This window comes from Cibotium barometz, chromosome 10 (assembly GCF_041138505.1).
Source record: "Cibotium barometz isolate CiBa-2024 chromosome 10, ASM4113850v1, whole genome shotgun sequence".
In the NCBI taxonomy this organism is placed as follows: domain Eukaryota; kingdom Viridiplantae; phylum Streptophyta; class Polypodiopsida; order Cyatheales; family Cibotiaceae; genus Cibotium; species Cibotium barometz.
Genome location: NC_141055.1, coordinates 13,527,079 through 13,599,167, shown reverse-complemented (window position 1 = coordinate 13,599,167; position 72,089 = coordinate 13,527,079). Strand labels below are relative to the sequence as shown.

Below are 72,089 nucleotides of genomic sequence, written 5' to 3'. Positions count from 1 at the left end.
CTATCACATAGCCTATAAACCATTGGTGGCATATCACCCATAATGTCACCAACCATACCAATGGCATGTGCAAAGATGTTATCCTGGCATGTCACCCATATCTGCACTAGTTGAGCTTAGTATCTCAACACTCCCCCTCAAGCTCAACTCCATAATACTTTGCACTGTAAAAGTAAAGCTCTTGAACCTACAAAGTTTCTATGTACCCACCATCATGCATTTGTGAGTGAAGATGTCAGCGGCCTGATACTCTATGTTGACATACACCAAATCCACATCACCTGTGCTAGAACCTTCTCCGTTTCACAAAGTGATAATGCCTCGGGGGGTGCACTAAGAAGAAACTCTATGTATCACATGCGTTCAAAGGGTATTTAAGAAACCCCTTACCTAAAAGAATTTCCCCAATTAAACAACCTCTCTTTACTTTTGAACTAACAGATTTTTTCTAAAGTTGAATTAAAAAACCCCTCCTCTTAATGTAATCCTGTTAAATTTTCTCAATGTATCTAATTAAAAAACCCCTCTTGCTGAACTCACGTGGTACACTAAATTTTTTTGAGGTGAACCCCCCGAGGATAATGCACCTCAATGTGCTTCATTTTAGCATGCTACACTAGGTTTCTCGCAGTAAATAACAACTATATCCATTGATATGGACTCATCCATATCTACAAGTAGCTTCTACAACCAAGATACCTCACATGTTTCTATATCAGTGCCCATGTACTCAGCCTATGTACTCAACAAAGAAACCATTGGTTATACCTGTACCTATACTCTAGTCTCATTGAAAAGCCCATAGTGAACTATGGAATTTATATATTTGAGTATCCTCCTAGTCGCATACATGTGTGGCTTTCTTAAGGGTTGTATAAATTGACTCACCAACCTATCATCAAACTCAAATCTAGCATGGTGATAGTCATGTAGATTTAAATCCCTACAAGAAGCTTGTACATAGCAGGGTCCTCCAAAACATCACTTGTGTCTGCAACCAATTTTGTGTTATGATCTAATGGCACTGAGATTGGCTTACAACCTATCATCCTATACTTAGATAGCATGTTAAAAGCATAATGCCTTTGATGGGTTGTATGCCCATCATATCTCAATGTTTCCATTGGATATCTGACCCTTGTATCTAATGGCACTGAGATTGGCTTACAATCTATCATCCTATACTTAGATAGCATGTTAAAAGCATAATGTCTTTGATGGGTTGTATGCCCATCATATCTCAATGTTTCCATTGGATATTTAACCCTTGTAGACCTGCATACACCTAGATCGCTACCAACACATGTTCTCAACACTACTTTGGCTGTTTGTACACCTAGATCACTGCCAACAAATGTTCTCAACACTACTTTGGCTCTTTGTACACCTAGTGTAAAAATAGTCATGATCCCAAACTCCTCATTAAGGCTCTATTTAGAGCCACTATCCCCATCAACAAATAAATGACCTATTGAAACATCAGGCATTATGAAAGGCTGATCCACCTTCTCTTTTAGCTTACATGATACATGTGAATTTGCTAAATTTTCAACACCTATAGTATGATGTGTCAATTCCTGACCAAGGTTTAATAATAGACCCACTGCTAGAGGACTCTCTGGGTCCACTAAGCACATGTGATACTCTCCATTCACTGCTGTAGCCACATTGTTATTTACATGACCCTCTATCGAATCCTTCACTAGAGTATACTAGCTACTCATCTCATTAAAAAAAACATTCCTGCTCTCTTGTATCTCATGAATAGTGGAGTTATAGCATCTATAATCTTTCTGCTTAATCCATTAAAAATACATTTTTTAACCTTGGGATCCAGTTTGCTTCTCACTTCATCTAGTACATTTACATAGGTAATGTAACCAAACACTACCAAATCTAGTACATTTACATAGGTAATGTAGCCAAACACTACCAAATCTAGTTTTCTAATATTAAACTTATGTTAAGGCATCATGCCATGAACTACTATATTGTGGGGTGTTGTTCATATGAGTTGTTCTTTAGCCCAAAAATAATGTGGTATCCCTTTCTCGTTCATCAATGCATGAGTAACTCTTCTGCGATATGTTTGTTCTTCCTTTTTGTAAACCCATTTTTTTACATAGCATACCTGCATGTGAATTGCCTCTTTATCCCATGCTCCCTTAGATAATCATTGAATTCATTGAATAAATATTCTTCCCCACTATGTGATTTTAGATATTTTATGTGCATGCCTTTGTCTATCTCAACCATAGCCTTGAAACTTTGAAAGTTCATCAACACTTCACTTTCTCTTTTATGAAGTGAACCCACACCTTCCTAGTGTGATCATAAATGAATGACACACAATAGTGGCATCCTTTGATTGATGCCATTTTTATTGGTCCCCAAACATTAGAATGCACCACATCTAATGTTCTTTGACTCACATTTATATCACGTGGAAATGCATGCTTAGACTATGTTCCCAATTGGCATGATTCGCATACTTTGTGCATTCCATCTACTTTGAACTTTGACAACCTATAATAATGCTTTGGGCTTGCATATTTTTCATTCACTAAATATTAACATGACTAATACGCTTATGCCAAATTTCAATGTCTATAATCACACCTGTGCCATGTGCAAACATTGTATCCTTTACTTTAGGCATAGTTATATCCAATGTAAACATTTTACTAATTATGTTTCCCTTTACAACCACGTGGTAATGGTTATTGAAATCTTGTACATAATAGCCATGAGGGTTAAAACTCACTTGCAAACCATACTCAACCATTCATCCAACAAAAAGCCAGGTTCTTTGTAATGTTTGGAACATGAAGTACATCAACTAGGCACTTCATTTTTCCACCTGGTTTTTATATTTTTTACATATCTCTAAACAATTTCCACATATCTTGGTTTTTATATTTTTTATACATCTCTAAATTTCTATCCATGACTAGTCATGTGGTTAAAATCTCCCAAATTAACATACCATACATCTCTAGGGTTTTATGTAACTGTAGCCATGGAACTAAACATATGGTTCATCACAAAGCGCTCACTTCCATCTTTAACTTGTTTACTTGAAGATGCATAGTTTCCTTGTGAGCTTTCCACTTTTAATAGCATCTTGATTTTTATAGCAATCCTTTGCTATATGACATGTTTGCCACAATAATAGCACTTCATACTATTTTCATTCTGATTTCTTTGCCATCCACTTCGGCCTCTTTGGCTCCCCCTGCCTCTAGAGTGGCCTCTTCCACCCAGTTGTGCATTAGGTTTGTGTTATTGTTGTCCATGTTTTCTATTTCTAAAATGTCTTGCACCTCTACCTCTATCTTTACCTCAACCTCTACCTCTACCCATGTCTGCATGTAGAAGGCCTACTCCTTTGCATATTTCCTGAAGATGATTTACTTCTAACATTCTCTCCTTATAGTGATAAGAAGAACTATAAGATCCTTGAAGTTTGGAAAGTTTTCTCAAGTTTGGGCTATTTGGATAGATGTATAAAACTAATTATACTTTTAAGGAATCCTATTCAATGTGACCAACACCAAGTCATCGTCATCAACACGAGATCTAATAGAGCCACGGCATCTACAATCCCTTTAACTTTTAATGAATAATCAGTGATACTCATCTTATTCCTCTACACATTATATAGATCTTACTTTAACTACATCTTTCTTACATTGGTACTTGTGCTATATAGCTAAACCAAGGTATCCCATGCATCCTTACATGTCATTGCATCCTATGTATGACCAATTATTATTACATTTAGCACGCTAATAGGCAACCAATATATCACTTTGTTGGCTCTCTCATCCTACAACTTAAAAGCCTGCATTTGTAAAAGGATTGACATTTTCTTATGAAGGCTCTGCATCTTTTTCGTCACCTAAAACAAACTCCAAGTATCCTTTTCCCATAAGGAAGTTTATCATCCTGAAATTTCATTCTTAGAGGTTGTTCTTTTCCAGCTTGTTAGTTCATCACAATCTAGGAGGATAGATTGTCAGTGACATGGTTACCTGTAGAAACTTACCAAACAATGCTTTGAAGTTGTTCTCTTCCAGCTTCTTACTTATAATCTGTTGGAATTAGGGTTGCAGGAAAGCACACAAAGCTTGGAGAAGAAGAAGCAAGAATGCACACAACACAAAAGTGTATTAGATTGTGTCAATGTACAAAGATAAGTTAGCCCTAGAATGATGGGCGTATATACAAGCCGGGGAAAAAAACCTCCTAAAGAGGGAAAAAGTGCCCCGGCGGTCCTAAGTGTGTTCACACACATCACTGCCTATATATATATGGCAACAAATCCCCCCTGGGAGTGATGGTATGAACGAGAGCTGGCACTCATGTATAGGGGAGTGCCATGCCCGAAGTAGATCAATCCACAAAGAAGAACAAGCCCAAAGCTTTGCGGAAAGTTTCGAACTTCTCACGAGGAAGCGCCTTTGTGAAAAGATCGGCGAGGTTGTCCTGTGTTGGCACATAGGCCAAGCTGATCTCTCCTATTGAGAGTCTCTCCCTGACATAGTGATAATGCACCTCAATGTGCTTTGTGCGAGCATGAAAAACTGGGTTTCTTGCAACTGCCAATGCGCTCTGACTATCAGTGAAGATAGAGGTGGCAGACTCCTATCCAACACCCAAGTCAGCCACCATAAGCCGTCTGAGCCACACACACTCAACCGTAGCTGTGAAAGCTGCCCTGTACTCAGCTTCACAACTAGAAGTGGCCACAGTAGGTTGCTTCTTGCTCAGCCAAGATATGCATGAGCTACCGAGCATGAAACAAAAACCACTTGTGGACACTCTTGTGTCATAGCAACCAGCCCAATTTGAGTCCGAAAAAGCATGTAAATCTGGCGGCAACGATCCCCCCTTGGGATAAAACAACCCAAGATGTATGGTGCCACTCAAGTAGCGAAAGATGCGTTTAACTGCCTTCCAATGTTGAGACCCTGGGCTATGCATAAACCTGCTCACCTGTGAGACTGCAAACTGAATGTCCGGCCTCGTAATGCATACATAAATGAGGCAACCAACAGCTGTCTGATAGAGTGTGACATCAAAGTGATCTCCAGCATCATGAAGACTCAACTTCAAACCTGTCTCCATTGGAGTAGCAATAGGCTTGCAGTCTTCAAGGCCAAATCTCCGCAACAATGTCTCAATATACTTTGTCTGACACAAAGCAATACCTCCATCACACTGCTTAAATTGTATCCCCAAATAATGATACAAATGTCCCAAATTTGACATCTCAAAAGAGGCATTCAAATTAGCCTTAAAATCAGCAATATGACTCTCATTTGGTCCTGTGAGCAGCATGTCATCGACATAGAGAGCAATGATTAGATGTACACCATCCACACGTTTAACATACAAAGTGCTTTCTGTTGGACTATTCTGAAACCCATGTGCAGTCAAATATGCATGTATCTTTTCATACCAAGCTCGTGGAGCTTGCTTTAAACCATATAAAGCCTTTTTCAACCTGCACACTTTGTTTTCCTACCCTCTTTGAACAAAACCACGAGGCTGCGATACATACACCTCCTCATGTAAATCTCCATTCAAGAACGCAGTCTTTATGTCCAGCTGATGTACATTCCAACCATTATGAGCTGCCAATGCACAAATGCTACGAATGGTAGTCATACGACAAGTGGGAGCAAAGGTCTCATCAAAATCAATGCCCTTTTCTTGAGCATAACCCTTTGCAACAAGTCTAGCCTTATAGCGATCAACACTGCTATCTGGCTTTTGTTTCAACTTAAAAACCCACTTACATCCAATGGCCTTTTTACCAATAGGCAAATCACACAAAGACCATGTACCATTCTTCATTATAGCATCATATTCACTTTGCATTGCAGCCAACCAATTTTCTGAATTTTGTGCCTCATCAAATGAAAGAGGTTCTTCCTCCACACATACTAGACACAGCCAAAGCATAACAATCTGATGTATAAGAGGCATGCTGAAAACCTAAACGAGTACGACTAGTCATAGGTGCATCAATCTTACTATCACGCAAGGTTTGCACCAACCATTTAGGCATACCTCTAGCCTGCTCATTTTCAGCCCTATCCTCATGAATTACATCCTGTAAATCTGCATCAGAAATAGGCTGATCTATGATGTCGTTTGAAATCTGCATAGGCTGAATATTTGCCTCATTAGGACTTACATTTGAATTCCCACCTGTAAACAGAGGCAACAATGTATCAAATACATCCCGTGAGCTCACACCTGTCTCTTTGGTACATGATAACAAAGGCTGCACAGCATCTTCCACAAAAACAACATCTCGACTAATCAAGATACGCTTTGACTGCGGATGATACAATCTGTAACCCTTGCTCTCAGCACTATAACCAACAAAAATACATTTGACAGCCTTATCATCCAATTTTCTGCGTTGTTGCACAGGCACTAAAGCATAGGCCAAGCAACCAAAGACACGCAAGTGACCAATAGAAGGCTTCCTGCCATGCCAAGCTTCATATGGAGTAATAGACTGCAAGGCCTTAGTGGGACACATGTTGAGTATATATGCAGCACACATGACAGCCTCAAGCCAAAACGCATGTGGTAAAGCTTGGCTCTTGACCATACATCGTGCCATCTCCATAAGTGACCTATTTTCCTCTCAGCAACACCATTTTGCTGAGGGGTATACGGCACTGTACATTGGTGTTTTATCCCACGACTAGCCAGAAATGCATCAAACTCTTTAGACATGTACTCCCCCCCTCGATCAGAACGGAGGGTGCCCACAGTACAATTGGATACATTTTCAACCATAAGAAAAAACTGTTTGAAGCACAAAAACACTTCGGACTTTGCCTTCAGTGGATATACCCATGCATGCCTTGAGTAATCATCAATGAAAGTCACGAAGTACAAGTGTTTACCAAATGACGGAGTTTGCATAGGCCCACATACATCACTATGTACAAGTTGCAATTTGCGAGTGGCCCGCACAGAACCATCCTTTGGAAACGCAGAATGCTGCATTTTGCCCAAAATATAGCCTTCACAAACATGTTTCAATGGTGCCTCAAGAGGGGGCAATGAAGCAACCATATCAAATTTCTGCAAACGCAGCAAACTAGCAAAGTTCAGATGACCAAAACGAGCATGCCATAGTTTTGCATCTGAAACTACCTTTTCATCAGAAACTACATTTGCTGAATCTTCCACACACTTGTCATAAGAATTGAGCCTATACAGCCCATGAAACAAGGTGCCAGATACAATAATCGTATCACCAGAAGTCAAATCATGAATAGTACATCTGTCATCCACAGATTTGACTACAAATCCAAGTCTAGCAAGCGCAGAGACAGACAATAGATTCTTCTTTATCCCTGGCACATACAAAGCATCTGAAAGTGTGAAAGCGCTGCCATTTGCAGCAGTAAGCATAATTTTACCAATGCCCTTCACTGGGTAAGAAGCATTATTGGCACATGTGACAGTATTCCCATTAGGGACAGCCTCAAGAGAAGTGAACATATCACGATGCGAGGTAATGTGCTTTGTAGCACCACTGTCAAAATACCATACATGAGAGTTAACAAAAACTGCCAAACATGAGAGTCAACAGAAACTGCCAAACATGCATCATGCACAGATGGGTCATACTGGTAATACACACTAAACGCCCATTCTGTATCCTGCACAACATTTGTAGAATCTGTATTTGTAGAAGCATCCGCTATTGTGGCTGCATTTGACTCTTTCTTCTTTGCCTCTTTAGCCTTTAGCTTAGGACAATTCTTAATGACATGATCATTTGCCTTACAATAGTTGCACCTAGTCTTTTTCTTGCCTTTATCAAGAGCCTTCTCAGACTTATTGTTGCTACCTGTGGAAGGAGAAGAAGTTGCAGACCTACTAAAAGGAGAAGAAACAGTGGAAGGGGTTGCCTTACCACTTCTTCTCTGCTGCTGGGTAGCAATAAATGCTTGATCAACTGCATGCTGCATGGCCCTGTTTTGCCTGGACTGCGCTTCTTGTAAGAGCTTGTTGACTAAAGTATCATACTTGACAGCATCAGGTCTGTCCTCATTAAGAAGTCCCCACGTGGAAGCAAAAGTCTGATATGTCTCAGGTAAAGCATCAAGAACAGTCTGCACAAGAGAATGATCAGGAATAATCTCACCTACAGATATCAACTGTTCTTTGAGATCTTTAATCTCAGCAAGAAAAACATTCATGTCATCATCTTCTTGCATAATCTTCAATTCTAGCTCTTTACGCAGGTAAGCGATTTTTGCCTCATTACGACCTGCATACAAACCAGCTAGAATATCCCAAGCCTGTTTTGCTGTTTTAGCTGAACGAATATGTGGGGTGATGTTACGTTTGACAGAAAGTGCAATCAAGGCATGAGCCTGCGCATCTTTACCATCCCAACGAGCTTGTTCAGCAGTGGGTAAAACAGCAGCAACAATAGAGCTGCTAGAACCTGCAACATCCTCAAAACAGATCCTACATCCACAGAACCTGAACGTACATCCGTACCCTGCACAATGTTCCACACTCCTTTTGTAACCAAAACATGCTACATCATGTATGCCCAAAGTGGGTAGTTGCTGTCTCCATCCAGTTTGTCTTCAGCAAACAACATGCAAAATACATCATTGTTGTTATCAGCCATGGTGGCCACTGACTGAAACTGATGCAAAAGCTACCTGTAATGAAGCAAAGACTGAACAGAAGACAACTTGTGCTATGTAGCACGGTCCACAATAGAACACGTATGCCTGTTTTGTAGAAAACTGCACTGTCGAAATTTTTGCAGAAAATGACGAAAACACCTGTGCAGAACTTGAAATGCAAAAACGGAGCCCAAAACGACATCAGATGCAAATTCTGAGAATGCCAAGCCCTTCGACATTATTTGCAAAGTATAGGGACCTGCAAGCGCTCGTGAAAACTCACCTCAATCGGAGAACATGAGTCGGAGGGTGCTGGCGGTGTAGCCCTGGGAGCCGATGCCTGCTCTGATACCAATTGTTGGAATTAGGGTTGCAGGAAAGCACACAAAGCTTGGAGAAGAAGAAGCAAGAATGCACACAACACAAAAGTGTATTAGATTTTGTCAATGTACAAAGATAAGTTAGCCCTCGAATGATGGGCGTATATACAAGCCGGGGGAAAAAACCTCCTAAAGAGGAAAAAAGTGCCCCGGCGGTCCTAAGTGTGTTCACACACATCACTGCCTATATATATATGGCAACAAAGTTGGAATTAGGGTTGCAGGAAAGCACACAAAGCTTGGAGAAGAAGAAGCAAGAATGCACACAACACAAAAGTGTATTAGATTGTGTCAATGTACAAAGATAAGTTAGCCCTAGAATGATGGGCGTATATACAAGTCGGGGGAAAAAACCTCCTAAAGAGGGAAAAAGTGCCCCGACGGTCCTAAGTGTGTTCACACACATCACTGCCTATATATATATGGCAACATAATCTAGGATAGATTGTCAGTGAGGTTACCCATAGGCAACTTACAAGTAAGTTACATGTGGGCCACTTACAAGTAAGTTACATGTGGGCAACTTACAAGTAAGTTACATGTGGGCAAATTATTAAATAATGCTTGTAGAAATGTTTACACTTATAGGCAAACGTGTAATCTCCAACATAAGCACCGCCTTGTGATATTTTAAACTTGTTTTACTATAAATGTATATGGACCATTCACACAAACATACATCTACTACAAACAACCTATAAATCTTAGATTCTTTGCACATACTATACTACAACCAACTTTTTGTTTGCAACTTTACATCGAACCAAAAGTTGGGCATACAGTCAAAATCGACACTTCCACAGAGTGCACGAAAATATTACAAAGCCATAACGGGGCCCAAAATGTCCTTAAATCTAAAATAAAAAATTGTTGAGGCCCTACAGTCTTCTTCCACTTAATATAATGCCCCTTTGTTTCACCCATGAAGGACAACTCTAGAAATGACAAGTTACCCTTACATGTGTATTGCTTCCTTTTCTTGCCTATTGCTTGCCACTTAGACTCTTCATGCAAATCGACACTTTGATACCATGAGAAAAATGCAAGGTTAGGGTGATATTGAGCTCCTTAAAAGCACACACACACACACACACACACACACACACACACAAGAGTAAACAAGCACACAAGAGAGACGGATGGCTAAATTTTCTTCTATTCTCTTCTCTTGTCTACAACCATAACATAAAGATAATAGCACATAATATAATTCAAAGTACTCTCCTACTATAACATACAATTGGTTGGTCCATAGTGTGAACTCATAGTACTATAAGGGAAATTAATCTCCTACTAACATACAATTGGTTGGTCCATAGTGTGAACTCAACTACATGACCTGGCACTATCACTATGCCATAACTCTAATACACTAAGTAACTATCACATAGCTTGTAAACCAATCGTGTGGCATATCACCCATAACTCTAATACACTAAGTGACTATCACATAGCTTGTAAAGCAGTCGTGTGGCATATCACCCATAATCTCACCGCGCCAATCATGGTAGTGGCATAAGTGTAGAGTTGTCATAATGGCATATCACCCATATTTGCACACTAGTTGAGCTCAATATCTCAACATGCATTGCACCCAACTTGCTAGAGCAAGAAAACATTTACTATCTCTAAAGTGTTATCATCCATTGATAATTGCACATATCTATAGCCAATACGTAGCAATCTATCAAAGGTATGACTTTTGATTTTTTAGTGGAAATGAGATGGAAAACCACTTACCCTCTTTAAGTGTGTTCTCACTCCTTGATATATGCACATATCTATATGCAGCTACCTATCAAAACCAATCTAAGTGTGTTCTCACTCCTTCATAACTACAAATATCTATAACCGATATGTAGCTATCTATCAAATGATTCAAAACCATTACTAGATACCTCTCTAATTTGTGTAACAAGTATAAATAGAGCTCCTATCATCTTTATTCGTGGATTGCACTTGTGTTGGTGTGCTGGTGGTGGTGGGAAAGGGTCAAATAATGTAAGAGCTAGACATGTACAATCACCATTATGGCTCCATACCCTAGAGGAGACCCCTAGCTTCCTTCCATGTCTATTGGATATCCATATTACTATAGATACAGGGTTATCCAAAAAAGAGAACTCAACATGTTCTCACTACAATTTCTTATTGTGTTAGACTTTTGATTTAGACACCATTGCTACCAAGACAATTATTAAGCCCAGACTACCTATTGTAAAGCCTGCCATGTCTATAAAGATAGTTTAGAGTCCACATCGAGGGTAGAGAGGACTCAGGGTAGAGAGGACTCAGGGTAAAGATTAATGAGGACTCTTTCGTTGAGGAGATAAAAGAGAGAGATGAGAGGTTTTTTATACACAATGAGATGTAGGATTACAAAAGCACCAGGGTAAAGCAATTCTACTAGCATTCTAGGAAAATCACACATTGAGGGGCATAAGAACTAGGCTATAAATAGCACCTACTATACAGCTATCATGGGATGTGTGGAAATCCCATTACATGCTCTTACATATGTGCACGGATAGTTAGGGGGGGCCATCTTTGTCTGGTACTAGCATGTATACACATAGTCACCAAGCTCCACCCTACCTACAATCAAACTATAATTAGACAATTTTCACCTTATGTATGAAAGGCCTCAATTTCAAGGGGAGGTAGAATATGAGTCATTTGTCTGGCATTCCCGTTACAGTATATATGCATGGATGCATTGGGTAAGCATTGCTCTAGGGATTTTCCAATCCAAATCTCCCCATCACTATCATTGCATGCTTTACATGTGAAGATAGTGGGGTCCCTATTACACGTGCTCCAAATGGAGTGGAACCTAAATTTCTTGGAACTATCTAATAATCATATGCAATAAAGCAATAAACTATGTTGTTATCCATGCAGTAAAAAAAATATCCTCACTCGTTGCATTACATGATGGGGATAGAAAGAGGATGCACTACCAAAACAAGTATTCATCACACACTCTACCACCTGGTGTTGCATCTCTGAACCACTCTACATTAAGCCAGATTTGGTGACAATGTAATGCATGCTTTTGTACCATCATGCAGTCCCTTCCCATGTCTAGTCTCAAAGTAGTCTAAATTACTTGAATGGTGGTATCCAACTACAACTTGTATAGCCAACAAAACTACCTCAAAGACTTAAATTGACCACCACATCCATCAAAACAAATCCAACACATCTACCACATGTGACTCCCTTATTCACATCATGAAGAGAGGAACAATGTTTCACAAAATGCATGTCACACCTTAACAATGATACGAGCCTCATAAGTTCTACAACTTCATCTATATGTGCCTCTACATGACAATAACTGATATGCACCAAAATAACAACCTAGTGGGGCATTAAAATATTAGGTTGCATGTAATGGTGAATAAAACCTATTTATCAACAGACAATGTAAATAAAGATCAATACCTTCTTACAAAAGTTATACTCAGATTGTATCCCATGGTGACGTAAAAATGTGTACTCCTCAATGAAATCCACTCCTCATGGTAACATAAAAAAGTGTAGTCCTCATGGTAACATAAAAAATGTGTACTTCTCAATGAAATCCACTCTAAGATAATCACACCTATAGGAAACTGAATTAGGCATACATGAAACTAGTTATGATGGGGACAACAGAGTTCATTGAAATTAATGGCACTTTCCGTCATAAGGATTGCAAGCGGATATGTTTGGAGGGAACATACTTTGATAATTTGCAATGTGGTGCATGTGCTACTATTCCTAAAGAACGAGACTTTCGCATGCGAGTGTATCGACAAATTCGATCTTCAGACACTCGTGGATCAAGAGACGCAGGAGGTGGTAGACGGTTAGATTATTTGACTCATTTAGAGTTATTGAGAGTAGCAAAAACAAAGTCCACAATGGTTCGGGTATTGAAGAAGGAGATAGCATTCACAAGAACTGAAGTTGTTGCATTGAGCGTGAAGGTTAGAAGTCTTCGGGAGAGCACTATGGAAGCCATGGTGAGGAAAGATGTTAGAAAATTTTGTCAAGATATAATCAATGCTCATGAGCTAGGTCTATTTGAGGGAAAGAAGGCATTGTGGAACTTCTTTGTTGACATTTCACAAAACATTTCAAGAGTAGGTCAAGGGAAGAGATATTCCAATACAACAAAGGAATTATTTGAGACTGTCAAGATATGGGGAGGGACAAGGTTGCATAATTTCTTATCACTTAACCTTGGAGGTCCACACATGTCCACCACAATGAGGTCCACAAGAAAAGCACTTTTCTTTCGAACTGGTTTACAAGAGGATATATTTCAGCATGCAAGAGAAGTTTACACTTGTCACATGATGAAGAAAGGTATACCCTTGGGTAGTGTGCCAGTTCTTCTAGCTGAGGATGAAACAGTTGTGAAAAGAATGGTGAGATGGGTGGCACGTGATGATAATTTGGTTGGCTTTTGTGGTAAAAAGCTAGAACACACTTGCATTCCAGACTTTGTCGTGCAAGTTGGTGATGGTCAAGATGGATATCTTAGAGTTGTGGACGCTTTTCAACATAATGTGATTGCTCATTATGCAAGGGTATTGATAGTGAATCCTCTTCTTGAATTCTTGCCAAAGCTAGTTATATTGGTGCAATTGACATGTAATAGGTTTGATTCCATGTTTGTCAGAGAACAGTGGGAGAGCATTCAGCTTTCTTGGAACATTTTTCTAAGGGATGTGGTAGGTCCATTGATAGGACATGCTTCAGATGGGGATAGTAGGCGCAGAAAGTTGATGTTGCAAGATTACTCTTCTTGTCAAGGTCCCAGGTTGTGCATTCCTTGGAAGGGTTGGCCCTTTACAGCACACATCACATTTGATGGGAGTATCAGTGGTTTGCATGATCAAGACTATATCCATAATGGAAAGAAACTTATCAATCCTTTGGATAGTGCATCTAGAAGGTTGGTACTTGGTAGAGAGCTTGTGACTTTGAATCATGTAGCAATTGTATATCAATTATTCAAGGTTGATGAACATGGCTTGCAAGAAGGGGATATTGAGAGGAAGGATAGACAAAATTGGAGAGCTGCACAAAGGATTGCTGCAAAGAAAGTACAAAAGTGTTTGAAGTTATTACAAGAAGGCTATGGTGCTCACAAAGAGCGGACATTGGGCACACGTATGTACTTATCAATAGTAGCATCTTACATTGATATTTTCTTATCACCTACCTTAGACTTGTATGGTCGTGTGAAAGCTGCAGGAAAGGTGTCTTTCTTTTTCAGGTATGCAGAAGTTGCTACCATTGCTATTAGTGATATATGAATAAAGGATTTTGAACGTATTTCCAAGGTTGATGTGGCTAATACTCATGGTTCTTTCTATATGTAGGATTTGGCGCATGTGGATCACTAAGCATGATGCATACTCCCTAAAGCAAAACTTTATCAGTAGAGAAACATTCATTGACATTCAATTGTCATGTCACTTTGTGGTTCTCTTGATAAAGACCTTTAGGGAAAAGCATCCTCACTTGCACGTACCCCTTTCTTGCACGGGATCGGATGCATGTGAGAATTTTTTCAGCAAGGTGGGTGGAATGGTTCGGAATGAAAGATGCTATGATGGCTTTGATTTCCTGAGTAGTACCGGAGCACTTAATAGAATAGCAGAGTTTCAAGCAGGTTCAATTCTTAAATTTCCAGCAGCTCATTCTAAACAAGAAAATATATGGGCTACTTTGGAAAAGGAGAATGGCACTCCTTTGGCCAACCTGGGAGACTATGCTTGTGTGAGTAGTGACAACCATATGGTATCTGCATTGAAAGAGGGATTATTAGAAGCAAAGGCCATAAGTGAGACACTTGGTATGCACGATGAAACTTCTTGGAATGACTCATGGGAGGAGGGAGATCTCTTAGAACTCTTCAACCCTAATCTTGAATATGTGGATGAAGATGAATCATTGGATGATGTTCTACTTTTAGATGAAGATAATCACTTTGATAGTGGTGTTCGAGGTGATCTGGTGGATGAGGAAATTACTAGTGAAAGTGAGCTTCGTCATGTGATTGATTGTCTAATTGATGAGGAGGAGAAGGTGGTTAGTGAAATATCGCCATTTGTTGAAGTGGATGGGAAAGCCATTTCTAAAAGCACACTTGTCAGCCAATTGAATGGAAATCCCACACTATCTAAAGATAGATTAACAAGGGTGAAAAGTGGAGTGTATTTTTCTTTGGAGAAGAAGGCAATGATTCATACAGGAACATGTCTTGGTATAGGATCTGATTGTGCAGTATTGTTTGAAAGCACATCAATAAATGCAAACAAAAAGACAAGAGGAAAAGGAAAAGCTGGGAATACTAGTAAGGGTGCTGTAAACGGCATGTGGTACCTTGGAAGGGTGGCAAGCATGAGGAGAAAGGTTGGAAATTGTCTAAAAGAGACAAGAGGCCCCTTTGATCTATTGGATAGGCCTTTGAATGTTCAAATTCATTTGTCATGGTATCAACAAGCAAAGGGAACTAGGACCTACACATATGACCTTGTTGACAACCAATGTGTGGATTTGGAATCTATAATAGCCTTGGCCAATCTCAACTATGATCGACAAACAAAGAAATACCATCTTGATGAGAATGACTACAAACTTTTCAATGAATATGTGCAGGGCAGAAAAGGTACATTTTCTATTTTTTAAATTTTTGTAAAGTTTATCCATTTTGAAGTTGTCCCTTCCCTTCCCTTCCCTCCTTCCTAGTCCATTTGCAGCCCTACTGCTCCAATCTCTGATGTAGATGAAGGGAACATATGTTTTTGTTAATGTGCTTTCAATCCTTCTTATCACATAGGGATCCTAGGTTTGCAGCATGTAACTTGACAGGGAGCTTATGTTTGTTTTGTAGGATAAATTTGTTGGCAAGCTATGTGGCATGATGCAGCATTTATGAGAAGATGCCCATAGATGTGTCAATGCTAAACTTATGGATTATAGACATGGATTGTTCGGGTGTTACTCTTGTTTAATTTTTAGTTTTTCTAGTAAACATTCAAGATGCATTTTATGTTTTCTACTCTATCAAATTTTGGTTTAGATTCATGGATTGTTCAGGTGTTACTCTTGTGTAACTTCATATTTGCTGCTATTAAACATCCAAGATGCTTTTCAGCTTTTTCATTCTAGTGTTTGTTTTTTAAGGGAGAAGACACTTGTTTATGTTAGTGTGTAATCATTCTTATACTACAGCTTTCTAGCTTGTCCGCCCCAATAACAGTGAATGTAGTTGCTATCTACACTATTCTGAGCAGGTTTAGAGACTGTTGCCAATTATGGGAAAGGATTTGGAGCTGTTTACCTCTGTATTTGGCAATACAACATTCAAATTAGTTCATGTTTTGCAAGTACAGGTCTGCATTGGAAGTTCAGTGAGGTTTGTGCATTGTTTAACCAAGCATTGGCTAGTGGGTTAATGTGATTTTGTTGGTGCAATACCATTCACAGCATGTGAATCAGTGGAGTTTATGCATACATCTAAGATGGTTCAGAATCAAAATCCGAATCTAAATTCGGGAGACGTGTTTGAAGTTTTGGCCTGGGAGGATAAATTGAATGGAACCAAGTATTCCATGTGGAGTTTTATGGTGAATAATGCGTTAGTTGGTAAGAGTATATGGGGCTATGTTAGAGGTGATGAGGCTTGTCTTGTAGATCTAGTTATTGCTTCTGCTACACCTTTGTAAGGAGGTAATGCATATGATATGTAGCTAGCTTCGATAAGGCCAGCTACACCTATTGCTCCCATTGAGGATTAGAGGAGATGGGATTAAGGGATGCCCAAGCTATGCCACTTATAGCCTTGTAAGGAGGTAATGCATATGATATGTAGCTAGCTTCGATAAGGCCAGCTACACCTATTGCTCCCATTGAGGATTAGAGGAGATGGGATTAAGGGATGCCCGAGCTATGCCACTTATAGCCTTGTCCATTAAAAGGATCATCATACCTCGTATCTGTTCCTCCAACATACTTGGAGAATATGTATTGGGCAAGGAAGGAGGCTAGGCTTACTTGAAAAGACATCTTGATAGTATTTCAAGAGCTTTACGTATGGAAATACATTGGTGGATATGTATACTCTTTGTAGATGTACAGCCAATACGTATGCAAAATGGTATAATGTTGCCTTGGTTAGCATGTCGATGTAGGTGATTAGCATGTAATGGATGTAGTGCCAACAAATGAGTGCTCTTATCATCACTATTAGGCATGAATCAAGAACATCTATTTTGATAGATGTAACTTTAACAAATGATGTTATCATCATTATTAGGCTTGAATCAAGAACCACCATGCTAACCATGTATGGTAACAAGTGTGCGGAGGGTGTGCGGAGGGTGTGCGGATGACAGATGGATGTTTGACAAAATACGATAGCCGTCTTATAGTCTTGTTGTTTGACAAAATAGGATAGCCATCTTGACGTAGGTTTAAGGAAAGGGGGGGGGACACTAGACTTTTTCTTGTACCTTATAAGCTTAAATAGGGGTGTTTTATAATCCTACATGGATCTTAAATAGGGGGTTTTCTTGAAGTTCATGCACGCAGGTGACGTCCCCCTTTAATGAAGAGTGAATCCCCCGGGCGACGAACATCGTATAAGGTAGCGATAGGATGCACTCCCTTCCGTCTAGCTTATGGTATTGAGGCAGTAATTCCTATGGAATACCTAGTCGCGAACTTAAGGATTATTGTACAAGAACGTCTGACGGAGAATGAATTAGCTGAAAGGCTAATTGACTTAGAGAAGCTTCATGAGACTAGGCTAATAGCATCACATGGACGCATGGTCGAAAACTATGCAGGAAACATTGGTTTGACAAAAATCTAAAATAAAAAGAATTGGAAATGGGGGACCTTGTCCTGATGTATGGTGTAGGAAGCACCAAGAAAAAGAAACTCAAATACCGAGGCCTAGTAGTATCTGAGATCACAACTCAGGAGTCTGTTCAAATCGAGACAAATGATGGCATACAAATGGGGGGTTACATCAATGGAAGTAAAGTCAAAAAATATTTTGGACCACTGACCCAAGAGATGCTCTTGCAAGAATATCTCTTAAAACAACAGAAACAGCTCATAAAGGAAAAAATCCAGCAAGCTCAAGAAGAAGCTAAGGCCAGGGAGGCTAAAGCTAAACAATTACTGCAAAAGAGACTGATACATGTCAACATGGCTTCCGTGACTCTCTTGGACAAAGAGGAACTAAACATTAAGCCAGCATGACTCAAGGTGGGACTTACTACAACTAAAGGCCATGCAACAAGCATTGCATTAATAGATACGGGATCAAGTCATAACTTGATCTCGTATGAAACCTAGGTAGCATTAGATAGACCACGCCTTGAACCCGTTGATGCGCAAGTACGCAGTGTGCACTTAATAACTACAAGAGATAAGGGATTTTTAAGTGTTAACATCTCGGTCAGAAATAATTCTTTGGTCAGGAAGGTGTTTATCATGCCTGCAGGTTCAGGTCACTCCTTGTTGGTACTCGCCCTGTCTGATAGCTACGTTATAAAATCAAATTTCTTTCCTTTTCCATCATTTTGCATTGTGTGACCTTTGCTTTTCAATTGCGTGTCGCTTCCACTAGTGCATCTTCCATCCGGATTTTGGGCTATAATCGAGTGTCTCCTATCAAGGTGGGATCTTGATCCATTCCCTTTTTGTTTTCTTTTTCTTCTTTTATTTTTTGATCTTTATGATTGATCAATATCTTGTCGCGGCAATGCTTATTGTACATAAATTACCAAATCATGATTATTCTAAAATTTCTTCACTCACATGCATTAAGCCCAGTCGGCATCTTAACAAATGAAAGAAAAAATGGAAAACCAATAACATAACAAATGGCACCTTCACTAAAGATTCACGATATTATCACCCTTTGGTTTCACAAAACCTCAAGTTCGTGAACCTACAGTTTCATGAAACCTAACCGGTTCACGGAATCTCAACGGTTCACGGAACCTCACCGGTTCACGAAACCTCACTAGTTCACGGAACCCTACTATTTCACAGAACCTCAGTGTTTCAGAGAACCTCAACGGTTCAAACCTCAACGATTCACGAAACCTCAATGGTTCACGGAACCTCAGTGTTTCATGCGAAACCTAACCTGTTCATATGGAACTTCAATAATTCACGAAATCTAACTGTTTCACGGAACCTCAATGTTTCACAAAACCTAACTTCATGGCCTGTAGGTTCACGAAACCACTCTGACCGTGCACCTTCACGCTACAGCCTTTGCTTGTCTATTAACACACCGTGTGATTGCTCCTACACTAACACACTCCTCATTTCAACTAACCGATTACCCACCATTAACCAAAAAAAATATGGTATCAAGCGCACTAGTCGGAAGACTAATGTGATGTTCATGTACAGATGTCGGCCTCAAAGTCGGAAGCGAGACCTCAGGTGCAACTCAAGCCAGCACCACTAGATCCCCAGCAAGTCAGAAAAAGAAGCTAGTGCAGGTCTCGAAGTTGAATTTTTGGGGCCCTTATACCCAAGCCTTCCATGGTCATCATCAGCACAAAGAAGCCCTCACGGCCCATGGAAAGGTATCCCTACATTACCACAGCCCAGAATGCCTCCAAATTTTGGAAGAGGCTGAAGTCAAAGCACAACTGGAAAAGGTAGCCTTGGGGAAAATGGCACAAATAGTCCCAAGAAGTATTGAAACAAAACTCTACACCAAATCAAGACCTATGACAAGGGCACCAAATAGGGAACTATCACAAAGGTTGACGGCACTACAGAGTAACTCCTCATCATAGAAGAGCTCATACGGGATGCTATGTAGCTCCGGCCAGCAGTCAAGGTCCACACCCACGCATTCAACAAAATGCCTCTAGACGTAATGCTCATAAAAATTTCTTACAACTCTAATGGGGCCGAGTACGAGAACATCCAAGATGAGGCTAAAGAAAAAGCTTGCAGGGCCATGTCATTAATGATGCAGGTCAAGCCCGTGGTGGACAGATATAACAGGGTGCCCTTGAACAAAATTGCTTCTTTTACCCTTTACATCCTATAGTGATAAACCTTCGTAGTTGGTGTCGGGTCCTCCAGAATTTTGAAATTCTGGACAACAATTGCAAAAAATTAGACTTGTTTATCCCAAATGATATTCCTGAGACACTGGCCAACTATGAGGTAGTAGCACATAGCTACCAGTGGATTATAAGTCAAGGGTGGCTTGAAGTATAGAATACTCACCAACATCTAAACTTATGTGAGTCTAATTTATATTATCCTTTTGTCGTTCTAAAGCTATACTCTAATATCTAGAAGAACTTAGAAGCCATGTTAACAAATGTACAATACAATTTTGATACTACCCACTATTGAATATCCCACTATCAATTCTGAAGAGATCCCTGACTTACAAGAATTTATAAAGTCTCACAAGCCTAGCCATCCACCCCCTAGCACAGGTCAAGGTCAAGAAGAATCCTCTTCCTCATCTTCAAAATCAACTTACCCTGTCTATTCTAATGTCACTAGTAAGCTACTTAACCCCTATCCTAATATGCCACCTACTAACACATCTCAAGTTGATTGCATTTTCTCAAACTTCATTCCTCAACAGATAGATTTTCCCACTAAGGAGATACTGACACCTCACTCATCTCCACAAACGACAGCCTCAAGAAGTACGCTATCCTATTCCACACGATAATATTGAAGCCTTCACTGAGGACACCATTTTGGAATCTTTGTCAGGTGTAGAGTATGAGGGTTTCATTCACACTGGCAATCCTCTTTCAAAGCCAAAATTGATGTTCAAGGTCCTCATATAGATCACTCCATTTGAGCCAACTCGACGGATCATGCCAAAAGCCTACTCTGAGATCACACCAACAAAACAGCACAATGTGCCAAAATTGATGTTCAAGGTCCTCATATAGATCACTCCATTTGAGCCAACTCGACGGATCATGCCAAAAGCCTACTCTGAGATCACACCAACAAAACAACACAATGTGCCATACCCTCTACGATCTCCATGCCCTGATTTAGAAGAATTAATTCCTTTGGCTGGAGAGGGCACATTATGGGCAAATGTGGCACAGCACACAAAGTTGGCAAAACCCCATATAGCTGACTTGCTGGAAATACAGATCGTCACCTTCATGATCAACTACTACTACTTTCGTAGGTGGAGGAAGGCACACCCTGTACACACAAGAGGCGGCTATGCCACCATTGTCACCGATGATATGCAACCCAAATTGAAAGATTTTGGTATACAACCACATTGGCGGAAGGAGTACCTAAAAATTCTGGGGTATAGCTAGGTCTATATGTGCGTGCCACCAACATAGCGGATTGACCCTTTATACATGCCAGTTAAGAGAAGACACCGCTGGAGTTTTAGGAAGCCAAAAGGTGCGACTCCCATGTTTGCTACAACTTTCCAATCTTCATGCCAGCAACATTTGCAGACATACGGGAGCAAAGACAACAAATGTTTACATGAATACAAGTATGGCGAAGAGTTCTAGACCCAGCAATTGTGGCTAGCGTTAGATTTTTGAAATTGTTGATGGTGCTGATTGATCAACCCAAGGAGCCCTACGATGGCTATGAAGCTAAACAATTGAAGTTTTACATGCATCAAGGACCATCCAGGGACATGATGCTCTACTACCACCGTCTAAGATGTCTTCTGGGCTACATGCATGTAACATTCGAAGACATGCTGAACATAGGATTTTGGCGTTCCCACTCAGCGTTCAGACGCACACTCAAAAAGCTCCAATCAAGAAGAAATTTCGAATGTTAATCCCATTTTGGATTAACAAACATGATCCTCCAATTGAGGACATTAATAAGTGTCATGAAACGGCACTATAAAAGTTGTACATTATAAGATATTGGCCACCCAAGGCCTAGTTAAGTAAGTTTTGGGCACCCAAGTGTGAATAAGGACCAAATGTATATAAAGCATTTTCTCATAAATGAAAAGACACAATCCCCTTTTGTGCTATAGAGAGCTCTTCCTTGTGTCTTGAGAGAGATTGAGAGAGAGAGCATTCTAGCATTGTTCCTATTCTATGCTTGTATGATTCATGCTTGTGTGGGAGAGTGAGAGAGTGATTACCTTATGCGACGGTGCGAGCAACTCTACGGTGACAGCGTGGAGGTGGAGCTTGGAGGCCTCAAGGGACTCAAGTTTGAAGCATTTGTAAGTGCCCTATGACAGTTGTGATCTATTGCTCATCCTTTAGGTGAATGCATTGAGTTCCCTCTTGGAGGTGTGGTAGCCCATAACAAACACATCATGAAACAATTGAGACTCCATATGGTATAGATAACAATGTGTCACATTGATGGGAGTAGCATACAAACAAAGGTGGCTTACATCTCTTAAAATATACTCAGGCAATTGTGATGAAAGGGCGTGCCCCACTTAGTATACAAATAAGTCTAACTCACCTCAAAAAAGCAAGCCCCATGATGTTTTTTCCACAATGTTTTCCTGAAAACAAACAAGGCTCTAAATTCTCCCCAAAATTTTCTTTCAATACCTTACTAATATTGTTAATTAAGTAGTCAAGCAAGCCCACTGTTCAGCCATGTGCACTTGGTAAACTCTAAGAGTCTAAAGAAAGGGATGTTCAAAGTTGGGGAGCAAGCTGCGTATACGGCATGTGAAGGCACACCTAGTGCAGATTTTGCCAAATTGAAGAGGTCATGTGGGAGCCTTGTGCAACCTGCACTAATGCGGCAATGATATTCACCTAGCAGCAGTGCCACCAAATTGGGTGGCTTTTTCAATGTGTACTGCTGTGTACTGCAGCGTCACAGCTCCACCAACTACCTCCATGTGGTGGCCGACTCAAAGCTCGCTTGAAGCAGGCATCTATGAGAGCATAGTCAGAAAAGATAGAGTATCTTGTCACTGTTGGATTTTAGATATCCAATGTTGAATTCTCACTTTTTATGTAAGAATGACTAACATGGGATCATCTATGTTAACTACTTAATTATCATAGGTGATAGTGATGATGGCATTCATGAGGTGAAGATGCTTCTTTTGAAATGAAAGATTTAGGTGAGTTGCAATACTTCCTAGGTATAGAGGGGTGTTAACCCATTTTGGGGTTTACAAGAGTTTCCACTATAATTCTACATAAAATAGCAAAGACAAAGATGTCAAAAGCATGTATGATCAATCTATGAAGCAATAATGTCCAAATCTATGATTTGGGTGGGCATGCCTGAAAATGGGTCAACAAAGTACTAATGGTGGTGATTCCTACTCTAAGAGCATATGTTAACAAGCTATAATTGATTGCTTGTAAATGTACTTCATTCATATATTATGAGATTAAGCATTGCATAAGTAATAGTCCACTTATGAGCTTTGGTGGACATCTAGCCAGCCATAGCTTAAGTGTGTGTGAACACGTATAGCCTTATATATAAGTCACTCTTTCTCATAATGAAACATACTCTCCCATTGTGCAATAGAGTCTTAATCCTCTTGCTAATTACTTTCTCTAATGCATACTAGTGAGTGTGTATGAGTGATTTGAGGTGAGAGGACCTATATTCTTGTGCAACATAGCGACAACGCTCATGGTGGGAAATGATGATAAAAACTACTATCCATGAAGGTGTGCAACTCCTAAAGTGGTGTTCTAGAGCTCGGCCATTGGAAATATCCCCACGACAATTGTAACTACAAAGGTAAGACCTTGTAAATGTGTTTCTAGGAGTGATCGAAATGGGCCATAAAATTTTTAGCACCATTGTTGCCAAGGAAATATTCAATTCTCATACCTTTCATCTTCTCTAACATTAGGACATTCATTTAACATCATTTTGCATTAAAATACTAACTTTTATTTGGCATAAATTTCTCTAAACATTCATGCGTGAATATGCTACCTTGGTTATTCACATCATACTAGTCATGTGCATTGCAATCTACTAAATTTCATTCACTATCTGAGTGACATGTGATACTAACATGCATGAAAAGGGTCCAAACTATATAAACTTTTAGACATTAATACCTTGAGATATTCATGCTATGAAAACTTATTCTAGTTTTTCACATCATAAAAATTCAAGAATGGCACTTTTCACATTGATCATATCTTCTTTTGCATAAGTGGACCATTCTAACATAATTATTCCACAAAATATATTTATACATTTAAAAAAAGGCACATGGGTGTTGGAGTGTTGTGTCTAGCTGCTGCCATGTGGTAGGTTAATCCCACATGTGAGTAATGCAAAAAGAGTATAAAATGCCAAAGGACTCATATGGCCCTCTCATCTCCCACATTTTTTACATGGTATGTCGATGGGATTTGAGGTGGGTGGATGGGAGGGCCTGGCCAGTCATGGCCGTTCATGTGTGCCTATATGCCTTATGTTCTTGATCTTTCCATTTCTATCATGGTATTAGAGTGAGGAAGGGTTTTCACTTGTTGTGGCACTGGCAGAGCTCTTGTTGGCCTTGCTCTAAGGCTATGTAGCTACTACGATCAAGAAAGATGGCCAAGTCGGGATGGTATGCTGGGGGTGACCATTGGCTAGCGGGTATTGTGAGTTGGCATGTCAGATGGCATTAGCTGTGTAGGGAGAAGACCTCTACACCTTAAGGTGTGGTCACTTCACAGCTTGCCATCGAGGGAGGGTGTTGGAAGCAGCATCATCCAAAGCAGCTACCATGTGGTAGGTTAATCCCACATGTGAGTAATGCAAAAAGGGTATAAAAGGCTAAAGGACTCATATGGTCCTCTCATCCCCCATGTTTTACGTGGTATCTATGGGATTTGAGGTGGGCAGATGGGAGGGTCTAGGTGGTTATGGCCATTCATGTGTGTTTTGCCTATATGCCTTGTGCTCTTAATCTTGTCGTTTCTGTCAATGGGATGAAGAATACAGGGAGAGGTCCACTTCAAGATCACTTCAAGGTCATTTGACAAAGTCCTACAACAACATGGAAAGTAATAATCAAGAAGCTACATTCGCATCACTCCAATGTATCAAATGAGGAAATGAGATTCACTCTCGGACTATTGTGGTTCGACAGAGTACTTATGGTGATTCCCATCCTAAGAGCACATGGCAACAAGCTAGAATGGATTTCCTATGAATGTACTTCATGTATGTATTATGATATTAAGAATTGTATAAGCAATAGGCCACTTATGAGCCTTGGATGCTTGATCAACCATAGTTTAAGTGTGTGTGAACACTTATGGCGTTGTGTATAAGTCACTCTCTCTCATAATGCAACATACTCTCCCATTGTGCAATAGATTCTTACTCTTGCTAATCCTCTTGCTCATTATCTTCTCTAATACATAATAGTGAGAGTGTGTGATCTGAGGCAAGAGGAGGGAAGAGGGGGATGGTCACCGAGGGAGCTCGGTGGAGGGAGCTTTTCTTGGATTTCCTCTCTCTCTACTTGAGAATTCTCTCTCTAACTATTACCACCACTATTTCCACACCCACCACCTCCCAGCATAGTCCCGCCCCCTCAACCACCAACCTTGCTCTCCTCTCTCCTTTGTCTCACTCTCCCCTATATCTCTTTTTCTCTCTCTATTCTATTTCTTTGCTCACTCTCTCTACCTTTCTCCTCCCTTTATCTCTCTATATATTACCATCTTCCCTTCCTTGCCTTTGTTCTCTCCAACCATCTCACATCTTTCTGTTGCTATTCTCTCTCTCACTTGCCTCACTCTCCCCTCTCTCTCTATATATCTATCTCTATCCTCACTCCCTCTCTATCCTTATCTTTCCTCTTATCCTCCTCTCTCTCTATCCATCTCTTCACTCACTCTCCGTATCCTCATCTCTCTCTCTCTCTCTCTCTCTCTCTCTCTCTCTCTCTCTCTATCCTTCTCTTTTCTCACTCTCTTTATCCTCCTTCTCTCTCTCTCTCTCTCTCTCTCTCTCTCTCTCTCCTTCTCTTTGCTCAGTCTCTTTATCCTCCCTCTCTCTCCATCTCTTTGCTCACTCTCTTTATCCTCCCTCTTTGCTCACTCTATCCTTCTCTTTGCACACTCTCTCTATCATCCCTATCTCTCTCTCTCTCTCTCTCTCTCTCTCTCTATCATCCCTATCTCTCTCTCTCTCTCTCTCTCTATCATCCCTATCTCTCTCTCTCTCTCTCTCTCTCTCTCTCTCTCTCTCTCTCTTTCTCTTTAAGCACTCTCTCAATCCTCTCTCTCTCTCTCTCTCTCTCTCTCTCTCTCTCTCTCTCTCTCTCCTTCTTTTTCTCACTCTCTATGTCCTCTCTCTCTCTCTCTCTCTCTCTCTCTCTCTCTCTCTCTCTCTCTCTCTCTCTCTCTCTCTATCCTTCTCTTTACTCTCTCTCTCTCTCTAGTTATCTATCTCTTCGATCACTCTCTATAGTTGTCTCTCTCTCTCTCTCTCTCTCTATCTTTCTCTTTGTGCACTCTCTCTCTCTCTCTCTCTCTCTCTCTCTCTATCCTTCTCTTTCCACACTCTCTTAATCCTCTCTATCTCTCTCTCTTTCCTTCTCCTTCCACACTCTCTTAATCCTCTCTATCTCTCTCTCTTTCCTTCTCTTTGCGCACTCTCTCTCTCTCTCTCTCTCTCTCTCTCTCTCTCTCTCTCTCCTCCTCTTCACATGTCAAGAAAAAATGAGAAGTATTTCTTACTTACTTTTAGGGATTTGTGACTCCTTCAGTCTTTGCGAATTGCCATCAAAACCAAAATATCTAAAATCTGTGCTTTTTGGTCATTTGTTGGCAATGAGCTAGCTGCTAAGCTGTACAATCTATCCTCTGTCAAGAAATCTGGTTTCTTGTCCCAATTAACTTGCACTAGTCAACACACAAAAAAACCACCAAAAAAAAAGCATAAATGCAAAGGTGGAGAGAGATAAAACAACACTTATGCAGCCTCCTCTTGCTCGCCATACAATTGATGTAGCCTTTGGTTTTATTTAAATTGTCGATACCATCATCGATGAAAGATCCCTGTCCCCTCCGAGCAACGAATTCAGGGGTGCTAGCAGCAGAAATAGCACTTCTTACATAGGGCAAGGTCCCTCACTCGGGGCCTTGCCCACGGATATCCGGACAAGAGACTAATCCCTCGGTTCTTCCAAACCGAACCCGAAAAAACTTCCCTTACCCGAAAAGCACGGGCGATTCCTCCAAGATATTTTTACTCTAACGTAGTCAAGAGCCTTAACTAACTGAACTGATCTGACCGAACCCGTAAGTCCCATAGTCAGATCAAGGAAAAGACTTGCACTTGGATCATAGAGACCAATGCTTTTTCCTCATTGAGAGGCATAGCCGTTGATTCTTTTCCATAGAAAAATTTTTATCCGGGATTTACTTCATCTATCGTACCATAACAGAATTGAGTCTCATTTTAGGGATCCATCAGTCCAGCCTAACCCCATCCAGTCCAATGAGTTAGCCAACCGCCCAACCACTGTAGTGATAGGATCCATTTAAGAATTTGGTTAGGTTTTGTCCCAGGTACCACATCTATTCACCTCACATCTCATCATGTCTATTCACATCACATCCCATCCATCCATTCATTCACATCTATCTGATTCACATCACATCTGTTTCATGCAAATGAAGATCAATACCAGGATGCAACAAAAAACGATACTTAGGGCTTTTGAAAAGAGTTCCACTTTGTAGATGTATGTGGGAGAGGGCTTCACAATAATCCCACATGGGGACTTATGGGAGTCCTAGAATTTTTGTATAAAAGGGGGCTCATTTGAGAGCTTAGACACACTTTTGGGCTTAGTTCATACAAGAGCTCCTTTGAGAGACCTACTCTCCCTCTTCTCCATAGAGGTGAAGACTCTTCTCTCACCCCATCTACATCTTTGTATGAGATAAATCTCTTCATTGAATCATTAGCAATGTCATGAGTCATTCTCATCCTCTACTCTAATCATTTTACTCTTATGCATGCTTTTAGTATTTCATTTTTGAGTACATGGATTGATTTGAAGCTTTCATGGAAGCTTGATGCTTGAATGTGTGCATGCTTGTAGGAAGATAGGAGTGGAGTGAGGTCTTTCTCTTTGCTTGAGTGCATAGTGATTGTATTCCTCTTGCTTGTGTTTGTGAATGAAGGGGTGTGTAGGAATGAGGACAAGTTGAGCTTGTGTGTATGCTTAGTCTAGTGTCAAGTGATGGTAGCCATGAGCATTCTCTCCATTTGTGGATAAGCTCTTGTGCACCGGTATGGGTCGAATCCCTAGCTCCGACAGGGATGCAAATCCCATTGGATTGAGCTACACGTGGATCGTGCTACTCTTACTACAAGTGAGAGAGTTCTCCGTCTCTCCATTGGCGCCGCTGCCGGGGAGAAGACTCAAATCCGGTTGAGAGTGTGTGGAAACCACCACTATTTCCTCTTTTGGTTGCAAAACCATTGAGTGATTAGGTTAAGTTTGGGTGTGTGATCCCGGTGTGAGTGGATAAGGTAAACCATTGAGCGGTTGAGGTTTCTCCCGCATTGTTTTTTTATGTTTTATTGTTTATTGCTTTTCAAGTACCATCATTATGCTTACATTCATTGTTTTCTTTTGCCATTTCATGCTTTCATGCTTTTCGCTAAACTTGTAATTAGTGAAAAATTAAAAAAAAATAATAAAAAAATAAAAGAGGTGCGTTGCTAAGCTCTTCCATAGCTTATGCAAGCTCCATGGACTCTCAAGCGTGAAGCCCGCTTAAGAAAGAGAGGAGAGAGGGAAAGAGAAGGGAGAAAGGAAGAGAGGAGAGGTTGGAAATTTGTTTTTATTTTTTATTTTGTTTGAGAATATTGCATTGATCTTCACTCTAGCCGCACGTCACTCAAGGCGCAGCAAAAAGAATTAAAGAAGTGAAAGCCTGCAGAGAAGGCAGCCTTAAAAAAAATACATATATATACATCTATATATATATATAGATTTATATTTCTATCTTTTACAGTGGCGGCATCGTGGAGGAGACGTTTTGTTTTAAAAAAAAAAAACAAACAAACAAACAATTATATATATATATATATATATATATATATATATATAATCGTTTTTTTTGTGTTTACGTTGGTCGTCTGGCTAGCGAAGGCGTTGGAGGTGGTTGGAGTAGGCGGCCAAAATAGCTTTAATATATATATATATATATATATATATATAACATTTACGTGGAAGGCCAGCGAGAGGTTGTCGGCTGCAAGCTGGACGAGGTGGCGTAGGTGAAGGGCGCAAGCGGCCGGCGGTGTTGGCTTCGGCGAGTGCAGAAGAAAAAGAAGCGGCAGCTGGGACGTGGAGCCGAGGTGGCCGCAAGAAGAAAGAACGGTGTAGGAGACGAAGGCAGATGCGAAGTGGCTGCTGCTGCTGGGCTGGCAAGGAGTGCCTGGCAAGGAGGTGAACCAAGCGTTGACTGGCCGCGCCGGTGATTGCACGACCAGCGGGAGAGGTGTGGAAGGCTAGCGCAGCAGGCGTCAGTGAATGCAGAAGAAAGAGCAAAGGTGAGCCTGGCTGCGAATGAAGTGGCGTGAAGAGTTCTGCTGACCGACGAAGGCGTGGAGTGGCCAGCAGGCAAAGGCGAGCTCGCTGAAGAATCCGGCGAAGTGAAGAGGAGAGGCGGTGAAGGCATCAGCGCCAACTGGCTGCTGAAGGCAAAGAAAGCAAGGAAGAAAGAGGAGGGTCGAGGGGCTTGGGCTTCTCAACGGCAGCGTCCGCCCGCAGGGCTGCCACCTCGGCCGCACAGACAAAGAAGCACAGAGTGTAGAAGGTGGTCCGCAGTGAGGTTGACTAGTCGGCGGCTGCAGTGGAAAGCGACTACTGAACAGAGCAAGCGGTGATAGGCAGCTGCGAAAGCTGCGGTGGAGTGGGCGCCTGGCAGTGAAGTTGAGGTGTTGAAGGCAACCCACGCGCGCCAGCGAAGAATCCAGCGACGAATCCGGGCAAGCCGAGCGGTGCGGATAAGGTAGGTGGAAATTTTTCTTTTTTTTTATTTTTTTTATTTTTTTTATTTTTTAAGTTTTTTTTGTATTTTTAAATATAAAAACAAAAAAAATATAATATCTTTTTTTTTAAAAAAAAGAAAAAGAAAAAGCATTAAAAAAAGGACAAAAAAAGAAAAGAGATTAAAAAAGAAAAGAAAAGAGAAAGAAAAAAGAAAAAAAAGAATTTTAAAAAAAAAGAGAATAGTGGAAAATCTTAAAAAAAAATATATAGAGAGAAGAAAGAAAGAAAAAATTATAAAAAAATTAAAAAAATAAAATAAAATAAAAATTCTTTTTATTTTTTTTAGGAGTCCATATTGTGTGCATATTTTTTATTTTTTCATTTCTGTATTTTTTAGCATAATTGGGTAATTTGCATTGTTTTAAATTTTTGTAATATAACAAAACAAAAAAAAAACCAAAAAAAGGAGGAAAAAACAAAAGAAGACAAAAGAAAATTGTTGATTTTTTAGGAGTCTATTATTTTTTTGCATATTCTGTAATTCTTCATTCTTTAATTTTTTTGCATAATTAGTGTAACCTGCATTTTTTCATTTTTGTAACTTTGTGCATAGTTAGTATTTTTTAGGGTGATTCATAATTTTTGTGTAAATTTAAAAAAAAAAGAGTAAAAATCAAAAAAATCATAAAATCATTATTAAAAAAAACAATAAAATAATAAAAAAATAGGTTAGATAAGTACACCATACATTTTCTTTTTTAATTGTCTCTAGTGGTTAGGTAGGGAAAATATATATATATATACATATATATATATATTTTTATCAAAAACAAAACAAAACACAAAAACCAAAACCAAAACAAAACAAAAACACATAAAAAAAAACAAAAAAACAAAAAAAACAAAACAAAACAAAATTTGACCTTATGCACTTACGGTCAGGACGTCTGATAGATTCTGCCATAGGGCCTAGGGCACCTTCTAGAGTACCTACTCAGGAAAGTGGGACCCAATCGGTAGGCAATTTGGCAGATATTGCTGAAACCCTTACTGAATCCCAATCCGATACCCTTTCCTCCAGAACAACTAGTTCATTGTCCATGGACAATCTAGGGCCATCAACTAGTCATCCCGTAGCCCAAAATAGGACACCCACACGATCCTTTAATCCATTTGAAGCTGACACCATGGGGTTAACACTCAATGTGAGACTCCAATATGTCTACACAAATGCTCAAGGAGCTGAGATCTTTAGGGATCCACAACAACGGTATCTTGTTAAGATAGCCGACATATTCTCAGAACTTGATAGAGCACCTCTAGTCAATGACCAGGGTAACATGTACATGGGTGGAGATGGTGTTCGCTATGAAGTCACCTACCATCCAGAAAAGGTAGACAAATTAGGGGAGCTCTCTAAAACTGAGTTGTTAGACTATTCACAACTTTCCAGAGCAAAAGAGTCTAGAGATGACTGGCTTATCGAGCCGGACATGCCTGGACCATCCAATGCCCAATCCTCAAAGCCGTCCAACATAGATGATTTACTTCTTGTAGATCTAAATTTGAACAAGGATAGGAAAGGCAAGTGTAAAATGGATCAGGGGGATGAAAGTCAATGGGAGTTTGTACGACAAATTCCTGTGACTAAGGTCTTACAGGATGACCCACTTCAAGAGGTCTATAAAGATTCGTTAGAGGGATATTATGCCACAACTAAATCGCCAGAGCTGGATCTTCCTCTAGCTTATGTAGTGGTAGTTGAGAAGTGTGCAGGACACATGAACAGAATAGTTGATAAATGGGCCAATGAATATCGAACGTTAGATTGGAAAGAGATTAGGGAACTCACGTGGAAAGGACAACCATTATTTATGGAAGTGTTCTCAACACATACAGCCAAACCAGGAGAGACAGCCTTTCTTGGAGAAACTGTTGCTCCTCCCCTACGAGAGTTCACTAGAGAGGGACCTTCAACATCTAAGTGGACCTCTGCTAGTAGCCCAACTCTAGCACCACGATATCGTCCTACACCAAATGTGCGACCACAGGTCACACCACCACAACAACATCTTTTCCACTATGACAATCGGATGAGAAGAGAGCCAACTCGGCCTCCTATAAGTGCACCTCCTGAAATGAGGGTGCCAAGATCTTTAGAGGGGTTTGGTGAAGCTGGTAATAGGGTACCCACACCAATTTTGGAAACATATGGACCATCTTTCCAAAAAGAGGAACAATTCCCACTAAGGGTAAGAGGCCGTAGGCCCTATGATGAGTATTCACGACAAGTAAGGCCATCAACTCTTCAGAAACTGGTAAAGAAATATGAAGGGTCGGGAGATCCATACGACCATGTAGCAGCTTTTAGGCAAGCAGTTCGAGCTGAGCAAGTTGCTGATAAGCATACTCAAATAGAAGGGTTTGGACTCACTCTTGAAGGAAAAGCCCTTGCTTGGTTTCAGGCATTAGAAGCTTCTGACAAAACTTCTTTACGAGTTTTGGAAGAGAGATTCATTGCTGCTTTTTCTTTGATGGGAATTCAACATGACACGGTAGCACACATCTACTCTTTCAAGCAAGGAGAGAATGAGAGTGTTAGAGACTGTGTAAATAGAATGAAGCAGTACATTAATCGTTGCCCAGAAGATGAGAAGCCCGCCCAAAGTCGATTAATTTCTCTCTTCTTAAAAGGCCTCAAAAATTCAACACTGCATACACATCTCTATGCGAAGAAACATACAAGTTTCAATGAGTGTTGCCATGATGCTATGGATTTCACCGATAACTTCAAGTTCCAAGATGGTTCTGGCCCTGAGATGAAACCTAGAAATCAGTGGGGTGATGACCAAAGTTCAGGGTCTAGCGCGCTAGTAAATCCAGACCAGATAGCTAACCTAGTACTACGGAGATTGGGACAGACCTATCGTCCACCCATGCAGCCACAACAACAGTAGCAGAGAATGAGGAGTATACTTCCTACAGGTCCTCATCTTTGTGGAGCATGTGGCGGTGACCATAAAACAGAGGACTGTAATACCTTTTCTCCTCTAGTCTCAAATCAACCCACAAAAAAGTGGTGCCAAGCCTGTGCTTGGAACTTTACTCATACCACACAGGATTGTACTCGCATTGCGAGAATGAGACAGGAACGTGAGCAGCCGAGGGGTGGAGTGGCTCCACAAATGTATCAACAGTATACTAGTTTTGAACGTAAGCCTCTGATGACACAAGAACAAGCACGACCTGTTCTTGGTGCTCAACCTCCTGCTCCAGGGACTGCTCCTGTGAGGGTTGTCGACTACGACAATTCAAATATGTGTAGAGAATTGGTAAACCCAGGATATGTGGAGGAAGAATATGTATCATATTCATCCAAAGAAAATATCTTTGAAAGTCCCGCATACTCAAGCCCAGCACTGGAGACTCAACCAGGGGAACAAAACTCTTTAATGTTGCTAGGTGGCTACCAACCTAGGACTCCAGGCCCCTCAGGTCAATGGCAGCCAAGGAAAGTAGAGACCAAACCAATGGGCCCCTGTTATGAGTGCGGAGAACCCCATTGGGCTCGTGATTGTCCACATCGCTCAAGGCAAGCATCTCGGTCAAATACAACAGTACAACAGTTTCCACCGATTGAAAGATATTGTCTAGGGTGTTGTGTAGAACACTTCCCAAAAGACTGTCTGCTGAAACCACATGAGGAAGGCACCTCTCAACCAAAGGTTTCACTCAACCTTGTAGGTACAGTTCCATCCCCACCTTCATCTGAGAATGAGGATGTCGTGCCACTTAGAGTCATAACTCGATCACAGACACGAAATGTGGAAATACAAACTGATGAGACACCTCGAACTAGGGATGCAAAGACAAATCTAGTGGACAAAACCCTACAGTCCATTAGAAAAAAGACCACTAGGAGGAAGAAGAACCGAAACAAACAAACTAAAAGTACATCCACTAGTTCTCAGGAAACCTCTAAACAAAACATACGGGATAAAACTTTTACATCCCAGGAAGTGCGTGAGGAACATCAACCTCAACCTGAGCCTAGTGTTAAACAAGATAAGGCTAGTACGACTGAGGATAGTTCTGGGGGTTCTGTTTTTGTGGATAAAGTGAATGAGACTCTAGAGGCCATCATTGATGCTCATAGAAGTCGCATTGCAGCCTTATCAGAGCTACCCAAGAAACTTCAAGAATACCCAAACCCTCGTGAGGAGAAGATCAATCTAGCTGTACATCAGCAAATCATTAGGGAAGCTCAGTCGATACTTGAGGGACCACCACCACCTATTCCTCGTGGCCCAGCCTCTCTTAAGCCAACATTAGAAACTATACCAGAAGCGTCATCAAGTAGAGAAATGAAAAGTGAGCTCATTTCACAAGCTCAGAGCGAAAGGTCTGCACCAATTGACACTCCATTGAAAGATGAAATTCTGCCATCACCTAGTTTTGTCTTCCCATGCAATGATGAAATTATTGATGCTAATGAGGACATGGCAAATGACATGTGGGCCGCTGTAAATGAGAAAATAAATGAAAACATGTCTTCTGTTAGTTCGCCTCCATTCTCTGAGGTGGATTTTACCAGAGACAGGGAAAACAACTTTGGACGCCCAAGCATCCAGGAGGAAGGTCAAACAATGGTTTCTCCTAGAAGTAAGCATACAATGAAAACCTTACCGTCCTATCTGGGAGAATATGAGAACTGTTCTCAAACCTTGAGGATACCCTCCATGCATAAAAGGTTGACTAAGGAGAAAGATATGAGTATGGTGCAAGCTATTTTGTCTGCACCAGTGGCTTGTAACTTACCTTTGCTTGAATTGATAAAGCTTAAACCTGAGTTGTGGAATGATATTACCACATGTTTGTCAGAGCAGGTATTGCTACAAAAGGGTCACCATGAGTGTACTATACACCCTGAGACAAAGCATGTAATGCCAGTTCCTATCAACAAAGTAGGAAAATTTTGTGAAGACGATCAGGGAAATGCTACCCTCCCATTAGAAGTGCGAAAAGTATCTTCAACTGCAATACTTGATAGTGGTGCCGGAGTGGGCATTGTGACAAGGTCCATTTGGGAGAAATGGGGCAAACCAGCTATTAGGAGTACCAGGATGCGCTTGCAGCTAGCAGATGGAAGCTTAGAACATCCCCTTGGGCTGCTTGAGAACATATTGGTCACCACATGTGGGATTGAATATGAGCATACCTTTGCAGTGGTGGATTTTGGAAAGCATCCAAACTATGAAGTGATATTGGGTAGACCATTCATGCGACAATTTAAAATGATTCAAGATTGGGGATACAACTACTTGTACCTCAGACATGATTCTGTCATCACAAGGGTCAACCTAAGGAATCACTCATATCGGGATGTAACAAGGTCTCCAATAGATGAGTTTGATTCTGCTTCATCTGAGGGCTCAAAAATTACATTGTCAGATGGGCGAGAAGATCTATGGATGTGTGGAGCCTCCTGTAGGGATTTCAACACTGAGAGACTTAAGGGTAATCGAAGTGTATCAGACGAGGCATACATTCCACAACCCTTCCCTGAGCATTTAATTGATCCATTAGAATGGAGTCATGTCCTTGCAACATTATCGACATGTGCTTTACCGAAGCCATTTCAATTTTGTGACTCAGATGGATATGATATTATTCCTCTACGAATGGTACAACCACGTGCCCTTCTAGATGATTTGTACTATAGGAATGCATCCACAACAGCTATGCATGTCGAGGAAGTCTCAGTTGAGAATTTAACACTCAAATTTGTTAATGATGCTGATAAGAAAGAGACACAAGCTCCAACACAAATGATGTGGATAATTGATGAGTACTCAAGTGAGGGCCATGGCTGGCATGTTCCAACTAATCTAGTTGCTGCACAAAGAAGGCCAGGTAAGAAGGAATTATCAATGTGGCTACCCAAAGATGCGTACAAACTTGTACCATCTAGTCCAGTTGCTAAGCCTCTTAAGAAGCACATCATTTCCAAGCCCAAACCTCGGATTGTTACTCGATGGGTCCCAAAACAGGTTCTTAAAGCACAAGGTTATTATGAGGGTGCTACAGCAATTTGGCTTCCAAAATGCCATGCTTTGCTAAGGGTAAAAGAATGTTTCAAAAAGATTCCAAAAACCACCCTTGATTTTCCATACCAGTGGGTGCAAAAGAAATCAACACAAACTCTTCAAGAAAGGAAAGGTGGCTGTGATAGCACCTACAAAACTACTTGTGTTGATCTTCCTAAAACATGTATTGAAACACCTATTGTCCCGATTTCTCCTTGTTACATGATTCAACCATCAACTGGTGTACCTAAGACAAGTCCAACGGAGTCTCATTTGAGCATAGATTCTAGCATTTCAATGCCTAAATCCTCTTATCTTGCTCAAATTCCAAGACAATTGATAAAATTCCCACCTAAGAAGGACATACCTAAAACCAAAGATAAGGCATTAACACTACAAATGAAGCTCTTTGGTAGATCAATGTTTGAATAGTGTGGTGCCTTACGCCTTTAAAGGATTATGTTCTTTTTGAGATAATCTCCACCACCAGCGCAAGGGTAAGTTCAACGACTCCGCAATAAGATCGACAAGCCAGGGCACTTTTCTCCCATTGGGTTTTTTCCCCTCGGCTATATTTGGTGATTGGCACCACTAACAAATTTTATTCTTTTGTTTTTTCTTTGTTTGTTAATAAAACTTTGTGCAGAGATCTCAGCTTAAGAAGAGCATCAGATACGCCCCTACAGTCCACCTATCGTGCACACAAATTAGGAAGGGGGGAGATATGCTCTGCCTACAGGGATCAAGGAGAAGCAATCTGCACAAAATCAGCAATTATTCAAGGCAAACGAACAACATCAACAGGGCACTACATCAGGTGTATGCAAATCTTAATCTTTATTTCTTTAAGTGCTCTTATCTTTCGAATATATGGTTTGCATGTACACAATATTGGCTGGTTTGAGTTTTTGATTTGTAGTTAAAATATGGTGAGTGAATTCTAGAGTCTTAGAAGACTTAGTAAAAGATATGTCTATCCAAAGACAGTGTAGGATATATACCAAGGGAGTATGCCAAGTACTTATGTCTTCAAGGTATATTAGTTATCCCTAGTGGTAGTTATCTCTTAGATATGAGCTAGGTGCTACGAGTAATAAAAATTTATGAAAATATACCCTACAAAAATATATATATACAAAGTGAATTGCGACATGAAGTGTCTACTGCCATGCGAAGTGCTTGGTAGGACCTGGGGATGTCTCAGCACCCTGGGGCCGATGCCTTGGTTTCCATGGGGTGAACACTGATGTCTAAAAACTTCAGAAGAAGAACTTTGAGGAATCTATCGCCTTGATAGATGTTGGTAGGACTCGGGGGTACACTATGGGCCCTCAAGACCGATGCCCTCATCTTCAAGGGGTACTCCTTAGGTCATAAAAGAAAGAAAAAGGGTCTGTCGCCCTTGAGATACTTAGCGGTCTTTAGATTCTCTTGGCGGAGGTCTCTTGGCCATTGCTTGGGTCTCATGGGGATAGAACCTTAATCTTTATCACCTTCCACACACATATCAAAAAAAAAAAAAGAAAAAAAAAAAAGAAACAACAACAAGAGAGAGCTCCAATCACCTTTGCTCATACTTAGGAGTAGGGTTGCCACTTAGGAGTAACTTACATACTGATAGGACATTGAGACTGCGGTCATAACCGGAGGTGTACAAAGACACTTGCCTTCGCATAGCATTATCTACTACCTAAGTCTCACTTTGACTAGTTTTTACTCACCTCTTTTAGTATTCATTAAAACTTTAATCAGCCTTGCACTTGTATGCTCACGTGTGTAATTATTATTGCTGATTTTGCTTTTCTTTTCTTTTTATCAATAAAGGACTTTACTTGTATCAATTGTTTTTTTTGTTGCAGCTCTTGCTACTACCGCGCTCGAGGACGTGCGCAAAATAGGACGGGGGGAGTGTTTCATGCAAATGAAGATCAATACCAGGATGCAACAAAAAACGATACTTAGGGCTCTTGAAAAGAGTTCCACTTTGTAGATGTATGTGGGAGAGGGCTTCACAATAATCCCACATGGGGACTTATGGGAGTCCTAGAATTTTTGTATAAAAGGGGGCTCATTTGAGAGCTTAGACACACTTTTGGGCTTAGTTCATACAAGAGCTCCTTTGAGAGACCTACTCTCCCTCTTCTCCATAGAGGTGAAGACTCTTCTCTCACCCCATCTACATCTTTGTATGAGATAAATCTCTTCATTGAATCATTAGCAATGTCATGAGTCATTCTCATCCTCTACTCTAATCATTTTACTCTTATGCATGCTTTTAGTATTTCATTTTTGAGTACATGGATTGATTTGAAGCTTTCATGGAAGCTTGATGCTTGAATGTGTGCATGCTTGTAGGAAGATAGGAGTGGAGTGAGGTCTTTCTCTTTGCTTGAGTGCATAGTGATTGTATTCCTCTTGCTTGTGTTTGTGAATGAAGGGGTGTGTAGGAATGAGGACAAGTTGAGCTTGTGTGTATGCTTAGTCTAGTGTCAAGTGATGGTAGCCATGAGCATTCTCTCCATTTGTGGATAAGCTCTTGTGCACCGGTACGGGTCGAATCCCTAGCTCCGACAGGGATGCAAATCCCATTGGATTGAGCTACACGTGGATCGTGCTACTCTTACTACAAGTGAGAGAGTTCTCCGTCTCTCCAACATCTATCTGATTCACATCACATCTCATCACATCTATTCACCTCACATCTCATCACATCTATTCATAGAATTTAAACATAGAATTTAAGAGAATTCTAATTTTGATATAAAAATTCTTTATGCATCTATTTATACATAAAAATCAACTTCAGTGGAAATAACTCTTTTATATAAAAAAATCCTTTTATGCATCTATTTATGCATAAAATCAAATTTAATAGAAATAACACTTGAAAAATAAAAAGAATTTCTTTATGCATCTATTTATGCATAAAAATTAATTTTTAAGAGAATAACACTTTTGTAATAAAAAAATTCCTTTATGCATCATTCTATGCATAAAAATTAAATTTAATGAGAATAACACTTTTGTAATAAAAGAATTTCATTTATGCATCATTCTATGCATAAAAATCAAATTTAATGAGAATAACCCTTTTGTAAGAAAACAAATTCCTTTATGCATCATTCTATACATAAAAATCAAATTTAATGAGAATAACACTTTTGTAATAAAAAAATTCCTTTATGCATCATTCTATGCATAAAAATCAAATTTAATGAGAATAACACTTTTGTAATTAAAAAAATCATTTATGCATCATTCTATGCGTAAAAATCAAATTTAATGAGAATAACACTTTTGTAATTAAAAAAAATTCCTTTATGCATCATTCTATGCATAAAAATCAAATTTAATGAGAATCACACTTCCTTAATGCATCTTTCTATGCATAAAAATAAAATTTAATGAGAATAACACTTTTGTAATTAAAAAAATTCCTTTAGGCATCATTCTATGCATATAAAAATCAAATTTAATGAGAATAACACTTTTGTAATAAAAAAATTTCCTTTATGCATCATTCTATGCATAAAAATCAAATTTAATGAGAACAACACTTTTGTAATTAAAAAAATTCCTTTATGCATATCTATGCATAAAAATCAAATTTAATGAGAATAACACTTTTGTAATAAAAAAATTCCTTTATGCATCATTCTATGCATAAAAATCAAATTTAATGAGAATAATACTTTTGTAATAAAAAAAATCCTTTATGTATCATTCTATGATTCTTACACCTGCACACCTCAAAAGCTAGAGGGAGGAATCTTATATCCTACCCCACTTAAAAAACGCGAGATGTCCTCATCTCGCAAACTAGAGGACAGCTCTTTCCCTTAAGATCCAACTGATTCTGGGGTTCCTTATAGTCTGGTGAACCCAACAGAATCCTGGGATAAAGATACCTTATATACAACTCATCATCAAATAACAATTCACTCAGACCGGATTTTCCATCTGGACAGTCCTCCATGGGAATTTCAATTATACAGATTTTTAATTTGTCATCCCTTAACTTATCCACTGGGTCAAGTATTAACAGTAGCAATTTGTCAATCAACACAATCCACTAGTCTCATAGTGATTTGCTGAAGTCATTATCGTCATTCCAGTTTTACGGACATCATCACAGAGACTCGTCCCATTCATCCTCATTGAGGTTTTGCTCAGCTTATCGCTTTTCAACCAAAATTCAAGAATTATCATTTTTCAATCAAAATCCAATTCAACTCATCAATTCTCAACCAGAGTTTTAAAATCATATCAACCACATTCGAATTCATCATATGGATAGCATTTATGCTTATAATTTAAAGGTCTTAGATTTACTCGTATATACTGCTAGTAAAGAGCTGCAGTTATACCCTCGATATATACGGGTAGTCACGGTCCTTGGAATTATAAGATAAATACCATCATGTCTAGGCCTCAAGCAAGTCAGGGACTCCATTCAATTACGGTACTTCCATCTGAAGACCCAATTACTAAATTACGAATTTCAGTCTAAATATCAATTTGTATGAATTTCATCACACACTTTCAACTTTTTATACTGTTACTTCATAAATTTTTGACATTTTTGGCTTATCGGTTGATCCACTTTAGCCAATTTGCTCTGATACCAGCTGAAAGATCCTTGTCTCCTCCGTGCAACGAATTCAGGGGTGCTAGAAAATGGAAGTAGCACTTCTTGCCCCCCACTCTCGGGGCCTCGCCCACGGATATCCGGACAAGAGACTAATCCCTCGGTTCTTCCAAAACCGAACCCAAAAAAACTTCCCTCACCTGGAAAGCACGGGCGATTCCTCCAGGATATTTTTACTCTAACGTAGTCAAGAGCCTTAACCAACTAAATTGATCTGACCGAACCCGTAAGTTCCATAGTTAGATCAAGGAAAAGACTTGCACTTGGATCATGGAGACCAACGCTTTTTTCCTCATTGAGAGGCGCAGCCGTTGATTCTTTTCCATAGAACAATTTTTATCTGGGATTTACTTCATCTATCATACCATAACAAAATTAAGTCTCATTTTAGGGATCCATCAGTCGAGTCTCCATCCAATCCCGTGGGTAAGCCAACCGTCCAACCACTGTAATGATGGGATCCATTTAAGAATTTGGTTAGGTTTTGTCCCGGGTACCAGGGAAAAGAGTTCCCAGGTCCCCTAGCCAGATATTCATGCAAACTTAAAACTAGTCACACCACTTGCACACCCAATATGAAATTGCCTTTTTTACAAATTCAGCTTTCTTTAAAACAATCTTTTAATGAAACTATAGTATCATTGATCATAATCTTCCAAAATATCCGGTTGAATCCTAATTTCTAATTTTTCCTTCATTGGTGTACTTATGGCATCATTGGCAACCAGAACGCGCACCACCTGTCCACTCAGGGGCCTTTTCAATAGTTCCTAGCTCATAGTACCCGCCAATATATTCACTTATAAAAATCAAAATGGAATCCCGTCGAAGATCAGTAAGATCAACCAACAGATCCATATAAAAGAGCCATGGACTCATCCGTTGAGGACCAGCAAGGTCAATCAACCAGATCCATGCGCGAATTCAGAAAACAACTCTTACTCCTTGTTCCAATATCTTCCACGACGTACGTGTGGGTATCTTTGACGAACCAGAGCCTGAGCACTGTATGGTCAGCACCCTCTAGGATCCTTCGCAGGTCACCTAGCGCTTCACTCATACGCCGCTTCCTTGGTCCCTCATCCACCGCACCGAAAGCTTACCATTTAAATCGAACCGACCTTGCTACGCAAGATGTCCTCCATTGACTCTCCGTCAGCTGTTGCAACTTTATCAATTAGGTCTCCACGACCTCATTCACAAGACGATCAAAATGCTTCCCCGGCATTCTTAACATAAAACAGTCATTTAAAAACAAGTCATAAATACAATATCTATAACGAGCTCTCGTCTTTCCACATTGTTCCACATCAATCCACATCCATTTCATATGTATTCCCATTCTCATCCAATCACATCATTTTCATCTCATCACATCTTTCCTCATCAGATCTCATCCACTCGCATCTACCCATATCCACATCTCATCTCATCACATTCATTTACATCTCATCCATTCACATCACATCTCATTCATTCACATCTATCCCGTTTCACATCACATCACATCACATTCATTCACATCACATCATATATCATCCATTCACATCTATCCCAATTTACATCACATCCATTTCACATCACATCTCATTCATTCACATCCCGATTCACATGACATCACATCTCATTCATTCACATCACCATCCCATCACATACATTCTATCCACATAACATCATATCACATCTATCCACATCATATCTCATTCATACACATCTCATCTCATTCATCCACATCCATCCAATCGTTCACATGTACGACTATCCACATCTATCCATAAATTCATATCTATCACTTCACATCCACATATATTCATGTCACATCACATCACATTCTTTCACATACACATCCATGTCCATTCTTTCACATACACATCCACATCCATTCTTTCACATACATCCACATCCATTCTTTCACATACATATCCACATCCATTCTTCACATACACATTCACATCCATTCTTTCACATACGCATCCACATCCATTCTTTCACATATCATCCACTCACATCCCATATCATTCATTTACATCCTGATTCACATATAATCCACTCACATCCCATATCATTCATTTACATCTTGATTCACATGACATCACATCTCATCCATTCATTCACATTTATTTGATTCACATCACATCTCAGCATATCTATTCACATCACATCCCATCTATCCATTCATTCACATCTATCAAATTCACATCACATCTCATCACATCTATTCACCTCACATCTCATCACGTCTATTCACATCACATCCCATCCATCCATTCATTCACATCTATCTGATTCACATCACATCTCATCACATCTATTCACCTCATATCTCATCACATCTATTCATAGAACTTAAACATAGAATTTAAGAGAATTCTAATTTTGACATAAAAATTCTTTATGCATCTATTTATGCATAAAAATCAACTTCAGTGGGAATAACTTTTTTATATATAAAAAATCATTTTATGCATCTATTAATGCATAAAATCAAATTTAATAGGAATAACACTTGTAAAATAAAAAGAATTTCTTTATGCATCTATTTATGCATAAAAATTAAATTTTAAGAGAATAATACTTTTGTAATAAAAAAATTTCTTTATGCATCATGCTATGCATAAAAATCCAATTTAATGAGAATAACACTTTTGTAAAACAAAAAATCTTTTATGCATCATTCTATACATAAAAATCAAATTTAATGAGAATAACACTTTTGTAATTAAAAAAATTCCTTTATGCATCTTCTTATGCATAAAAAATTAAATTTAATGAGAATAACACTTTTGTAATTAAGAAAATTCCTTTATGCATCATTCTATGCATAAAAATCAAATTTAATGAGAATAGCACTTTTGTAATTAAGAAAATTCCTTTATGCATCATTCTATGCATAAAAATCAAATTTAATGAGAATAACACTTTTCTAATTAAAAAAATTCCTTTATGCATCATTCTATGCATAAAAGTCAAATTTAATGAGAATAATACTTTTGTAATAAAACAAATTCCTTTATGCATCATTCTATGCATAAAAATCAAATTTAATGAGAATAACACTTTTGTAATAAAAAAATTCCTTTATGCATCTTTCTATGCATAAAAATCAAATTTAATGAGAAAAACACTTTTGTAATAAAAAAAAAAATTTATGCATCTTTTTATGCATAAAAATCAAATTTAATAGGAAAAACACTTTTGTAATAAAAAAATTTTCTTTATGCATCATTCTATGCATAAACATCAAATTTAATAATTAATATCAATGATATCCATGCATATTCATAGGTGAATATGTGAGTAATTAGAATATTTCTTTTAGATGCAAAAATGGTGGAAATTACTCTTTTGGAATAACATAAAAACAAACTTTCTTTTCCATAAATTTTTGGAAAATTTTACCATAACCTCCTTTGTATGGCGGACCATTTCTCATTTTTGTCATTCTTTATTTGTCTTAAATTAACCCAAATTAGATTTATAGAACTCTAATCTACATAATTTTCTAAATTCAAGAGAGTAAATAATAAAAAGAGTTTAATTAATCCTTTAGTTAATCTTTCTAGGATTGAGAAAGGTTGGAATGTAAAGAGGAGAAGGGGATGGCCTTTTTATCAAAGGCATAGCATTTGGATTTAATACAACATCTTCAAAACATAAAAATTAAGAAAACCATAGGTTTTTCATTAAACAAGTAAGAAAATTAACTTACATAGAGCTTGTAAGCTCTGGCTTGAGGGATTGAGGGTTCTACTCTTGTTTGAAGCAAGAGTGGCCACCAATTCATTTTGGAGAGGATTAGGCAAAAAACAATTGAATTATTAAAAAATTCAATGTAGATGGCTCAGGACATAGGAGCAAAGTAACAGTGCATAAACACCATTAAGATTTTACAAAGGGGAAGGCTTCTATTTATAGGAAAAAGTGAGCCTCTAACCAAGCAAAGTGACCTGGAAAATTCTAAGGTCCTTTATACCTATTTTCAATTAATTCCAATTACACATTGGAAAGTTCTTTTTGAATTTTTGTTTCAGGGGAAACCATTTTAGACACCAGGAAGATTTTTATATCCAAAAATATCTCAATTTTGAATTACCTCCCTCTAGACATTTTCTCTCTCTAGGCCAAAACAGGGTCTCGAGTACCAGGGAAAAGAGTTCCCAGGTCCCCTAGCCGGATATTCATGCAAACTTAAAACTAGTCACACCACTTGCACACCCAATATGAAATTGCCTTTTTTACAGATTTAGCTTTCTTTAAAACAATCTTTTAATGAAACTATAGTATCATTGATCATAATCTTCCAAAATATCCGGTTGAATCCTAATTTCCAATTTTTCCTTCATTGGTGTACTTATGGCATCATTGGAAACCAGAACGCTCACCACCTGTCCACTCAGGGGCCTTTTCAATAGTTCCTAGCTCATAGTACCCGGCAATATATTTACTTATAAAAATCAAAATGGAATCCCATCGAAGATCAGCAAGATCAACCAACAGATCTATATAAAAGAGCCATGGACTCATCCATTGAGGACCAGCAAGGTCAATTAACCAGATCCATGCGCGAATTCAGAAAACAACTCTTACTCCTTGTTCCAATATCTTCCACAACGTACGTGTGGGTATCTTCGACGACCCAGAGCCCGAGCACCGTATGGTCAGCACCCTCTAGGATCCTTCGTCGTCACAGGTCACCTACCGCTTCACTCATATGCCACTTCCTTGGTCCCTCATCCACCGCACTGAAAGCTCACCATTTAAATCGAACCGAGGCTGGTTAAGTCCTCGGTCGACCTTGCTACGCAAGATGTCCTCTGTTGACTCTTCGTCAGCTGTTGCAACTTTATCAGTTAGGTCTCCACGACCTCATTCACAAGATGGTCAAAATGCTTCCCCGGCATTCTTAACATAAAACAGTCATTTAAAAACAAGTCATAAATACAATTTCTATAACAAGCTCTCGTCTTTCCACATTGTTCCACATCAATCCACATTATTCCATTCTTTCACATACATCCACATCCATTCTTTCACATACATATCCATATCCATTCTTTCACATACATATCCACATCCATTCTTCACACACACATTCACATCCATTCTTTCACATACACATCCACATCCATTCTTTCACATATCATCCACTCACATCCCATATCATTCATTTACATCTTGATTCACATGACATCATATCTCATCCATTCATTCACATCTATTTGATTCACATCACATCTCAGCATATCTATTCACATCACATCCCATCCATACATTCATTCACATCTATCAAATTCACATCACATCTCATCACATCTATTCACCTCACATCTCATCACCTCTATTCACATCACACCCCATCCATCCATCCATTCACATCTATCTGATTCACATCACATCTCATCACATCTATTCACCTCATATCTCATCACATCTATTCATAGAACTTAAACATAGAATTTAAGAGAATTCTATTTTGATATAAAAATTCTTTATGCATCTATTTATGCATAAAAATCAACTTCAGTAAGAATAACTCTTTTATATCTAAAAAATTATTTTATGCATCTATTTATGCATAAAATCAAATTTAATAGGAATAACACTTGTAAAATAAAAAGAATTTCTTTATGCGTCTATTTATGCATAAAAATTAAATTTTAGGAGAATAACACTTTTGTAATAAAAAAATTTCCTTTATGCATCATTCTATGCATAAAAATCAAATTTAATGAGAATAACACTTTTGTAAAAAAAAGTAAATCTTTTATGCATCATTCTATGCATAAAAATCAAATTTAATGAGAATAACACTTTTGTAATAAAAAACTTTCCTTTATGCATGATTCTATGTATAAAAATCAAATTTAATGAGAATAACACTTTTGTAATTGAAAAAATTCTTTTATGCATCATTCTATGCATAAAAATCAAATTTAATGAGAATAACACTTTTGTATTAAAAAACATCCTTTATGCATCATTCTATGCATAAAAATTAAATTTAATGAGAATAATATTTTTATAATTTAAAAAATTCCTTTATGCATCATTCTATGCAAAAAAATCAAATTTAATGAGAAGAACACTTTTGTAGTTTAAAAAATTCCTTTATGCATCTTTCTATGCATAAAAATCAAATTTAATGAGAATAACACTTTTGTAATAAAAAACTTCCTTTATGCATCATTCTATGCATAAAAATCAAATTTAATGAGAATAACACTTTTGTAATTAAAAAATTTCCTTTATGCATCTTCTTATGCATAAAAATCAAATTTAATGAGAATAACACTTTTGTAATTAAGAAAATTCTTTTATGCATTATTCTATGCATAAAAATCAAATTTAATGAGAATAACAATTAAGAAAATTCCTTTATGCATCATTCTATGCATAAAAATCAAATTTAATGAGAATAACACTTTTGTAATAAAAAAAATCCTTTATGGATCATTCTATGTATAAAAATCAAATTTAATGAGAATAATACTTTTGTAATAAAACAAATTCCTTTATGCATCATTCTATGCATAAAAATCAAATTTAATGAGAATAACACTTTTGTAATAAAAAAATTCCTTTATGCATCTTTCTATGCATAAAAATCAAATTTAATGAGAATAACACTTTTGTAATTAAAAAAATTCCTTTATGCATCTTTTTATGCATAAAAATTAAATTTAATAAGAATAACACTTTTGTAATAAAAAAATTTCCTTTATGCATCATTCTATGCATAAAAATCAAATTTAATAATTAATATCAGTGATATCCATGCATATTCATAGGTGAATATGTGAGTAATTAGAATATTTCTTTTAGATGCAAATATGATGGGAATTACTCTTTTGGAATAACATAAAAACAAACTTTCTTTTCCACAAATTTTTGGAAAACTTTGCCATAACCTCCTTTGTATGCTAACCATTTCTCATTTTTATCATTCTTTATTTATCCTAAATTAATCCAAATTAGATTTATAGAATTCTAATCTACATGATTTTCTAAATTCAAGAGAGTAAATAATAAAAAGAGTTTAATTAATCCTTTAGTTAATCTTTCTAGGATTGAGAAAGGTTGGAATATAAAGAGGAGAAGGGGGTGGCCTTTTTATCAAAGGCATAGCATTTGGATTTAATTCAACATCTACAAAACATAAAAATTAAGAAAACCATAGATTTTTCATTAAACAAGTAAGAAAATTAACTTACATAGAGCTTGTAAGCTCTCCTTTGGCTTGAGGGATTGAGGGTTCTACTCTTGTTGAGCAAGAGTGGCCACCAATTCACTTTGGAGAGGATTAGGCCAAAAATAATTGAATTATTAAAAAATTTAACAGGACAGGAGCAGAGTAACAGTGCATAAACACCATTAAGCTTTTACAAAGGGGGAGGCCTCTATTTATAGGAAAAAGTTAGCCTCTAACCAAGCAAACTAATTCTAGAATTTTCCAGATTAGTTTGGTCAATTTTTGACCATTTTTTAGTCAGTTCAGCTTACTTTTTGGATCTAGTTTTGAAATAGGAGAGAGGAGAGATGAAAATATCTCATTTTATTGATTAAAAATTGGGAGTAATGATGAGAAAAAGGTGCCTAATTCATGAGGGGAGATCCCCACACGGAGGTGTCAAAATTCAGTTTTTAAATTGTTTTCTTTGGTCCTTAGTCCACTCTTCATCTTATGTGAGCATTTACTCATTTTTGGGAGGTTTTTCTTTTATTCTTAAATTTATCTCCTCCCTACATTTGGATTAATCCTATTGGCCCATAGGAACCTTAATTGGACCATAATCTAAAAATTTCTGAAAATTTGGACCCCTAGGTTAAGGTCCTTTATAGGGTTGTTGCAAGATCAGGGTGTTCAGTTTTGTCCAATTTATGCTGGACTGGGACAATGCTTGGAGAGAAAAGTTAGAGGGGCAAGGTACTTCAAATGAGATCAAGCAACTAATAGAAAATACACATACACTCAAATTAACCCAATATAACTTAAATTAATATAAATTAGTCTAATAAATCAAAAGTAAATAAAAATATGATGAAATGATTAAAAAATCACATTTTCATACTTAGAGTGATCCATTTTTTTTCCATATATGCACCACTAGAGGTACACTAGTCCCTATAAGTTTTAGATGATTTACATCAAAAATGTAATTTTACTAATTAAATTATTAATATTTACAGGCCTTTTGATAACCTAGAAGAATTTTGGAAAAGAGACCATTACAAATCCAACCATTGGATTTGTAATTTGGACAAACCACCACATTCTAATAATGTCTCACTATCTACCACTCTTTTGATCTACAAGATTGAGCATTTTAAGTGGTAGTGATCGTGGGTACAAAAAGTGACATATTTTATAACACTTTAAAGACCTTGAAATTTTTAAAGAAAATAGACAAATAGCTTAAATTTTTCTCAAGAAATCAAGTTAAGCTCTATATTATGTGAAGATATAAGGTCCAAAGTGGGAATTGCATATAAGCTTATATGTAAAACATATTAGCATTTTTTGAAATCGGTCCAAATTTGGGACAGGGTGTATACATTGACTTTATACCTAAGGAAATCAGGACATAAGACTATCTAATTCTTAATCAAATTATGCAACTATAATCCTAGCTTTGCATGTGATGTTCCAACAAAAGAACTTGAAAGGAAACTCCTTCGTTATGTAGGAGAGATTAGCCTCTAAAGGTAAACAAATGTCTGTTTTTTTACTGTTTACAAGGTGTCTGAGTGGACAAAACTAGGCACCCTAATCTTGCAACCACCCTATACCTATTTTCAATTAATTCCAATCACACATTGGAAAGTTCTTTTTGAATTTTTGTTTCAAGGGAAACCATTTTAGACACTAGGAGGATTTTTATATCCAAAAATATCTCAATTTTAAATTATCTCTCTCTAGACATTTTCTCTCTCCAGGCCAAAACAGGGTAAAACATGATCTTTCTATTATTTTAGAGAGGGAAATAATTATAAGATCAGAAGGAGAGGTTCTTACACTTGCACACCTCAAACGATGGAGGGAGGAATCTTACATTCGAGGGGAAAAGGAAGAGGTACTGTGACGTGAAAAATTGATATCTTTCATTGTCAATTTTGTGCATATTTTGATGGTTTCGCAATGGTAATAAGGTGGAAGCTTGTCCAAGAAGATTGCGGCGCCCACAATGGAATAACGGTGTGGTGATGCGGCGGCTTGGCGGCTACCCCGATAACAACATTCTATCTTCAAATATAATGGTTTTACTTGATTTAGGGTGCACACATTGTAAATGCCACAAGTATGCTTGATAAATACTTTGGTATGGTAGATAGGCTAGTGATGTGAAAAATAAAAGTGGGCCTTTATGCTCACATGGATTTTTATTGTATTATTAATATGGTATTCACCATAAGGCTACAAGTTGGGGAGTGTGGAAGGCATGTGGAGGAGTGTGTGTAGGTGCATAATTGGGAAAGATTCTTCTAGAATGCCTACATGGAAGAGGAGAATTCCGCCATGTGTAAGTGGGATCTCCACCTAGATGCCACTTAGACTTGGCTATTATCTCATCACACTCTCAAAGTCAAAAAGTCTTCAATTTTATAATCAATAGAAGACTTAGCCTAAGAGGACAATTGATGGTGACATCTACCCTTATGTCACTGAAGGGTTGAAGATTTTTATGTTGTAATTTGTAACAATGGAAGAGAGGGTGATTCTCCACCTATAAAAGGAGCCCTCCTCTCCCTTTCAAATCAAGGAATGAGCCTCCTCAATTGAGCATTTTTTGTCATTGCCATTCTCTTATCTTTCAAACCCTTATTCAAACACTCTCTTTACATGTGAATGTCTCATTTAGCATTAGCTCCCCATGCTTAACCCAATTTTGGACCTCTTTGATGATTCATGATAAGGGGGATAAGGAGTTATTATCTTGGCGGGCCTGTGACTTCTCAAGGTAGCCCTTGCCTTATTGCCGCCCTCCTTTGGAGGTACCAATGGTTTTAGTGGTAATGAGCATGTGGAAAGACTTTGGGGACCATAGGTAAATCTTCATGATTGTCCGCTGAGCAATGTTAACCCTTACCCTCTAGCTTGAATCATGAAGGAGATGAGAGGCAAGAGGCTATGTGAAAATTGAGGTTTCATGCAAAGAGAGAGAAGTGCAGTTTTTGTGGTCCAATACCCAAATTTCAACCGGTAATTACTCATCACTCGGGTATTGTTTTCTAAAATTGATCATATGGCTAGGAAGCTCTTTCTATGCTCTTTCCACTCATGTAACTAATTTCTTAATCCCTTACTTCATTGATGATTAGAATTTCTCCCAAAGTTGCTAATCTTTAGGCGAATTTTGGCAGTTTTATAGTCTCGTAGTAAAATGCTCATAAATTTTCGCTCGGTTGTTCGTTTTTGAAAGTTTTTATATGGGCGCGAAGCTCTCTTCAAGCTCTACGCATCTATCTAATCATCTCTTGCACAGCCTATATGGATTTAAAACTGCAATTCTCTGTGTATCTCTATTTTTATAGAATTTTGGCAGTTTTATAGTCTTGCAGTAAAATGCTCATAACTTTTCGCTCGGTTGCCCGTTTTTGAAAGTTTTTATATAGGCGCGAAGCTCTCTTCAAGCTCTACGCATCTATATAATCCTCTCTTACACAGCCTTTATGGATTTAAAACTGAAATTCTCTGTGTATCTCTATTTTTATAGCTTTTTGGCTATTCTTTCTTCTTAATCATGATTAATTCCTCCTAATCCCTTATCAAAAGGCAAACCCCATGTGTCTTATCCTCTTGTAAGTGATTGCCATATTCATTTTCTTTAATATGTTCTGTCCAAATCGCCCAATTCGAACGGATGAACCTTACCAATATTCCCCGTATGTTTCCGTTCACATAATCCTGAGTCGGAAGATTTTCTTCCAACAAAGAATCGCCCTTTTGTTTGGAGCTGCAAGACTGGCAGAAATTCTTGCTTCTCCGGAGCCTTTCATCTTTCCTTCCATGAATTATGATCTCACCTTTGATGTGTATATCTTTATCTTAATCTAGGGAGAGAAAGGGAGGTGAGGAGGCTGTGAGGTTTCATACAAGTGTGTTTTGATTCTGAGAAGTGACCGAAGTCCAAACCCCAACTTTGTGTCACATCTTTTGGTGGAGACGGCGGGCAGGTTCTACTTAGATTTATTCTATTTCAACCTCAAGGTCCCGCAGGATTAAAGGAAAGTCATTTTGAAACAAGTAAATTTCCCTTGTCACTACTCATCTTTTGGTGCAAGATGTTCAACATTCCGGTGTTCCGTGGATCAGAAGGAGAAGACCCGGGGAGTTATCTCCGAGAGTTTAACCGAGCATGCCGCTTGACGGGTTGGTCTATGAAGGAGAGGGCAGAAATACTTCCAGATTTCTTGGAGGGTATGGCCTTAACTTGGCATGAGGCTTTGCCAGAGGAGTCCAAGAATGATTGGGAAAGGTTGACCAAAGCAATGAAGGAGAGATTTGGGACAGTGGAGTCGCCAAATGCTTTACTATTGCAATTGGATCAAATTTTCCAAAAGGATAGAGAGTCAGTTTCTGCCTTTTCAGTGAGGTATGAAGCCTTATTCATCAAATATCAACAAGCTGCTTTACATGTTGTTGCTTCTTCTTCTTCACCTTCTATGGAAGATTCAAAGAGTTCTTTAGCAATGGAGCACCTTAAGATGAGCAAGTTTATCAGGGCTCTGGATCCCCGCTTGCATGGAAAAGTTCTTAGCAAAGATCCCACTAGTTTTAAAGAGGCCCTTCGTATTGCTTTGAAGAAGGAGGCCACTCTTCATATTGAGTCCACATTCCAATCTTCTCCAAGTGTGCCAACCCCACCACGAGTAGAGATAGCCTCAACATCTCAGGTACAAGCTCCATCCTTGGATCATAACATTGCACAACTTATGGCAGAATTTGCTGATTTGAAGTTACACTTAGTCAATGCAAGGCCACCTAGGGTTCCACGAGCTGAGGATAAACCTAGGGATAGAAGTAGTGTCACATGCTATGAATGTCAAGAGAAGGGGCACTATCGTACTGAGTGTCCAAAGTTGAGGAAAAGTGAGGATAAAAGTTTAGCACTTTTAGAGGAAACATGCTCAGAAGAAGAAGAGGAAACATTGATGCCATTAATGGCAAAAAGGGGTCGTAAAACTAGAAGCCAGGAAGAAGAAGAACAAGAAGATAAATCTGAAGAAGAGGAGAAAAATAAGAAGAAGAAGAAGTCATCTAGGAGAAAAATTGGACAATCTGATTTTCCTCTTGGACAAGGATCTCTTAGTTATGACCTCTTGACAGATCTTAGGGAGAAAACGGCACAAATCACATTTGGGCAGCTTTTGGCACTCTCTCCCAAGCTCAGAAAGGAATGGGGTAAGCTGGCTAGCACAAGGGAATCTAGGAAAAAGAAGAAGAGGGATAATGGGACTCCTATGGTTCAAAAAGTGGATATTGATGTAGGAGATGATGTGCCTGTGATTGATGTCATCATTGAGGGGCAGACAATTTCTAATGCATACATTGATGGAGGTGCATCAATCAATGTCATGAGTGAAAAAACAATGAAAGATGCTGATTTAAAGTTGTCTTCTACCAACTCTCCCTATCGCATCAAACTTACTGATAATACTAGGGTGAAAACCTTAGGAATTGTCAGGAATTTGGGAGTGGATGTATGTGGTATTTCGGTGCCTACAACTTTCCAGGTCATTCCTACAAAGCCTGATGCTAGGGCTTACCCATTGATATTGGGTAGGCCATGGCTTCGCCAAGTGAAGGCAATTCAAAAGTGGGAGACAGGTGATCTTATTTAAATTTTTCAATGCCTTCTCACTATTAAACAACAAAGCATAACATATAAATAGGGGACGATAAAAAAACATGCTTTTCATTTAAGTCTTCTTTTTTATTAAATGTTATGTGATATTTAAAAGACCCTTGCCTAAAATTTGCTTACGAGTTTCCTTGTTTTGTAAAGTCCAACAACCTCAGGTTGAAATCAACATCGAAAAAATGGCTAGGCAACCCTCGATCACTTTTATGGGCACTCAAAGAGACTACTGGACCACATATTTACCTTCTAGTCGAGAAACTCATCGACCATGAACCTCCCCCATGGCCCTTCTCAGAAGGATGGACTTCTATAATACTATGGCAACGAGGAATTGATTGGGACTCCACAACAAAAGTCATAGACTTCAACATTACGACTGTTACCCATAATACATTCCCTAACGCTTTACCCAAGCTGTATATTTTGTATTTAGACTTCAACATAATTTCTGAAATCCGTATCCACGTACCCAACTATTTCTTTAGACTATTTGAGCATAAGTCATGGCATCCTTGGCCCTAGATTAAAGATGTATTTAAATTTATTTTTTGGTTTTAAATTATAAATGTTAGTAAATGTGTTACTTCTTTTCATTTCTTTATATTGCTATTAGTTTTTGTTGTATTTAAAATTATAACAATGCTTAACCTCAAGATTCCCTCACTAAAACCAAAATCAATTGTATAGCATAGCATCCTCATGTCAAATAAAAATATTTAATGATTATAACATTATGACTTGGTCATCACTCCATGATCCACTTACACAATCGGAACTCATGCGACTCATGACACAATGTACCAGTTTAGCATGATTATGTGAACAAAACCATGCTATTTTTCAACAACTACTACAGATATTCAACAATCAACAGGCAACAAGATAAATGGTTAAAGCTCTGGACACATGACTCACGAGGGATGCTTTGTTTTCATACCTATTGGAAACACCACGGTTTTTGCTCCAAACATACATTTTGCCACCTTCTGGAGCGGATGGACATCGTACGTGGATATACTATAGAAGATGATTCATCGATAACGGATGAAGAATTTATAAATCGATTATGTTACCTTAGGACTAGATTACCCCCTAAGAAGATACTAATAGCTGACCATACCCGCATCATTAGAAGGATGTAACTTTTATTCAAACTTTTTATATTCATTTCTCTTGTTATATCAAAACTTTATATCTTGGAAATGGTATTTCATTACCTTTATGAATGTAGTAAATTGATTCTCCACTTTCCATAAAAAAATTTAAACAATCACATATGCTTACAAAATTTGTGTCCTTTAAACAATGTATCCTCTATAACTTAGTAAATAATGTTTCCAATATTTCTATGTAAGTTTTATTTTTCAGAAGGTGACTCAAACACCAGTAAGTTGCTGAAGTTTTATTTTTCAGATGGTGACTCAAACACCAGTAAGTTGCTTACACCTATTCTTAGAATAATGATCATGCTTAAATAATTATGCATAGAATTTCAATTCATACTACTCTAAGTTCTATTTCTTATAAAGTCATAATTTAATATAACCCTAATTACGTTTGAAAGAATAATTATATTACAATACGTTCGCATTGATTCTCATTTTCTCATCATAGAGAATCATTGCAATCGGATATATATATATATAAGGTACCCTTCTCTATTTATGTGCAAATGTGCACAGTCATTTTATGTAACAAGGCCCACTAGCAATTTTATTTGGGCAAAGGTTTTTACATGTACAAACCTTAGGGATTTTGGTATGATTAAAAATATGTAAAGCAATACTCTAAAAGTGTGAAAAGCAAGCCCAATTTGTACGCTCATCTATTCTTAGCTCCTTATACGCTAATTATATTACAATCCGTTCGTATTGTTTCTCATTTTTCTCATTGTAGTCATTTTGCAATCGGATATATATATATAAGGTACAACTCTCTTACGCTCCAGCTTCATGTTTATTATTTTTCAACTTCAAAAGTAAATTAATCTTTCATCATCTAGACTTTTTCACTTAATCAAGATGGTTAGAATCATTACTAGTCATTCATGTTTTATCAATTTTATCCATTCATCATCTAGACTTTTTCACTTAATCAAGATGGTTAGAATCATTAGTAGTCATTCATGTTTTATCAATTTTATCCATTCTTCATTTATAATCTCACATCCCCTCAAATAACCTTTGCAACTCAAGGTTAGTATCTTCCTATCCTTATATCCATAACCAATTGAACTTTCATTCTTATGATGTTAAGCTTCTCATGAGATTCTGTTTAATAACTTTATATATATCCTATCCATAGAAGTAATAACGATTCACATCTCTTTCAAGTGGTAATATTATTTTTGACAGATTATTTCAATCACACCACAACGATGGAGGTATGTATATGTATATATATTCATTTCATTTTATACAACTTTTTCATAACTATTTCTATAATATTTTTCCAACCTAAGAACCTAATTAATAAACCATAAATTCAACATTAAGATTAGTTCAAGTTCAGTAACTTAAGTAAAATTTTATAAATAGAGAAAATTTGTGTTGGAATTTAAGTTTTAAAGGGAATTGGCCACTCTGCCTCAAACTTCTATTCTAAAGGAAGTGATGTATGGAATTAATATGGTGGTATGGGACATCAAATTGGTTTCATATACTTACTCCAGACACATTTATGTCTTCTATCTTTCTACCATCCTATGTGTGTATGTACAATGTGCCTATGTGGTATGGGACACTTAGACTCGTCTTACATACATTCATTTGATTGGTTTACTACATATGCATTATGTGTAGATCTAGTCTCCCACACTAATCATGAAGCCATCCTCTCATGCATTTATGCAATTGTATATCGAGGACGCCCGTATATGATATGCTTGTGAGCCTCTACTGTTTGTTTCAGTTGGTTCATATGGAGGGGTGAATCCCAGGGGACTTACGCCTGGCAAACATGTGTGTATAGCTGCCTCCACTGTTTGTTTCAGTTGGTTCGTATGGAGGGGTGATTCCTGGGCTACTTATGCTTGGCAAACATGTGTGTGGTTGTTATTTGATTATTTATGGGTTGTCTATATCTCAAGTCAATGTTGGGATTAATTCATATGTTAAATTAATTGTTTAACTTACATTGATAGTGTCTGAGTATAGCAACGAGAAGTGCGAGGGTACCGATTGAGGTGTCGTACTATACGAGGGTACCAATTGAGGTGTCATATGGCTGGTGGATTAAGAGGTGGTGTGAATATGATGATTATTTTTCTTTTGTTTTAAACTTTTTATACATGTTATTTTTTATTTGATAATCAGTGTGACGATCACCACTTTTGGTATCGCACGAGTTTTCTTGTTTGTATTCCATGTTCAGAAGAACCTCTACGTTATGCATTTGTGCCTATGTGCCATGTTCGGACCTCTGAGTTTACCTTGCAGATTATGACATCAACAATCTTGTTCTCTTGGCATTTTTCTTACGCAACTGAGGACACTTCCTCCAACGAGAGGAATGTTACAGGTATATATTTTATTATGTTTTTGATGAATTAATAATCATACAAAAATATGTTTAATTTAATTTGTGCAAGATTCATCTTAATGGAATGTGCAAAAGTGAGCATAAGATTAATATATATATGTGCAAATGTGCACAAAGTCATTTTATGTAACAAGGCCCACTAGCAATTTTATTTGGGCAAAGGTTTTTATATGTACAAATCTTAGGGATTTTTGTATGATTAAAATATGTAAAGTAATACTCCAAAAGTGGGAAAAGCAAACCCAATTTATACGCTCATCTATTCTTAGCTCCTTGGGCTATTTTTATGAATAAAATTCTCTAAATACTCAAGTCGTGGAAGTGGAGCTACACACTTGGGGAGGGAGATTGCACCCAATCTGGTTTACTGTGTAGTATTCTCTATCCTTTACTTTTTATGGTGATGTTATTCTAATTCTTTTTCCTTGAGTTATGTTAAATTATTTAATTATCAATTTCAATTCAAGTCTTTGTTTCAATCATGATGTAATTGGTGAGATTTTTAATTAATTCTTCAAGAATTACAACAAGGTCCCGTGATTCCGTGATAGGGAGGGAGGGGGATGGAGGGGGCAGTCCGAGAGAGAGAGAGAGAGAGAGAGAGAGAGAGAGAGAGAGAGAGAGAGGGCGAGGGGAGGGGCTTGTCACATTTGAGTTGAGGGGGCGGTGCATTTTAGTTGAGAGAGGGGGAGGACAACCACACTAAGGGCCGTTAATAAGGGAGACCATCGCCCTTAGTGAGGTTGGCCGTTAATAAGGGCAACGGCCACTCTTATTGAGGGTGACCACACTAGAAAAGAGAAAAGGATAGGGGAGGAAGAGAGAGAGAGAGAGAGAGAGAGAGAGAGGTGTTGCGTTTGAGTTGAGGGGGGAGGGGGGGCTTATTGTGTTTTGAGTTGAGAGGGGGTGGCACGTTATTAGTTGAGAGAGGGGCGGAAAACCATAGCAAGGGCCCTCAATAACGGCGACGACCGCCCTTGTTAATACCTAAACATTAGGCCAATTCGATATATTTTTAGTGTAAATCTAAATTTTGCTAACGGCTTTTCGGTCTTCCTTGAAACAGGATTGGGCAATGGTGCCGAAAAATAGGTGGAGGTAAATGGCCGGCGGGCGTTACTTGTGAGCGCAGGCGGCCTTAGCAAAAGATGCCTACTTATGCTTCGGTGGCCATGATGATTGTTACACATTTCATTTCAGCAACCCAAGCGTGTGAGCAGAGGGAAACCTATCCTATATTGCGCTGCGCTTGCATGCCTACATCCGAGAAGGTAGACTGGAAGCTGATAGATTACTTGTCGAAGAGGACGTGGTGTAAGAGATGTATTGGAGGAGGTGATTGATGAGGGAGGCTTTGCCAACGAGGCAAGCCTCAACAATCGGTTGATGGCCGAGCGTTGCTTGTGAGCAGGCGGCCTCAGCAAAAGCTGCCTACTTATGCTCTCTTTACGAACCAGACGACATGTCAAAGGTTCCTTCACCTATAATAGGTCAAATACAAGGATGGTTTCGTTGCTTTTCCTCTCAAAGCAAGAGATGAAGCAGTTGCCGCATTGGTTATACACAAACTTCAAGAGAGGCTATGCGACTAGATTACTTGTTGAAGTGGACGTGTGGTGTAAGCAGCTCTCTGTTGGAGGAGGTGGTTCAGCAGGGAGGCTTTGCCAACCAGGCAAGCCTCAACAATTGGTTGCTCGTAGTCACCTTCCCTCGGCTGTGTTTTGGTTGCTCGTAGTCACCTTCCCTCGGCTGTGTTTTGGTAAATAACTAAAACCAGTATAAAAGCCCAGAGCAGACAACGCTTAGATTGATTTGCCACCTAGATATTAGCACACAGGTGCTCATGCACTAACCTGGAGGATATACATTGATACCACACTTACGACTTGTGAACAAATCACAAAAGCGTGTCTTTTAATAAATAGATCCTTTCACACTATCCCACACCACCAATCACTCTTCCCTCCCTTAACATCACTATTTTGGACCACCCATGGGTATAAGCCTTGTTTCCAGCTACATTATGACCTTTAGGCGCTAGTATTTATAGATATATTGTACGGGCATGCCGTGTAAGCTTATCTAATGCACATACTCTAGCATAAACAAGAGCATCTTTTAAGCGTTCTCGAGAGAAAATATATTTACATACCTTGAAGAAGAAAAGGTGATTTGTTTTTAACACCAATCTTATTGATATAAATATAGAGAAGAGTAGCATACGAATCTTATTGACATGAATTTAAAGAGTTGGAAGAATTTGTTTGTTAGTTGGATGCGGCTTCCTCACAAAGACTACATTTCTATATATGACACATGACCTAAAGTTATCAATAATGTTGTATTATTGTAATAATTATAGTACTACATCACAAGAAAATAAATAGGATTCCACAATTTTGGCATTATCCAAGCTTGACCATTACGATTTCCCACTGAAAACGATCATATAGATTTGTAAATGTCCCAAAAATAATAATTAGTACATATCTATACAAGATAAAGCATGTAAGATCCCTTATATAAAACTCATCATCAAATAACAATTCACTCAGATCATAACATTCAAATCCTTATCACAATAATGGTCCATTAAACCGAAATTTTTATCTGGACTATCCTCTATGGGAATTTTCAATTTTATAGATTTTTAATTTGACACCCCTTAACTTGATACACTGGGTCAAGTGTTAACAACAGCAATATCTGCCAGTACAATCCGCTAATCTCATAGTGATTTGTTGAAGTCATTAACGTCATTCCAGCTACGAACATCATCACAGGGACTCGTCCCATTCATCCTCATTGAGGTTTTGCTTAGTTTATTACATTTCAACCAAAATTCAAGAATCTTCATTTTTCAATCAGAATCCAAATCAACTCATCAGTTCTCAATCAGAATTTAAAATCATATCAACCACATTCAAATTCATCATCTAGATAGTATTAATGCTTATAATTTCAAGTCTTAGATTTACTCGTATATATTGCCAATAAAGAACTGCAGTTATACCCTCGGTATATACGGGTAGTCACGGTCCTTAGAACTATAAGGTAAATTCCATCATGTCTAGGCCTCAAGCAAGTCAGGGATTCCATACAATTGCGGTACTTCCATCTGAAGATCCAATTACCAATTTATGAATTTCAGTTTGAATATCAATTTGTATGAATTTTATCACACAATTACAACCACCCTTTACTGCTTCTTTATAAATTTTTGACATGTTTGGCTTCTCGGTTGATCCTCATTAGCCAATTTGCTTTGATACCAGCTGTAAGATCCCTGACCCCACTGCGCAATGAATTCGGGGGTGCTAGCAGCAGAAGTAGCACTTCTTACACGGGGTAGGGTCCCACACTTGAGGCCTCGCCCACCACCACGGATATCCAGACAAGAGACTTATCCATCAGTTCTTCTAAAACCGAACTCGAAAAAACTTTCCTTGCCTGGAAAGCACGGGTGATTCCTCCAGGATAACTTTTCTCTAACGTAGTAAAAAATGCATCTTTCTATGCTTAAAATCAAAATTTGATGAAAGTAACGCTTTTATAATTAAAAAAATTCTTTTATGCATCTATTTATGCATAAAAATCAATTTTGATGAAAGTAACACTTTTATAATAAAAATATTTCCAAATATGCATCTTTCTATGCATAGAATTTAAATCTAATGAAAATCACACTTTTAAAATTAAAAAAAATCCAATATGCATCTTTCTATTATGCATAGAATTTTAATCTAATGAAAATCACACTTTTATAATAAGAAGAAATTATCCAATATGCATCTTTCTATGCATAGAATTTTAATCTAAGGAAATAACACTTTTATAATAAAAATATTTCTACTATGCATTTTTCTATGCCTAGAATGAAAATAACACTTTTAGAATACACAAACGGTGGGGATTACTCTTTTTGAATAATAAAAGATAAAACTTATTTAACAAAATTTAAGAAAATTTTGCCATAACCTCCTTTGTATGGCTGACCATTTTTTAATTTTTTTTATCCTCAAGTTACTTAAAAATTATCCCAAATGGATTAAAGCATTCTAAACTAATCAAATTCCACTTTTAAAAGAGAAACAATATGAAAAGTTTAATTCTAACAATTTGATTATATATCTAGGATAAAGAAAGGCTGAATTCAAGAATGAAGAGAGGGGGAAAGCCTTTCCAACAAGGCATAACATCATTTTTCATTTTAAAAGAAACAAAAATTAGAAAACCATCAAATGGAATAAAGAAAAAGTAGGATTTCTAGCTTACATGAATTTTTGTGAGCTTTCCTTTGGCTTGATGGTTTGAGGGATCTACTCTTATTTGCAACAAGAGTGGCCACCAATTCTTTTGAAGAGGAAATGGTCAAAAACTAATGAATTATCAATAAATTCACTGTTTTTGGCTCTAGGAGAGGAGTAGAGTAACAGTGCATAAAACACTATTAACCATTTACAAAGGGGGAGGCTTCATGTATAGGAAAAAGTGAGCCTCTAACCAAGCAAACTGATTCTAGAATTTTTCAAATCAGTTTGGTCAATTTTTAACCATTTTTAGGTCAATTTAGCTTACTTTTTGGACCTAGTTGAAGCAGGAGAGAGGAGAGATGAAAATATCTCATTATTTGTGAGTTTAAAACTCAACCACACATGTGAAATAGGCGCCTCCTTCATGAGGGAAATTCCCCCACACTGAGGTGTAAAAAATGCATCATTTCCTCTAAATATCTTTTCTTTTTTAACTAATAACCTTGTCCTTAGTCAACTCTTCATCTTATGTGAGTATTTACTCATTTCAGGGGGATTTTCTTTATTTCTTCAATTTATCTCCTCCCTACATTTGGATTAATCTAATTGACCCCTCAGAACCTTAATCTAAAATTTTCAAAAAATCTGGACCCTTAGACTAAGGCCTTATGAACAGATTATAATTTATTTCTAATGCACCTTCTGAATTTCTTTTTGAGCTTTTGTTTCAGGGGAATTTATTTTAATAAGAGATATTTTTCCATCCAAAAATATCTAAAAATTGAATAACCTCTCTCTAGAATATTTTCTCTCTCTAGGCCAAAACAGGATCTTTCTTTTATTTCAGAGAGGGGAATAATTATAAGATCAGAAGGGGAGGTTCTTACACCTGCACACCTTAAAAGTCGGAGGGAGGAATCTTACAAAGCACAAGTGTCCAAGGATCCACGTGGCCAAAGGAGAGGGAGAGTTTGAGAAAAGGAGAAAGGAGAGGAGAAGTGGAGAAAAGGGGACAACCAGAAAGAAGGATTTTAAAAAGGGTGCTATTTTGAATTTGAATCTCACATCTTTTAATACAGCCTTGGTTCTTCACACTTGCTTCTTGGGTTTTGAAAAAGAGAAAAGAGAAAGCAACAAAAGGTGGCTTCTAAGACAAGATACTAGACTAGACTAGATATCTATGTGTGTATCTGTGTGTGTGTGTGTGTGTGTGTGTGTACTATATCTATCTATATCTATACTATTTATTATACATAAGTTTTTGGGAGGGGGGAGGGGACACTTGGCATTTGGAAGAGGGCCAAGTGTTCGGGTAGGGGAAAGAGAGAGAGGGGGTGTGATGGGGGAGGGGAGAAGCCACGTGTTGGGAGAGAGAGAGAGAGAGAGAGAGAGAGAGAGAGAGAGAGAGAGAGAGAGATGAAATGAAATGTTATATTAACATATTCAAAAGGCCAAAGTGACCTATGAGACCAAAGTTATAACCATGTGACATCTGATACACTATCTGGAAAAGAAAAGAAAGAACTCAAGGTAAGTATCTAGCCCTACAATACATCAGTAAGGGAGCATCCGGAAGAAGCAGCAACTAGGGAGAGTGGAATCTAATGCTACTAGTCAAAATGGGGTACATGAGTACATGGATACATGAATACATGAATATGGGGGAGTACAAAAGTGACAGTGAGTACAACAGTATATGGCTGGAGTGGTAATCATCCTAGGAGCTCTAGCATGGGTCTCTGTCGAATGGCCTGGATATCTGCCATAGTGAGATGCTTGGTCGGACGAGCCCAATGCCTCGCAATGATGCTCTGAATCCTCCGGTGTAGGCACCGTCTCTGATGTAAGGATCCGTGAACCCTCGGGCGTTTGGATCTGCCCAACTGGATAGCTCTCTCAACTAGAGTCCCACGGGGTGCCCACCACTGCTGGGCTATCGGCTGTGTGTCCTCCCGAGTAGTCCCTCTAAAGAAGTCAGTAATCTATCTCTGCTCCTCATAATGGACGCTCTGAGCCTGCGGATCTCCAGGAGATAAAAACCCAAGCATCACTGATCACAATAGTCCATGACTCTAGCCAGTGGTCCAAATCCCTCTCTAAAAATGCAATGGTAATGCCCTCGAATCTCATAATATGCTGTGCAGCGAGATAGATGTAGTGCTCCTCCGTCTCTGGCTCTATCCAACAAATATGACATATCCTGTCCCCTGGAGGTATGCCTCTAAATCTGCCTGTCTCTATCTCTAACTGATGTGAAGAGGTGCAGATCTGCCTAATGGCGCACCTCAATCCATGAGACAGATGGGTATCCATGTAGCTCGGTCTAAGTATAAAGCCATCCTCAGTGGTGCGGAGAAGATGGTCTCTATAGAAAGCCATCTTTATCTCCCTAACTCCTGTGAGGGCTCTATCCATGTCCTCCTAGTGTCCAACTGAATGAGGTCATGTGTCTGATGACTCTACTAATCTCAGAATGTGTCAAGGTGAGAGAGGGTGCCTCTAGAGTGGAAGGGTGGAAGTCTGTCTAAGCTGAACCCGTGGAGCTCAAACCAGGATGCTATCTGTGCATACCGACATGAAGTGTCTCCCTCCATGGCTAGCTGATGAGAGGACTATAAAGCAAGTCGTGCATACCGGTGTCGGGGAAGCTCCTATGTGCTATGAATGAAGGACATTGGTATGCATGAGCCTCGACTAACACAGCTTAGTGCGTGGCTCCTGAAACAATACCTGTGAGCACATCCTCTCTAGACCTCCTAGTGTTGCATATCCTCTAGTCAATCTGGCCTCTGCTATCTGCCCCCCTCATGGAAAATGTGGTCCCAGTGAACACCACTCCAAAATATGTGTATGAGTCAACATACTCCACTGTCTCCTGCCCATATGTGAAAATAGGCGCTGATCTCCAGACCCACTAAGCTGTAGTGTTAAACACCATAACCTTGGTCTTACCAAGGTTAACTGAGAGCCCACTGTCCTGTGCATAAGCATGTAAAGTATCCAAGTGCCTCTGCATACCCTCTGGTGAGTCTACTATAAGCACAATATCATCAGCATATAAGAGCAGAGGTATCCAAGTGCCAGCCAACTGGGCTCCTCTGTCCCCTCGTGTCCCAATATAATCAGAGATCTCATCAATGTATAGTCCAAATAGAGTCGAAGAGAGCAGGCAGCCCTGTTTCACCCCTATAGTGGAGTGTATTGGCTGGGAGAGACCCTCTGAAGTCTACACCTGCCCAACTACTGTCTCATAAAGTGCTGTTGCATGACGAATGAAGATCAATACAAGGATGCAACAAAAAAGACACTTAGGGCTCTTGAAAAGAGTTCCAAGTTGTGGATGAGTGTGGGAGTGGGTTTGACAATAATCCCACATGGGAACTTTTGGGAGTTTTAGAGTTTTTGTATAAAAAGTGGCTCATTTGAGAGCTTATGGACACATTGGGAAAACTCATGTTTGAGCTCTCTTGAGACTAGCTCTCCCTCTTCTTCCATAGAGGTGCAAGCTCTTCTCTCTCCCCATCTACATTGTTGTAAGTTCTATTCTTTTGTTAATTCAATGCAATGAGTTGATATTTGTCTCTCTTCTCATGTCAATTCTCTAGTATGCATGTTTCTTATTGATAGCTTCAAGGGTTGTGTGCATGCTAGGGAAATGAGTATTTGAGAATGAAGAATGCTTTGATCTTGTTTAAGCAATAGCTAAGCTTTCTTCTTGTTTGGATGTATGGATGAGTGGAATGTGGAGTTGAGTGAGCAATAGCAAGATTGAGCTTGAGTGTGTGTTGAGTCTATGTCATTAGTAGTAGTTTTCTTAGCATTCTCTCCATCAAATGGATAAGCTTTTGTGCACCGGTACGGGTTAAATCCCTAGCTCCGAAAGGGATGCAAATCCCATTGGATTGAGCTAAGTGTGGATCATACTACTCTTGCTACAAGTGAGAGAGTTTTTCCGTCTCTCCATTGGCGCCGCTGCCGGGGAGAAGACTCAAATCCGGTTGAGAGTGTGTGGAAACCACCACTATTTCCTCTTTTGGTTGCAAAACCATTGAGTGATTAGGTTAAGTTCGGGTGTGCGATCCCGGTGTGAGTGGATAAGGTTAGGATAAGAAAAAACCCATTGAGCGGTTGAGGTTTCTCCCGCATTGTTTTTTATGTTTTATTGCTTTTATGCTTTTCAAGTACCGTTCATTATGCTTACCTTCATTGTTTTTTTGTCATTTCATGCTTTCATGCTTTTCGCTAACATGTAATTAGTAAAAAATAATAAAAGACTTGCTGAAGGGCCACGTGGAAGTATATAAAATAGAGTCTAGCCATTGGGAGGGGTATGGTGGCTTAGTAGCATGCGAGCGATAGTTTTTTTTTTTTAAAAGAAACTACTCGTTGAGATGGTTTTGTGTGTTAAATAAGCGTGAGGGCTTCATCACTACAAGCAGTGCAGAAGCGCTCAACTCAGCCTACCAGAGCAGCATACTAGTGTATTTTAAAAAAAATAACAAAATCATAGCGCAACAAGCGTAGGTGTGCTCAGGTAGGTGCAAGCAACCTTTCAGGAGTGTTTTGCTTCACTTGTGGTTCGCCAGCGGCGTTCTAGAGCTCCAAACGTTGCTGAAGGCGAAGGCCGGGCAGCAAAGGCTGGTTAGTGGAGGGAGCCTGGGTGAAGTGGCCGAAAAAAGAGAAATCGGTGGCGCACCAGACAGGCGAAGGTGGTGAAGAGGCCTCAGCTGCTGCTGGCGGTGAGAAGGTCAACGTGGAAAAAGTGAAGGAGAAGAGGCTGGCGGAGTGCTTGGAGCCAAGGAGTGGGGCTGCGGTTGTGAAGGGCTGGCGAAGGCGGCCATCTCTGCCTCACCCGCTGAGGGAGAGTAGAGAAGCTAAGGTGGACGACGGGGCGTAGCAGGCGTCAGCGAATGCAGAAGAAAGAGCAAAGGTGGTACTGGCTGCGTGGAGGCGACCGGTGGTGTTGGTGAAGTGGCCGCTGCTGTGGCCAACGCAGGCGAAAAAGGCCAAGGCCGTGTAGGAGGCGAGGTGGCGCAAGCACCTGCAGCTTAGGAGAAGGAAGGAGAAGGTGCAGAAAAGGCGGCTATGGAAGGCAGAGTGGAGACTGGCCGATGTGAAGTGGCCGCGCAAGGAGTCGAAGCCGGCTACAGCTAACGCTGTGAAGGAAGCGGTGGTGAGGCGAGCGAAGGACTAGCAGCAAACGAAGGCGCCGAAAGAGGAGCCGACCTGCAGAAATCGCGGAGGAGATAACGAAGATAAGGTTAGTAATTTTTCATTTTTTTTTAAAATTTTTTTAATTTTTTATTTTAGAATTATTATTTTTTAATTTCTATTTTTTGCATTTTTTAAAAAAATAAAAAAATAATAAAAAACAATAAAATAAAAAAAATTTAAAAAATAATTAAAAAAAGAGAAATTAAAGAAAAAAAAGAAAAAAAAGAATAATAAAAAAATTTTTAAAAAAAAGAGAAAAAATAATTAAAATTTAAAAAAAACAATTTTTATTTTTTGAATCCATTGTTCCTTGTTTAAATTTTTGCATAATTAAAGTAGTTTGCATTTTTTTATTTTTTATTTTAGAATTTTTGTAATTATTACATAATTAGTAAATTTATATTTTTATATTTGGCACGAAATTTATTAGTTTAAAAAAACAAACAAACAAACAATTTTAAAAAAAACCAACAAAAGGAAAAAAAACAAAAGAAAACAAAAGAAAAGTTATAAAAATAAATTTTAAAGTGTTTTTAGGAGTCTACCTTTGTGCATATTTTGTAATTCTTCATTTAAATTTTTTGCATAATTTAGTATTTTCTTGCATTTTTTAATTTTTGTAACTTTGTGCATAATTAGTATTTTTTTTAGTGTGATTCATAATTTTTGTGTAGATTTAAAATAACAAAAAAAAATATAAAAACATAAAATCATTAAAAAAAATCATTTAGAAAAATATATAATAAAAAAGAAAAAAAAGGATAGATAGTTATGCCACACACATACTCCTTTTAGTTACATTTAGTGTTTAGGTAGGTTAAATAAAAAATATATATATATATATATATTTTTTATTTAAAAACAAAAAAACAAAAACAAAACAAAACAAAAACACATAAAAAAACCAAAAAAAATTGACCTTATGCACTTGCAGTCGGGACGTCTTGTAGATTCTGCCATAGGGCCTAGGGCACCTTCTAGAGTACCTACGCAAGAAAGTGGGACCCAATTGGTAGGAAATTTGGCGGATATTGCTGAAACCCTTTCTGAATCCCAATCCAATACCCTTTCCTCTAGAACAACTAGTTCATTGTCCATGGACAATCTAGGGCCGACAAATAGTCATCCCGTAGCCCCAAATAGGACACCCTCAAGATCTTTTAATCCATTTGAAGCCGACACCATGGGGTTAACACTCAATGTGAGACTCCAATATGTCTACACAAATGCTCAAGGAGCGGAGATCTTTAGGGATCCACAACAACGGTATCTTGTTAAGATCGCAGACATTTTCTCAGAACTTGATAGAGCACCTCTAGTCAATGACCAGGGTAACATGTACATGGGTGGAGATGGTGTTCGCTACAAAGTCACCTACCATCCAGAAAAGGTAGACAAATTAGGGGAGCTCTCTAGAACCGAGTTCTTAGACTTATCAGAACTTTCCAGAGCAAGGGAGTCTAGAGATGATTGGCTCATCGAGCCGGACATGCCTGGACCATCCAATGCCCAGTCCTCAAAGCCATCCATAGATGATTTACTTCTTGTAGATCTAAATTTGAAAAGGGATAGGAAAGGCAAGTGTAAAATGGATCAGGGGGCTGAAAGCCAATGGGAGTTTGTACCACAAATTCCTGTGACAAAGGTCTTGCAGGATGACCCACTTCAAGAGGTCTATAAGGACTCATTAGAGGGATATTATGCCACAACTAGATTGCCACAGCTGGATCTTCCTCTAGCTCATGTGGTGGTAGTTGAGAAGCTTGCAGGACACATGAACAGAATAATTGATAAATGGGCCAATGAATACCGAACCTTAGATTGGAAAGAGATTCGGGAACTCACGTGGAAAGGACAACCATTATTCATGGAAGTGTTCTCAACAAATACAGCCAAACCAGGAGAGACAGCCTTTCTTGGAGAAACTGTTGCTCCTCCCCTACGAGAGTTCACTAGAGAGGGACCTTCAACATCTAAGTGGACCACTGCTAGTAGCCCAACTCTAGCACCAAGATATCGTCCTACACCAAATGTGCGACCACAGGTCACACCACACCAACATCTTTCTCACTATAACAATCGGAGGGTAGGGGAGCCAACTCGGCCTCCCATTAATGCACCTCCTAAAATGCGGGTGACAAGATCTTTGGAGGGGTTTGGTGAGGCTGGTAATAGGGTACCCACACCAATTTTGGAAACATGTGGACCATCTTTCCAAAGAGAGGAACAATTCCCACTGCTGAGAGTAAGAGGCCGTAGGCCCTATGATGAGTATTCAAGACAAGTAAGGCCATCAACTCTTCAGAAACTGGTAAAGAAGTATGAAGGGTCGGGAGATCCTTACGACCATGTAGCAGCATTTAGGCAAGCAGTTCGAGCTGAGCAAGTGGCTGATAAGCATACTCAAATTGAAGGATTTGGACTCACTCTTGAGGGAAAAGCCCTGGCTTGGTTTCAGGCATTAGAGGCTTCAGACAAATCTTCTTTACGAGTTTTGGAAGAGAGATTCATTGCTGCTTTTTCCTTGATGGGAATTCAACATGACACGGTAGCACACATCTACTCTTTCAAGCAAGGCGAGAATGAGAGTGTTAGAGACTGTGTAAATAGAATGAAGCAATGCATTAATCGTTGCCCTGAAGATGAGAAGCCCGCCCAAAGTCGATTAATTTCTCTCTTCTTAAAAGGACTCAAAAATTCAACACTGCATACACATCTCTATGCGAAGAAACATACAAATTTCAATGAGTGTTGCCATGATGCTATGGATTTCACCGATAACTTCAAGTTCCAAGATGGTTCTGGCCCAGAGGTGAAACCTCGAGATCAGTGGGGTGACGACCAAAGTTCAGGGTCTAGCGTGCTAGTAAATCCAGACCAGATAGCTAACCTAGTACTAAGGAGATTGGGACAGACCTATCGTCCACCCATGCAGCCACAACAACAGCAGCAGAGAATGAGGAGTGTACTTCCTATAGGTCCTCATCTTTGTGGAGCATGTGGCGGTAACCATAAAACAGAGGATTGTAATACCTTTTCTCCTCTAGTCACAAACCAACCCACAAAGAAGTGGTGCCAAGCCTGTGCTTGGAACTTTACCCACACCACACAGGAATGTACTCGCATTGCGAGAATGAGACAGGAACGTGAGCAGCCAAGGGGTGGAGTGGCTCCACAAATGTATCAACAGTATACTAATTTTGAACGTAAGCCACCGATGGCACAAGAGCAAGCACGACCTGTTCTTGGTGCTCAACCTCCTGCTCCAGGGACTGCTCCTGTGAGGGTTGTTGACTACGACAATTCAAATATGTGTAGAGAATTGGTAAACCCAGGCTATGTGGAGGAAAAATATGTATCATATTCATCCAAAGAAAATATCTTTGAAAGTCCCGCATACCCAAGCCCAGCACTGGACACTCAACCAGGGGAACAAAACTCTTTAATGTTGCTAGGCGGCTACCAACCTAGGACTCCAGGCCCCTCAGGTCAATGGCAGCCAAGGAAAGTAGAGGCCAAACCAATGGGCCCCTGTTATGAGTGCGGAGAACCCCATTGGGCTCGTGATTGTCCACATCGCTCAAGGCAAGCATCTCGGTCAAATACAACAGTACAACAGTTTCCACCAATTGAAAGATATTGTCTAGGGTGTTGTGTAGAACACTTCCCAAAAGTTTGTCTGCTGAAACCACATGAGGAAGGCTCCTCTCAACCAAAGGTTTCACTCAACCTTGTAGGGGCAGTTCCATCGCCACCTTCATCTGAGAATGAGGATGTCGTGCCACTTAGAGTCATGACTAGATCACAGCCACGAAATGCAGAAATGTAAACTGATGAGACACCTCGAACTAGGGATGCAAAGACAAATCTAGTGGACAAGACCCTATAGTCCAATAGAAAAAAGACCACTAGGAGGAAGAAGAACCGAAACAAGCAAACTAAAAGTGCATCCACTAGTTCTCAAGAAACCTCTAAACAAAACATGGGGGATAAAACTTTTACATCCCAAGAAGTGCATGAGGAACATCAACCTCAACCTGGGCCTAGTGTTAAACGAGATGAGGCTAGTACGACTGAGGATAGTTCTGGGGGTTCTGTTTTTGTGGATAAAGTGAATGAGACTCTAGAGGCCATCATTGATGCTCATAGAAGTCGCATTGCAGCTTTATCTGAGCTACCCAAGAAGCTTCAAGAATACCCAAACCCTCGTGAGGAGAAGATCAATCTAGCTGTACATCAGCAACTCATTAGGGAAGCTCAGTCAATACTTGAGGGACCACCACCACCTATTCCTCGGGGCCCAACCTCTCTTAAGCCAACATTAGAAACCATACCAAAAGTGTCATCAAGTCGGGAAATGAAAAGTGAACTCATTTCACAAGCTCATAGCGAAAGGTCTGCACCAATTGACATGCAATTGAAAGGAGGTAATCTGCCACCACCTAGCCTTGTCTTCCCATGCAATGATGAAGTTATTGATGCTAATGAGGACATGGCAAATGAGATATGGGCCGCAGTTCATGAGAAAGTTAATGAGAACATGTCTTCTATTAGTTCGCCTCCATTCTCTGAGGTGGATTTTACCAGAGGCACGGAAAACAACTTTGGACGCCCAAGCATCCAAGAGGAAGTTCAAACAATTGTTTCTCCTAGAAGTAAGCTTACAATGAAAACCTTACCATCATATCTGGGAGAATATGAGAACTGTTCTCAAACCTTGAGGATACCCTCCATGCATAAAAGGTTGACGAAGGAGAAAGATATGAGTATGGTGCAAGCTATTTTGTCAGCACCAGTAGCTTGTACCTTACCTTTGCTTGATTTGATAAAAATTCGACCTGAGTTGTGGAATGATATTGCCACATGTTTGTCAGAGCAGGTATTGCTACAAAAGGGTCACCATGAGTGTACTATAAACCCTGAAACAAAGCATGTAATGCCAGTTCCTATCAACAAAGTAGGAAAATTTTGTGAGGACGATCAGGGAAATGCTACCCTCCCATTAGAAGTGCGAAAAGTATCTTCAACTACAATACTTGATAGTGCATTGTGACAAGGTCCATTTGGGAAAAATGGGACAAACCAGCTATTAGGAGTACTAGGATGCACTTGCAGCTAGCAGATGGAAGCTTAGAACATCCCCTTGGGTTGCTTGAGAACATATTGGTCACCACATGTGGGATTGAATATGAGCACACCTTTGCAGTAGTGGATTTTGGAAAACATCCAAACTATGAAGTGATATTGGGTAGAGCATTCATGCGACAATTTAAAATGATTCAAGATTGGGGATACAATTATTTGTACCTCCGACATGATTCTGTCATCACAAGGGTCAACCTAAGGAATCACTCATATCGTGATGTAACAAGGTCTCCAATAGATGAGTTTGATTCTGTTTCATCTGAGGGCTCAAGAGTTACATTGTCAGA

The 72,089-nt window shown here is 38.8% G+C and overlaps 2 protein-coding genes across 2 annotated transcripts; both read left to right on the top strand.

Annotated features, from left to right (window-relative positions):
* Window positions 1–12,711: 12,711 nt before the first annotated feature.
* Window positions 12,712–14,376, top strand: LOC147634573 (uncharacterized). Its single transcript, XM_086803270.1, has one exon. It carries the CDS (start codon window positions 12,712–12,714, stop codon window positions 14,374–14,376), a length of 1,665 nt encoding a protein of 554 aa, XP_086659396.1.
* Window positions 14,377–14,449: 73 nt separating this feature from the next.
* LOC147634572 (uncharacterized) lies at window positions 14,450–66,637 on the top strand. The gene is made up of 8 exons (XM_086803269.1): window positions 14,450–15,734; window positions 16,363–16,461; window positions 29,339–29,510; window positions 29,647–29,890; window positions 29,954–30,075; window positions 66,030–66,084; window positions 66,143–66,322; window positions 66,464–66,637. Exons 1-8 carry the CDS (start codon window positions 14,453–14,455, stop codon window positions 66,635–66,637), a joined length of 2,328 nt encoding a protein of 775 aa, XP_086659395.1. The 5' UTR covers window positions 14,450–14,452.
* The last annotated feature ends 5,452 nt before the right edge of the window (window positions 66,638–72,089 follow it).

Excerpts from the sequence above, each read along its gene's own strand:
- LOC147634573 (XM_086803270.1), top strand. The coding sequence starts at position 12,712 with ATGGGGACAACAGAGTTCATTGAAATTAATGGCACTTTCCGTCATAAG.
- LOC147634572 (XM_086803269.1), top strand. The coding sequence starts at position 14,453 with ATGTGGATCACTAAGCATGATGCATACTCCCTAAAGCAAAACTTTATC. Across the intron at positions 16,462-29,338 it reads TTCATGTTTTGCAAGTACAG|GTGAAGGGCGCAAGCGGCCG; the intron begins GTCTGCATTGGA and ends GAGGTGGCGTAG. Across the intron at positions 29,511-29,646 it reads AAGGAGTGCCTGGCAAGGAG|AGTTCTGCTGACCGACGAAG; the intron begins GTGAACCAAGCG and ends AGTGGCGTGAAG.